The 63,834-nt window shown below is 39.9% G+C and overlaps 4 protein-coding genes across 4 annotated transcripts; 2 read left to right on the top strand and 2 right to left on the bottom strand.

The window, feature by feature from the left end:
• The first annotated feature begins 4,923 nt into the window (after window positions 1–4,923).
• Window positions 4,924–7,459, top strand: LOC121951914 (transcription factor AP-1-like). Its single transcript, XM_042498407.1, has one exon. The coding sequence runs from the start codon at window positions 5,264–5,266 to the stop codon at window positions 6,197–6,199; it is 936 nt and encodes a 311-aa protein (XP_042354341.1). The 5' UTR covers window positions 4,924–5,263; the 3' UTR covers window positions 6,200–7,459.
• A 2,383-nt stretch (window positions 7,460–9,842) lies between these two features.
• On the bottom strand, window positions 9,843–16,128 carry tada1 (transcriptional adaptor 1). The gene is made up of 8 exons (XM_042497780.1): window positions 16,034–16,128; window positions 15,466–15,557; window positions 15,313–15,378; window positions 13,600–13,694; window positions 13,161–13,373; window positions 12,184–12,335; window positions 11,841–11,997; window positions 9,843–10,675 (listed from the first exon to the last, which is right to left on the bottom strand). The coding sequence occupies exons 1-8, from the start codon at window positions 16,114–16,116 to the stop codon at window positions 10,523–10,525; spliced, it is 1,011 nt and encodes a 336-aa protein (XP_042353714.1). The 5' UTR covers window positions 16,117–16,128; the 3' UTR covers window positions 9,843–10,522.
• A 6,584-nt stretch (window positions 16,129–22,712) lies between these two features.
• Window positions 22,713–35,373, bottom strand: LOC121951464 (angiopoietin-related protein 1-like). Its single transcript, XM_042497794.1, has 5 exons — window positions 35,187–35,373; window positions 29,558–30,397; window positions 27,034–27,227; window positions 25,688–25,958; window positions 22,713–24,210 (listed from the first exon to the last, which is right to left on the bottom strand). The coding sequence occupies exons 2-5, from the start codon at window positions 30,357–30,359 to the stop codon at window positions 24,023–24,025; spliced, it is 1,455 nt and encodes a 484-aa protein (XP_042353728.1). The 5' UTR covers window positions 30,360–30,397; window positions 35,187–35,373; the 3' UTR covers window positions 22,713–24,022.
• A 4,253-nt stretch (window positions 35,374–39,626) lies between these two features.
• LOC121951555 (protein zyg-11 homolog) lies at window positions 39,627–54,145 on the top strand. The gene is made up of 14 exons (XM_042497922.1): window positions 39,627–39,804; window positions 40,728–40,893; window positions 42,333–43,132; window positions 43,342–43,482; window positions 45,349–45,525; window positions 47,589–47,653; window positions 47,937–48,036; window positions 48,297–48,347; window positions 49,686–49,847; window positions 49,953–50,000; window positions 50,639–50,839; window positions 50,927–50,979; window positions 51,445–51,542; window positions 53,264–54,145. Exons 1-14 carry the CDS (start codon window positions 39,802–39,804, stop codon window positions 53,443–53,445), a joined length of 2,247 nt encoding a protein of 748 aa, XP_042353856.1. The 5' UTR covers window positions 39,627–39,801; the 3' UTR covers window positions 53,446–54,145.
• The last annotated feature ends 9,689 nt before the right edge of the window (window positions 54,146–63,834 follow it).

Here is a 63,834-nt window from a genome sequence, read left to right as displayed (position 1 = left end):
GAATTCCACAATGTTAATAACGTGGCACATGGTAAATCATTAATCTCGGATGCACAATGCAAGGGTTATGCAGCTAACTAAATAGTATGCACTGCAGCCATCTTTATTTATTTGAAATTCGCCTGTGCTTTTCCTGCTGGGACGTGTCAAAATGTCCTCTGTCAAAAAACTTAACTACAGTAGTGTAGTTTTGCAAAATGGGCTTTGCAGGGCCGGCTCTATAAGCTTAGTGCCCTCTATTTTCTGCGCCCCCAAAATGTATATATATATATACATATATATATGTATATATATATATATATATATATATATATTTTTTTTTTAAATAAACGAGACAATAACAACATAAAACATTAAATGTCCTGCACAAAAACTTACAGCATTTAGTGCATTTTTATTTCCAGAAAATATACAAAAACTGTATTACTGTCTATTTAAAGACAGTGTTGCTGCCAATAGGTCCAGTTAAGTCTATACTTGATTATTTGTACATAATGTGTGTTATTCATATTACAATAAGCAAGCTGCTTTAGTGTCATGTGTTGTGGCTACTGGAAAACCAAATCTTGTTTAGGACAAGTCGAGGGCCAACCCTGGGAATTTGCTGCATGAAGACAGTGACATTAACCTGTTGTTAAAAACACTGGCTCTGACGAACAGTAATCAAACTTTCTAGTGTGCATCCTGCCCGGTCACTTTCCTCTATTGTGTTCTTTTCTTAGAGGAGATCAACAGCTGTCCAAAGGAAGCGCTGCTGGCTGTGATCAGCGTGTTTGGACCAGGAACGATCATCAGAGATGGAGTAAAGAGAGAAACCAAGCAGCAGGACAGGAAGAAACAGATGGTCCTTAACAAACACTGCACGGACAGTGTTTGAAATCTCATCTGTCTCTCTCACTGCTTTGTGTATCTGTGTGTGTATCTGTGAGTGTGTGTGTCCCTCTGGTCCACGTCTGAAGGTAATCAAAACTTTGCTCTGTTGATACATCAGCACATGCATATATAGTCTTTCTCTGTGTTTTTGCTCTCATGAAAGAGTGGGGAGTGTTTCCATGAACCCTGGACTGTCCCACCTCTGTACAACAAAAGCAGGCCTGTTGGGAGGTAGGCAGGACCAGCTCCTGATTAGAAAACTGCATGCAGTGGAAACAGCTGGCCCGAGCAGGGATGAGGGAAGCGCTGTTATCTAAAAGCGACCCCATCAGGCCAGCAGAGGGGAAAAGCTGACAGAGAAACAGGAAGCACAGACCGGGACACAGCGGTAGTTTTATAGGAAAATACTCCTCAGTGGATCTCAACACAGGTGTTCAGAGAGACACAGAGCAAAGTGGCTCAGAGAGTTATTGTTACATTGGTTCATGTGTTCGGAGAGACAGGAGAAAATCATTTTTGCCACCGATGCCTCTGTTGACGCAAAAGTTTCTGAAGCATTCCAGTGCTGGATTTCTACCTCAGGGTGTCAAATACTTCCAAAAGGGTGTTGCACCACCACCGTGTTGTGAGGACAACGTGTCATCTCGAGAGTGTTGACCTCAGGCAGCTCTGGTTCTCCCAGGCTGTCTGGGGCTGTTAACTTATTTATAGTTGGCTTGAGGAGAACATGTTGAATAATACAATGGGGGAGGCCAGACAGACTGGACTGCAGCTGTACAGAGCCTTCAGTCATTAGTGCAGCTTCTTAAAGAGATAGATGGTTAGAAAAAAGAAAGAAAAAAATGATAAAAGGGGTCTAAAAAATACGAGCACAAGGAAAGATTAAAGGTGAACACCACCTAAATTAAGAATTCAAATATGTAATGTCCACGGCCTTGCAAAATTTAATTAATATTTGTGAACATGAGCTACTATCCGTCAAAGCCAGAAACCAAAGAAGAAAGTCTCAAACTTGTGATGTCATAGGATATAAAGTCTGCTCCATAATGAGTGGGATCCTGATTTTATTTTATTTTTATACCCAAATGAGCATTATTCTATTGTACTGTTCCCAGTTCTGAAACAGAAAATGTCCCCATGTACTCGGAGCGTTCCCTCGGCTGCTCAAAGTCTTATTTGTAACATTTTTCCCAATTTATTGTCTTTGGAGCAGCTCCAGACTTTAAACCCTATGACATCACAAATAGGAGTTTTCAGACTCAAGTTTTTAGATTTGGGAAAGACTTTCTCTTGTTTACTTATATGTTTTGGACTGTCTTACAGGAATAACATGTATGAATTTTTAAAAATGAGCATAATTCCCCTTTAAGTGGCCAAAAAACGCATGGATGGCCTGTTGGTTTTAGAGCTACAATCTATATCATGATAAATTTACTCTGATAACAGTAAATGCAGTAACATTTCATTGTGTTGACATGTAAGAATATTGTTTGTTACAAGTATTACCATTTTAATAATGGGATTCGAACAATTTATTGTGAAATGCAATATAATTTAAATTTAGGACATTAAGAAAATCATTATGACTGTAGTTATTTAGATTTCTTAAAAAAGTCAGTCTGGAGCTGCAAAACATATTTGAGCCTTATAATAAAGATAACACAGCCTCTGAAGTCTATGTTACCTCTCAACATTACTAACAGGTCCAAATGAGCATTCACTGATATGTTTTATTCATTCATAAATTTTGCTTTGCAGTGGGCTATTTATGACTATCCATTACTTTAACTTTACAGCGTTGGCGGTGAAAGCAAATTAATCTGTCCAGTCATTAAATTCTCTTTATTCCTCTGACGATTTTCCTTTTTTGGATTTGGAATCCATAGCTCGTCTCACTAGGGAGACTCAAGATTTAAAAAAATGTAGAGGAAATGATGCTAGGCTGTGGATGTATCACGCACACTGAAGTTGACAAAAGGTTATACTTTTTTTTTTAATTTAGTGCGGCCACACATTTTTACAACTGGAGAATGTAAGAATTTCTTTAGGCTTACAAGTATGATTAATGAAAATTAAAATGTTTAAAGAAAACAACAACCAATTCATTTGAAGGTATTTTTTTTTAATGAAAACCAGCGGTGCACACAACTCTAAAAATCTTAGGCAAAGATATGCCAAAAAATGAACCGAAATGGATGCGTTTTAGCTAAATTGCCATCATCAGCCCTGTGGCTCTGGAGCTGCAGGTTGCCTACCCCTGATTTAGACTCAGGGCACCTTTTAGCAATATGAATTAATTGTTCATCCTACAGTGGCAAGTGTAACTACTATAACCCAATATAAACCTTAAAAATTACAGTTAAATTTGCTTTACATAGGCTATTTGTAGTGTACATTGTGATTTTTTAAATGTTTTTGTTATTTACATTTTTATCGGTTATTATTTTACATCCACATTTCTGTACACTGTGTGCGTGTACCTGTGAGTAAATATACTAAGAGCCACTGAAAACCACAGTCATAATTCTTATCATAGATGGATTAGTGAATGGGCCTATTGGACACAGGCCCAGGGGCCCAAAGTGCCCTCCCAGCCTTCACCTATAAAATTCCACTCAAACTAACACACTGACTAGGAAGGGACTCAAAATGACCACAAAAAGATACAAAGGAACTGCAGAGGGATGCAATAAAACCAAAGACGGCACAAAATGACCTCAATAAGACAAAGAACCACTACACAGAGACGAAAAACAACAACACATTCACAGATAAGTTGAGCTACAGTTATACTTTGATTAGGCCATTTAAATGGACTACTGTTCTTGTAGTACATAAACATGAGGGGAAAACTGATTTATCCACAGAACTTTGGCTGCTATTATTAGAATATTTTCACCTCTTTGCTAAAAACATTCCTTACCTACAGGGATTTGAGGCTGTTCGGGTGTGAGGTTTTTTTTTTAATTTAAAAGAAATACAGAATAGTACCATTTAAAGTCTCTCACCTAAGCCAAAATAAAAAACACAGGTCCCTTGCCAGTGCTTATTTTTTTTTTTAGAAATGCCTTTCCTGTTTTGTTAATATAGGAGCATGTGCAGAACACCTAAGCCAGCTCAGGTACGACTGAGGCGTATACGTGAAAGAGCAGCTCGATTGGGAACCGAATTAGGTGTGTTACTCTAACTTCAAGAAATTTCAATTTCATACAATTTCAGTTGGCTAACATGTTTATATGTATTTTAAAAGTCCAGTTTTCATTGGACTAACAGTGATTCAACTTTTTCTCACATGATGTAAATGTACTGAATGTGGGGCGACGAGGGCTTTTGCATATCTGTGCCCAGGGGTCCATTGTCTCATAGTCAGTCCATGTTTCTTGTAGGCTACTTATTATACTTGCCTAATGAAGTTGATTGTGTTTCTCCTCCACTCTCTGCAAGAACTGAAAGAGACACTTCAAACATATATTGTTGTAGAAAGACTTTTTATTATTATTATTATTTTTAATCTGGTGTTTACAGCAAAAGAGTTCCTGGTGCAGGTGTGACCTCATTTTCCTTCTTCTGCCTTTAACCCTTCAGCTCCTTTTTTTCAGCCAGCAGTGCTCCCCTATAACTAGATTCATGTAGACTGATAATTTCATATCACTGCATATTGATATCAATTTTCATGTGCTCTTATGTAGATGTCTGTAGAACTTCATATATTATGTGTTGCCTATTAAAAACCTATTAAAAATGTTTTGTTATTTTGTATTAATCAAGGTCAAACCGCACAGGCCATCTGGAGCAGCCCTGACTCCAGGATGGGTAACTAATAATTGAGCGGGTAACTAAATATTCAAAAACACTACGTAATCCCAGAGTACATTGCTCCACCGTCTGCATTACCTAATCCCAGAAACCATCGCGGGGGGGCGGGGATATGGCTAGTTGTCAGAGCAACCTGCATGTCATTAGACATCCCCCACCCACTATATCATCTCCAGCCAATCAGGGGCCGTAGAAATGACATCATTGTTATTTTCAGTAGAGCTGCAGCTTAGAGGTGGATAAAGTTCGTCTCCACGTTGGAAGTGATAGAAAGTATTATCCCTGTTCAGGCTGTTTCTGCTTTTTGGGGAGGAGGATCAATCAAAGCGGATACCTGAGGTGTGAAAACACGGAGGCTCGGCTGCGGCGGAATAACATCTTTTTGATGATCGCGCGGTTCGTAAAAGTTTTCGCAGGACGCGAAGTTGTCAAGTGAGTTGAACTTCAACAATAGGCGGACTCTATCACAAGACAGTCGAGAGACAGGGAGTCTCAGGACACATGTAAACAGTCGATTTTGGACTTTTTCTTTTTTAATAACAACGGACAAAAGACTTAATAAAAAAATTACTTTATGTCCAGAAAAATGGAAGCGACCTTTTACGACGAATCGGTGAGTGCGTCCAGCTCTCAGCATGACGCACAGACAGTGTTTGGCTTTAACCCCAAAACTCTCAAACAGACCATGACGCTAAACCTAAACGACCCGAAAAACTTCAAACCCCAGCTGAGCGCCAAGGCCCTGGACATCCTCACGTCTCCTGATGTGGGCTTACTGAAGCTGGCCTCGCCTGAACTGGAACGGCTGATCATCCAGTCCTGCAGCGGGCTCACAACTCCCACCCCGACCCAGTTCGTGTGTCCCAAAAACATCACCGACGAGCAGGAGGGCTTCGCGGAGGGGTTTGTGCGGGCACTGGCTGAGCTCCACTACCACCAGCAGACACCCGCCGTCCTCCCTGACGCGCAGACCAGCAGCATGGCATCCGGCTCTGCTGCGTCCGAGAGCGGCCCCTACAGCTGCACGGTGCGCACGGACCCTCCAGAGTACACAAACTTGGGGGCTTTCAGCCGGGCCGTTGGCTCTGCACCTGCCACCGACAGACACCCACCTATAAGTTACCCAGTCGCCCCGCAGCACATGGACCAGCACCTCGCGGCGGCGCAGCACTCACGGCTCCACGCGCTCAAAGAGGAGCCGCAGACGGTGCCCGAGATGTCCGGCGACACTCCTCCGCTCTCCCCCATCAACATGGAGAACCAGGAGCGCATCAAAGCGGAGAGGAAGCGCATGAGGAACAGAGTGGCCGCGTCCAAGTGCCGGAAAAGGAAGCTGGAGAGGATCTCACGTTTGGAAGACAGGGTCAAAAACCTCAAGAGCCAAAACACGGAGTTGGTTTCCTCCGCCAACGTGCTCCGGGACGAGCTGGCTCTGCTCAAGCAAAAGGTCATGGACCACGTTAACAGCGGCTGCCAGCTCATCTTGACGCAGCAGCTCCAGGCGTACTAGACTGCCAAGGGACAAGAACCAAGGGACATTTCTTGGGGACCAAATGCAGCTTAAAAAAGTGGCCGTGCGGGGGAGTCCCTGCGCAACTTTTCCACCAAATCATCCGCTCAGGCTGAAGTTTCTGCAGACAAAGAACAAGAATGGAGACTGACAAGATACTTTGTGCAATGACTGCATTACTGTGCAAAGGTTTTAGGCTACCAGACTAGTTTTGTTTCAGCAAAGCTGTAATGAGAATACATTAATGTTTATTTCTCAGTCTCTTTATTAAGACACAAACAAAGAATAGGCTACAGAAAATATGTACAGTGCATTAAGACACCAAAAAATGTCAGATCAATATGGCTTCTTCAAAAAAGATAGCTCAATCAGTATTGAGCTTTGTCTCAAATTCAACTTGGTGCAAATACACCAAAATATTATTACTGTAAATCCCATATTGTGTGTTCAAGACATGCTTGGTGGAGAGGTCACACTAAATACTTGCAACTTTAGCCATTTAAAGTTGCTGTATTCTGAAATATTTACGTTTTAATACTGTATACATAGTTCATATATGTTCTGGTTGAACTGATAAAGAGACTAGTGAGAAATAAATATCTATGATCATTATAATCTTGCTAAAATAATAAAGTTTTAGGTGATCTAATACTTATGGACAGGACTGTATTTAAGAGTAGAGGCCACTAAACCCACTGCACAGATGGACAAAGCTCAGAGGAAACCTCTCTGATGTGACTTGTTATATTTCTGGCATTTTGTTTTTTAAATATTTGTTTTATTTGTTTTTTCACTCAAAGAAAGCGCAGAAATATGTATTCAGTCAAGCCAAGGTAGCATGTATCCACACCTTCAGCTAATTTTAAGTTAAGTCCCATGCATCCTGACAGACACCCAGAGCCTGCGTGGGATCAAATTGCAAATGGACAGAAACACAATGTGAACGAGGCGCTGCCCTGCAAATCTTCCACTATCAAGCAGCAACATGAGTCAAGCACTGAGTATCCCACCAGCGACTATACAGTCTGTACAGAGTAACACTAACCAACATTAAGTCTCACACCTTTCAGCAAGGACTCTATAGGTGTGTGTAGCGTTTACTGACAAAACGGCCTTACTTTCTTAACCCTTTTGTTCATACAACTTTGTGATAAAGGTGTAACTAAAGTTAGACCTGAAATAACACTTTGTAATATTTGTACGCTGTCATTTTTGAGCACTTCAGAACTGTAAATATGACGAAATAAAACGTTGGACACGCGTGATGATGTGTGAGTAATTTTGTGTCTGCTGAATAATTAATCATCAGTCTCACAATGCTTTTACACGAAGTGTTTGTTATTGACGGAACTGGGGCGGACGGGATATTGAGTCACCAGTGCAGCGTGTGGCGCGTGGAATGGTTGGGGAGTCGACGCGGCCGCTGATTGGACAGCGAGGAGTCGGAAGTGAGCAGCAGGGAGCCAAATAAGGCAAGAGGCCCTCGGTCCGCAGTGGGACGGCGGAGTGTGTGTGTCTATGTGTGTGTGAATCACCATCCTCCCACTAAAGCTGGTGACTCCCAAAGAGGACCGATGAAGCATAAGCAGATTTGTTTACACACTTTGGGAGTGTCGAGGTACAAATAGATAAATACAAGCGTAAGGAATATTATAATCTTTAAGCTGACAGTGGTGGAAGAAGTGTCGACATCCTCAAGTAAAAGTACTAATACCACCCTGTAAAAAAGCCTTCATTGAAGATGATATTTAAGTAGTCGCAAAGTAGCCTATATAAGTCAATTCAGGAAAAATGTACCGAAAGTCTCCTGTGACTGTTATTGTTATGCTATGTTATTATTATTATTATTATTATTATTATTATTACATGCACATTATACAATTTTACAACAAAATTTCTGTTAAGAACTATCTATATATTTTACCATCTATTGTTATTATTACTTTTATTGATATGAATTATGCAATGAACAACTTTTATAAACTATTTTTTACTTAATTATTCACTTTTTACCTTTAATTTATTAACATTATTATTGATTATGAAAATGCAATCAAATTTTATTATTATTGTCAATTAAAATGTATTTCAATCAGAAATAACAGTTGTCATAAAAACATAGAAACATTTTGATTAATTTGTAATTCTTGTTTTTCCTTTTTTATTTAAATGTTAAAGATAAACCAAATCAAATATATTTTACCATGGGATTATTATTACTTATGCATTAATGTAAGAGATTTTACAGGATTTTACCTGGGTAGTTGTTGAAAAGGAATTCTTTAACTATGTGACTGCAGCTAATGGCTATATTCATTACGGATTAATGTGATTATTTTCCTCAATAATCGATTATTTTGTTTTTAAACAGACTGAAAAAACTGGTTAATGTCAGAGCAATGACTCAGAGCCCTAAGTGACAATGTGGCTTTTGCTCACCCCCTTAAAAAATATTAGAAATAAATTATTATAAAACAAAAGAAAAGGAAAATTGTGAAATCTTTACATTTGTGATGCTATACATTTTTTTTTACATGGAAAATGACCTAAATTATGAAAATAGTTGACGTTTAATTTTCTGTCAATCAACTTGATTTATCAACTTTCACTCTGCATATGTTTTTTATGTGTAAAAATCTGAATTTGTAAAATAACTTGCCACTACAGCTTTCAGGCAACTGTAAAGCAGTAAAAACAACAATATTTCCCTCTGAATGCAGTAGAGTTGGAGTATGAAGTGGCATGAGAAGAAAATACTCAAGTTATCTCAAATTTGTAGTGAGTGCAGCACTCAGTCCATAGTTTCATTCCACAACTTGTACAAAAAGTGCATTTTTATTTATTTTCTGAAGGTATTGTAGCGAAAAGTACAAATTTATACACATTTCAACCTGAACTAGTTGTGCACACAAACATGGCAAACATATCTCCGAGTGCACCGAAACAAAAAACATTAGCTTAATCTGTACACACACCATGGACCACCAACACTGATGGATGCTCACTGGCCTTCAAACTTCTTACCAGTAAATGCTTCAGGAATAAAATTTCAAGGTGTGTTCGTGAGGGGCGTGATGACACAGGACGCAGCCGTCTGGCACATTTTAAAGGATCCTAAACTGCAACAACAAGCCCACACAGGCGTTGTCACTTGTTGTTTGATTAGACCTCTCTGTGCTGACAGCGCTTGATTGACACTTCTGATGCACTTAACAGTGCAATTCCCATCATATCATTATTATTTGTGCATCAAATTAGATGGCCTAAAACTCTTATAGTGCCGCCCCAAAATTTAACCTGAGATGATGCCTAATCAACAGTCTAGCTTGTTTTACTGTGAATTGTGTTGGAGATATCGGCCATCTGTCTTCTCTCCGTGGAACTAGACAGCACTCTGCTTGTGGAGCTCAAAGCAAAAAAGTCCCAAAACAAACAAGCTAAAAAAAAACATTTGAAAAGCTCAACAGCAATGTGTCGTACCAATGACCATGATCTGTTTACTCAAGATAAACCACAGACCTTGAGCTTGTTGCGGTCTTGTAGGAACTATTTTCTTTCTAATGAACTACACCCGCCAACGATATCTGAGTAAGAACCACGAATTAAGACAGAAGGCAGTTCTTGAAGGTACAAGGTAGATTTAAGCACCTTCTTCAGACAGGAGGCAGAAGTGCTCAGAAGCCAGACAAAGAGCTCTTTGGCAGCGTCATCGGCTTTCCAGTGAAGCAAAACTGCTAAAGTGCCATCTAGTTCCATATGTAGGAGAGAAGACAGACATCTCTTTGGCTGAAATCTCCAACACTCAGCATCTTGTACGATCTAAACTGATAAATAGCACTACAGGTGAGAGGAAAAACATGTATTTTTAAATTCTGGGGTGAACTGTGCCTTAAACAGTCGTTGCCTATATCTGACAGTGAAAAATGAACGCTGCTTGCCCGGGAAACTTTCTTCCAGTCTGGTGCTTGTAGCCGCTGGTATATCTAAACTAAATACTTTCAATATTTTGCCACCAAATCAGTTTATCGCTCTATAGCAGGAGATCCAAATAGTGACTGGTCGACTGCCAAAATGGCTATTGGAAGAGACAAAAATAAATTGCCAGCTATTGGCTGCTGGCTGGAGTTGAGGGTGCACTCTGGATCCACTGTCCAACTGCTTTGTTTCATCTTGTTCCACTCATGCTTTATCTCTTTGTGAAACAGGGATATGATTATAAAAAGGCATTGAGTTTTTTTGGACACACTGCTCCTCATCCATTTCTTTTTGTGTTTGGTTCCTGATGATAGCTGCGGTCCATGTAAAGTCCTGCGTCAGCGGTTCTCAGCTGACGAGCACTCCCTCTTTTACAGCGAGGCGCTGCCGGTGTATGTGGTCCTGCTCTAGTTCTTCATGGCTCGGGTGCCAGAGCCGTGCCAGGATGCGCTCCATGTTCAGGGCGTACATAGTGTGGGAGGGCATCACACCGTGGTGAACCTACATCAGACAAACAGAAGACACTCAAGCATACAAACATCCACATATTTATCTTTGGTGGCCTGCCACGATTAAATCATCTGCCACCACGTATTGATTTTAATATAGCGTTTGGTTAATGATGCTAATACTCTCGGAGTAGAGCGTACTCTGGGCACAGACGGAACAGTAGAATGTTAGGTGCAGTGAAAATGAAATTTAAGAGTTAATCGCGCTATGTCTAAAAGTTTGCTTTCACTTGCTTCTGCAGCAGCTCCTCCTCTCATCCATCAATATAATCAGATCAGCTTTGACTCAGCACAAATTCATGACGAGTTTCACCTGTGCTGCATCCACACACCAGCAAAAACCTCCAAACTCTCAAAACACTGATGGTCAAATGATGGTAGGCCAGAAGATCTAATGTGAACAAATTTAGTGATAAACAATCATGTTGGTCCGAGTGCAGTTCACCAACATGACTGAGGAAAACATTTTAAAATGGCAATAAGAAAGTGCATATATTGCTCAAATATTTACTTCTATAATGAACAATTATTAGATGTAAACAGATCGGTCGGTGTGAAAGGCAAATAAGAATCAGATCATTTTTAAATAATCTCTACAAACAAGTATCTGCATATGTTTGCCAAATCTGTATGTGATAGGACAAGATTCTGGTATTAGGACTGTTCTAATTTCCGTTTGTTGTCTGAGTCCACTCTGACTGGCAGTTCAGCTCAGTGCACGAGAAGAAAAACAGAAGTAAGGGAAAGCAAACTATTAAAGTCAAAAGGGTGTGAGATAAAAACAAAAAATTATATTACTTAGGATTATTTTTTTTAGCCACTGAGCTCTTCAGTAGTCTGTTGATAATTGTTTGTGTTGTTGTTCTGTGGCGCACAGTAAATATAATTTGTTCTTAAAACATTGGGAAATGTTGTTCATGTTTTAACCGGCTAACCAATGTCTTGAATTCGTCCTATTGGTATCCCGATTTGCCTTTTTGAATGAGAAATACGCACTACTTGCCCCTACTGCCTGTTTTTACTTCATTTCTTCATCGTTGTAATCTTTGCGGTGTGTGCAACGTTTTGACTGAGACACCGTCGACGTGAGGTGATGCAACAGTTGACCTTCATCACCACTGGTTTTCTGATGTCGTTTGGTGTGTATGGGCTGTCACCTGTAAAGCTTCCAGGAGATCAAACATGCTGATTGGAGGGAGGGGCGCGGGGAGGCTGTCAGCAGAGCAAGCCAATAAGTGAACAGCTTGTTGCTCTGCCTCATCAGGTGACACTTGAGGAGGTGGACCAGCAGCGAGGGAGGCACTTGGAGGGGGACTGAGAGGGGAAAAAAAAAAAAAAAAGATTACGGACTGAAAACGTGATTAGTGTTACTTCTACCCTTGAATCATAGAAACAGAAAGAAAATTATGTTCAAGAGTACTTATATCTACAATGACTTCCTGTACTAAAAACCTGCAAAATGTTTATCAGCTGGTGGGAGTTAAACACGGGTCACCCTACCATTCTGTAACACTGTGGTACGCAGCGAGGCTGTTTTTCAGATAAGGCTGTGGTGTGACATCACTGCCAAAGGCGTAGGGAAAACGACCATCTCGTAACCTATATGCCTTCCTCCGGGTGATGACGGCAGTCAGGACGTCTTTCAAGTGGTGCTGAAATAAATCAGAGCAGTAAGTCAAGCTTTGCTCAATCCCCTGGGTAAACAAAGCTGTCAGTCATTCTTAAAAAGCGGTGCTGGAATATGTCTCTCAGATCATTTCAAGCCTCTGCATGGATGTTAAAACACAGAATGCCAATTGAATGTTCACTTATACGTGTTTCTACTGAAATCAGAGATCAACAAAGCAATACTTAACATAAAATGTTAATTTGTATATCTATCACTCACGCTATTGAAGAAAACTTTGATGAATTGAAATTCAGTATTTTCCACATGCATTTTTGCTAAAACCTTACTACTTAAAACACTTTTGCATGAGCAGCCCGAACCACAGACAAGTACTGTGTCCGTTTGAACTCGGCTCAAATCGTGAGCATACGACTAGATAAATGAAACTTGGAGTATACTTCACAAGTTGGGTGACAGTTTGTAAATTGATGTTTTCATATAGTTTTGCTGTTGCTAATCACTACAATTCATCAAGTTTTTTCCCCTCATTTATCTTAAAGGAATACAAAACAAACAAAAAAACAACTTTGCTTCACAAATTTAAGGTAACACAGGATGAGAATCGTGTCATCCAGGACATAAGCAGGGTGATCTGGGCACTGGCAAGATGGAGGGAAGTGTACCATGCGTCATATACACATACTAATCCTCACTGTTATGATACAAAGCTGGTGGAAAACTGACAAAAGACCCCTTTAAAGACATTTTCTTAGAAAGTTATTCATTTCTTGAGGATAGAATGATGACATTTTTCTGAATTTCAATTTTTTTCTGATCAGTAAAAAAACAAAAAACAAAAAACCTTCACCTCAACGGCATGGATCATGCTGCTGACGGCTTCTTCTGTGATGTTATCCAGGCCCAGCTCAAACGCAGTCACCATCATGCGGGCCTCCAGCTGGCCCCGCGTGGGTAAGAGCAGAGTGTGGGCGCTGAGACGCAGCTCCTCTTCCTCACCTCCAACCTCCCGCGGGCTGAAAGGCTGGGCAGCGCTCAGAGGGTTCTGAGGCTGGAAACGATGCTGAAGACGCAAAAACACATAGACATAAGACATACAAACACCCAAACACACAGACAGACGGTTGTTTCAGCACCTAGTGATAAATCAGATGCCGCTACCCTTCAAAAAAGCAGTTACACCCAGTAATCATTTGAGCGATTGCCTTATTTGAAAATTTCAACATTCATTACAGCTGCTGTTAACTCGCCCAGCCTCTGCAGGGACAAATATCAGAATAAAGACTTACATCAAATTTCTGTCTAGAGGAACATTTCTTCTTTCCCTTTGGTTTGCCAGGCTTTGAAGCAGAGCCACCTTGCCACTGTAGCTGACCGGCGCCCTCTAGAGGACAGAAGAAGAACACAAAACACAAGATGGATTGAAGAAACACAGGAGATGGGAAGGTGATTTTTAAAAGAACATTTCCCTTTAGTTAATGTCCAAATTCTTATTGTAAAAAATAAATCACCAGCAATCACCAACATTTAGTCCTTTGGTACATACACTTTCAAATTCAATCAATTAACAATGCCATTATTTCAAAACTACCCTGCTCCAATACCTTAGACAATAAAATCAATGTAACACATAAAGATAGCTAATTAAGTTACGACACACTATGCTACTACAAGTCTGAGTAAAATGTAGCTTTTACATAAGTAGTGTTTCAGTACTAGTACCAATTCTTCTGTGAAAGTGAGGAGTTAGACATTGTGCATAATTTTAAATATCTGGATATAGTTTTTGATAATAATGGTTTATTTAAAATCAAGAAACTTTGTGAACAGGCCTCTAGGGCTAAGTCTGCTTTATTGTGGAAGTGCAGGAAGTCTGACTTACCAATAGATATTAGACAAGAGCTCTTTGCAAGGGTTGTGATATCAGTTATGTTGTATGCATGCCAAGTATATGAGTTTGAGAAGGCAGACATTTAAGAGAGGTTACAATGGTATGCATCAAGCTCAGCCACACAATGTATATTTGTTTATTTTTTGTATATCACTGTACATACATACAGAATGTAACACCATGGATTACATTTGTTCAGCAAATATTCAATCAATTTGGCTTTTCGCACCTTTGTTTTGATCAGAGGTGCACTACTATCAAACGGCTCGATGAACTCTACACTAAGCTACCATGACTTGTATTGGGAATTTAAAGACAGGTTTAATCATCATCTACTTGTGAAAGCAGGAGACATACCCAGGCTATTTATGTTCTTCAGTTTTCTAATAGCTGAATTCTTAAAATGACAGGAATACACTAAGGTTTGAAAAAGATTAAATAGTGTTGTAATTTTTGTAATCAAAACCATTGGAGGGTAAATTATACTAACAATAATAAAAAAATTTTTTTTAAAGATTTTTGTTGGGGATGTTTCACTTTATTGATAGGACAGCTGCAGAATGACAGGAAATGTGGGGGAGAGAGAGGGGGAATGACACACAGCAATGGGCCACAGGCTGGAATTGAACCGCTGCAAAGGCCTTGGGCCACTGCAAAGGCCTTAGCATGTGCGGCGCACACCTTTCATACAAGAAATGCAGCCTAATGTGCTTTACAGCAAAGAAATTATATGCACCAAGTGCTTCACATCAAAAAAACATAATAAAACTTGCAGGTAAAGATATCATATTTTGCTTAAATGTGAATCACAAACATTGTCAAGAATAGGAAAAAAAGCCAAAATACTTTGTAAAACAACAATCCGTCATTAAACTTATATTATTGTTGCAGACAGACAAACGAAAGACACTTTTAATTAGGTGCTTTTTGTAAGTAATGCTCTGCCTCTCTCTGTAAATGACTCAGTTTGTGCTTAAGTTCTGGTCATTTACCTCTGTATTGCTGTCGTGTTCTTTGTTTGTACTCCATACCACGATTTGCAATCTATAGTTAATAAATTTGAATCCTGTGAAAAATAAATTAGAAATAAATTCTTTGAAAAAAATCTCACCTGGTGTGGAGACGATGATCTGGCAGCGTGTGAGAATGGCCAGAAGAAAATCATTGTGGACATGGACTGCAGAGGGAGGAGGAAAATACAAAATCACCAACACATCATCAAAACACAATCTATATTCAACATAAAGAATATAAGGTCACTAACCATTCTCCTGTGCCAATAGACGACGTGCCTCAACATCAAACTCCTCCTTACTGATCTTCTGCTTGAACCACAGCTTTAGGTTTGCCCAGTAACTGTATGAAGAGATTCACATTATCATTTTATAAACAAATATGTGTTAGACACATTGGGCGAAACTCAATGATAAACTTTCGCATTTTTTAAATCATTTTTTATTTCCCCTACAGAAATCAGTGAATGTAATGTGACGTTAGCGGTGCGTTATTTAGCCTATTAAAAACCTACTAACACGGTAACTAGATGTAACGGATGATATTCAATTAAAATAATAACGTCATACTCCACGTTTTCTATTTGCATTACTTCCTCCTAAGAAAAGAACAACGGATACTGAAAAACTGCAAAAATATTTGTTCATTTATAACTGCAGCTGAGGAGAAATGCTGCAAACATTAGCAAGTGCTAGCAAGCTGCTAATGTGCACATAGCAAGCCGACGGCAAAATTACTTTGCATTTCGGCGTCAGACCGACAAGATAGGACAGAGAACACCACAGGCATAAAGCACACACAAACAACATTTTACTTACTGCTTGACGTTATCGCCAATTGCATCGGTTAAATTTTTCTTTGCAATTTCAAGCTCGCTAGCGTGAGCCGCCATCGCGTTCATAAGAGCCCAACACGGACGTCATCAGCCCGCGACAACTACCTTTTTTTGTTTACAAACTTTATTGAGGGTTGAAGCCGGATCCATGGTTGAAGCAGGCAAGTTTTCACGAAAAAAGTAACTCGCCAGCAATTATTTTTCCCAGAAGTAATGTTGTGACTAACTTTACTGGAGAACACTGAAATATATTATTAGGATTTAATGACAAAACATATAAAGACAATGTCAAATAAAGAAAGGATGCATGGGGCGCTGTGCAATCCAAACAAATGGCTTCTGTCAGAGGTAAGAAACTCAGCAAACCCTACATAGCAGACACATAATAATTTCCTAAAAGACTCTTATGTGTTTATCAGGGGTGCATTTCTAATTATTATTGATTATCAATGATTTTGTCTCAGAGGAGGGGCATGCAAATATTTGCTGTATTATGCATTTATTTTACCCGTATTTTTCAAAAGAAAACGTTGCACAATTAAACCATCACAGAAACTGTAAAAACAGAAATTATCATTGGGTTTTCAAATATCAGAGGGTTCTTGAACAACTAATATGTGGCAAATGTAAAAATCTCAAATTAAGATGTTGATAGTTCATCAAAATCACTTCTGCTCATTTAAAATTTTGCTAAAAATAAAACTGTTGCCCCAACTAACCAGCATGCACAACAAGACTGTTTTACAGTTCCAGGATTTTGTCTTCAATTTTTAACTTTCAAACATCAAAGTTTTTAAAAACTACTAATATATGGTGGAGGAGGGGGTTGTGCATTTTCCCCAAGTCACTTGTGAAGGCATAAGGAAAAATATTTGTAGCTTCAGGAAAGGGTTAAAAGAAAAGAAAACAAAAGAAAATAAAAAAAACTGCATATTCCAGTCATCCCTTCCTCTGATTAGTACTGAACAGTCTATAACAAGCATGCATTTTAATTTTAGATGTACTACCTTAAATTTAAATAAAACTCCTTGTTCCTTTATCCTCTGTCCAGATCAGAGCACATTTGTTTGTGAGTGTGAAATACTTATGAAGGGTGTCAAGCATGTGCACAAAAGCTTTTCATCACACTGATCCAAACTCCTGCCTGTTTCACCTGTCACATCCTGTCATCCACCAGACTGAAGACAGTGGTATAATGAGTTTGTAAAACTACTCCACCACTAGATGGTGTCATAGTATGATTCAAATTCTGCAAGGCCCAGTTCACTGAAATCTTGGTGCAGATGAGCTGAGCAAAAAAGAGGAATTAGACCTGTGCATCTGATATTTGGACATGCTTTATTTATGAGTGCTAACACACAATACAGGTCAAAGTGTATTTTACCTCCAAAAAGTAGTGCAGTGACGAGTTAACCTCTGAAATTCTTGCTCCTTTCAGAAGTCCCTAACATCTGCAGCTGCTTAAGAATGCAGCAGCTTAAATTTGAGCTAATGTTAAATGAAGAGATCAGACAGTGTATTTCCTGTTCTACCATCTAAATGTAATGGTAGAGTTACCGGTTAAATTCAGTACTGGTGGAAAAATGGAGTAATCACATTTAAAGCACATTCAAAGTTTGCTGTAGTAGGACTTGAATTTAATTTGACAGTCCCTCGGTGTGGGCTCACTTCAGCTTGAGACATCAAGTCTGAATATCTTTCCTTAATTTATGTAAAGATTTTCTATCTATTCTCTTTTTGTATATTTTTTCTTTTATTATTTCTGTTCCGAACATAGTCATAAAAGGCATCTTTGATTTCAGTAAGGGCAAACTTGATTGAGGCTAAAGGCTAAAAAAACTCCCAATATTAAATACAATATTAAATAATCAAAAATAATTGAAGGTTTACAAGCTGGTCTCACTTCCAACTCTTTAAATACTGATGCTTAGTCAGTGGCCCTTGGCACAACGCACCAAAACACCCTCTAGTGGTGGTATGAGACGTACCAGGTGGTGTCATGTTTACGCTCCGAGAAGCTAGCATAGCATAAAGAGTGAGACAGTCTGCATAAAACGGGCACAATCACAAACACAATACGGACTTTCACCCAACCGAAAGTCATTCGAAATCTTTTAATAATAATCATTTAGTGTGCTAGTATGTGTAGCATACAACGCTAGTGACGTATGTTGAGTAAAGTTATATTAGCCCACTTTAGTAAGAAGTGTATTTATTTTCAGCCAAGCAATACTGTTATTTTTTCTGAATCTAACCTCATACCTTTGCTGCCTATAACCTAAAAAAGAAGTTTTTAAACTTTGGTCTAAGTTTATTAAGACAAGAGAATGTGTTCATTTCAGTCAGTGTAATTCATCAGTAAATGTCATGTTCCTTACGATCAATGTGCCTCTTCAAATGAAGCTGTAGACTCGTCTCTTTAAAGAAAAGGAGACCATCTGAAGAATAATGGATTACCTAACACATACTATATAGATACATATCACATAAAAACAGAATTGTTGTACAAGTATTAGTTGATGCACATCAGATAATTAGCAATATTTAATTGTAAAGTAAGAAACTAAAGTATATCAGTGTGTGATTCCTTTACTCATATGCTGTTGATGTGACAAGAGCTTTAGTGGCCCCATTTGGCCACCTCTATGAAAAATTTCCACGGGCGCCACTGTTCTTTATTTCAGCAGCGATAAAACTGATGCTGCAAACTGTTTTCTTTATTACTTTTTTTCAGTCACATGTAGAAATTATTGTAAGCAGCCAAAATAAAGACCAGATTGGTGCTACTGCTCCTGTAAGTCTTTTCTGAAGTCTCCACTGGACTGGATGTAAAACATTTCTGTGGTTTCGTCTGTTGTGCTCTGCGGCTCTTCGGCTCATGCCTCTCTTGAGCCGGTTTAGGCTGGGAGGCCCATTTGTTTTTCACTGTTTTAACTATGGTGTAAAAACAGTTGAGTAGTCAGGGCGATCGCTCCTTTGGCTCTGTCTCCCCAGGCGGTCGTAAAAAACTTAAACAGACCTCCATGACTCACGTCATTTATCACAATAAGTGAAATCGTATATCCAGAAACGCGTACAGTTGACAGTCATACTGTAAGTCGGTCCTCCAGTTCAGTGACTAATGCTGACTCCACAGTGTTCTGAGGTCATACTTCTGCACTGAGGAGATCCATTTGATAAAGGGTTTCAAGGTTTGAGTCTAGAATAAACAAGCTTTTCATGCCAACATGAACAATGAAAACCATCTGAATTTCTGGTCACTAATAGATGTATTTAACAGACTATATCTCTGTTAGTAGGCAGCTGAAACTCCAGAAGCATGCTTCCCATGGCTCAAATGTTCCTTTGTTTGGTATCTCTGGGTGGCGATCAGTGCTTAGATTGACTTTGCTCTGTCAAAGGTAACCTCATTAAAATAAATATCCTTTTCGCAATCTCAGCACTCGCTTGTGTGCTTCACAGCTATATGAAATATCACTCCACTGTATGTTTTAGACTAATAAGGGAGAGTGGAAACTGCAGCTGGCTGCAGCTCACTGAGCCTTCCCAGATCCCTCCAAATGATCATCCATCTTAAACAAGTGTCTGTTAAACTTTAAATCAAAAGGGCACTTAGGAACAGACTTAGCTATGGAGTGGTTTGACTGTCCCAGTTAGGGCAAAAATTAGTCACGGTGCTTATTTTCAAAGAAAACAGCTCTGCATCCTGTCTGTTGATTTGCTGGTTGACACTAACTGAGCTTTTTAGGGCTAATGAGTCACTCTCACAGACATTCCCCCAACAGCAGATGTCTTTCAGCAAACAGCATGGAGCCAGCTTCTTCCGCAAATCTTCCGAGCCTGGTGCCATCTTGGTGGTGAAAGTCGTAGACAGCGAAGCTTCACTCAGCGACAAAGAAGGCTTTCACCTCTGAAACCTGCAGCGGTTCTCAGAGGACCACACTGCAGCAGTGCTCTGCCATACCTAGTCTGTTGGCCAGGTAGTCGAGGCGGTACGCGCCTGAGTGTGGTCCCCTCGCTAGAGCCAAGATTGTCACCTTCGCTCTTCCAATATCTGACTGAGCAGGAGTTTGGTTTCTGTGGGCTAATCATGCATTTCCATACCCCCATGAGGCTGTTTAAAATGTGAGGCTTCAGTGTGTAGTGGGCAGAGTTATTGGAAGACTTCGGTTACAGCTCATGTGCTGATGGAGATTCACACACTGGCCGTCTCTGGGGTGGTTAGGCTCAAAGTTTGAGAGGCAGCCTTGTGACAGGAAGGTGGCCATATCACAAAACAGTTTTACTGAACAGTTAATTATCCATGCAAACTTTTTCTGACAGTTTGTGTAATAATTACTCACCCCATGTTATGTTAAATTTTGTTTTTGTCAGGTGTCATGTGAGTCCACCTACGCGACTTATCACTGACCTCTTATGCGTCAAGATCCATGGACCTTTTGCATCCAGACACAAAAACTATAAGTATGTAATTATAATACTGTTGGGTGCTTCTGCCCAAATGTAAAAATGTGAGGAGTAGAGATAAGATCACTTTATGAGCATAGATAACAAGATAACCTTTTTTTGCTAAGCTAATTGCCTGCTGGCTTTAGCTTCATATTTACCATGAAAACATCAATCTCCTCTAACCCTTTACAGAAAAAGGTTAATTAATTCACCCCAAAATGTCAAACGGTTCCTTTAAAATGAAGATTAACATATAAACAGGCTCTTTTTTTTAAAAAAAATGAGAACTTACAGAAGTTTGATGGCTACTATGTGACAAATTTCAGGTGTAAATGTATTCTCTGTGCTTCGTTTGATAGTGGAACAAAAAGAACAGACGATGAAAAGGAGTCATGTAGGTTGAGAGCCAGACTGGAACTGATGACTTGCCCTTGCCCAGTCATGCAGAAATGTGTCACCACATAAAACGAGATGTCTCTGCGATGTATTCATCTGTCTCCTCACAACTTTTTTCACGCCAACACACAGCCACGCACACTTAAAAGAGCTCTTATTATTGCTAAAGCCAATTATGCTTTCTTCTGATTCTGCATGACTCACACCCACAAGATAAGTTTGGAATGTGCATGTAATGTTAACACAGAGGAAAACTAACAAGTTGCCCACTAATTAGGACTTGGTAAACAGTATAAATCAGCATGGCACTTGAAAGGAGATCCAAAAGAGCAAGAGTGTCCCCTGAAGTGACCCTGAACGTTCTCCATTTATTGACTGTTGGTTGTGTAATATTGGTCTGCCAACTATGTGACTCACTGGTTTCAGCTTTTATTGCCGTTTCATTTTAACATTATAATGCTGTTTTATTAGATGCTGCTTTTTTACATGTTCATAAACATGCTTCCATGTCCAGCTGGATTTGACCAGTATCCCGGCTTTGTGTTTTGTTGCTTTATAGAAGTTTGTTAAACAAATGGGTGTGAAGGCAATTGTGGTCAATAATATGAGCACAATATGAGGGTCTATTTTAGGCTCAGAAACCAAAGCCGCTTGGATACAGTGCCGTTGTTCAAAGCAGGCCCACCAGTTGAAATAAAAACACCCGGCTCCCCTCTCCTCTGGGATGGTTTCCCCATAAGGATGCTGCTTTCCTTCCATACCGGTGATTACAGAGTGCAGGCACCCGTGACTTTGTCAATGAAAGATATTTTGTGAAAACATACAGTTCAAGCACTTTTGTGTGGAAAGAATGTAAATTTCTCTGTATTTAAAAGGAAGAGGAGGGGAAAATAACTTGGAAATTTGGACCAGTTCCATCCCAGTTCATCCCACTCCCCTCCCTCCTTTCTCCGCTCTTTTTCTTTCTTCATCCTGTCTGGCTTTCAGCAATGTGTTTCTCGTTGTCTGTCTCGTTGCCTATAACTCTCAGCACACTTGGTCGGCATATTTTTCGTGCTCAAAAACCACTCAAAACAAAACGTAATTCAGGGTTGTTTTTTTTTCCTCCAACAATGCTCGTCTTTCCCAGCCATACTGAAATTTAATCAACAGCCAAACGAGAAAAACATATAACAGCAATTTCCATACGTGCAAGCACACTTTGTGAATGATTGTCATTTTATACAGTGGAGGAAATTAGGATCGTTTGCGGTTCCCTCAGGACACCTGGCCCTTTTCACTGTTATGATAAGTTAATTGTACACATAAATTATCGTTTCTGGTCATATGCACTTTGACAAAGTACTTTAACATACAGTATTAAGGTCATTTTAAATGTAGGGAGGGAAAATAAAAGCAGTACTATTTTTGTGTAATCAAATGTACATAAAACATGTATTTACACCACCTGCCTTTTTCCAACTCCTAATGGCGTTCTGGAAGTGGACAAAGATTCTAAATAAATCTATAAATGTATTAACAAAACATATTTCCCCGCTCCCAGCAACTATAGCACAAGTTAAATACCATGTATGAACATTTCGCCCCACATGATTGTCTTGGCGAGGTAGGAAGAGCTGCATTTATCCTGTGATGCTAAAGCTTATGAATGAAATCAATACCATTAAAGTTCTGTCAGGATGTGGTGCTTCATCTCCATGGGGAGACCTGGTAATGAGGAAAACACTGCGGTCTCTTCATCACACAGACAGCCTGTATTATTTAGCTGCAACATTTTCTAAATTATTCTTAATGTCCCTTTACCATCATATGGTGGTTAAAGGAGCTTTATGGCTTACTTTAAATAGACATGTCCCCTCAATCCCTTTGATGCTGCATTTCCATTGCAAGGTATGGCATGGCTCAACTCAACTTGCTTTTTTGGGGGGTTTCCATTAGAAAAACTTGTGGATAACCTTTTCAGGGTGTACTGTGTCCCTTGCCTAATATCAGCTGGGATGGTCTCCACTTCCACGACTCTTTAGATGTTATAAGCGGTAACAGAAAATGGAAAAATGGTGGACAGTAACTGGTCTTTTTTTTTGTATTACTTCAGTTAAGTTCAAAACAAGCTAAGGCAATACTAGATTGCGGAGTATGAGCACTGCAGACCACTGATTAGTCGGAAAGAGTTGTCACTGGAATCATCGCCTGTGAACCATAGGATATCCAGGAGAAAGCTACCGTCAATAATGACTGCAGTTTTTTTCATGCACTCAAGACAGACTTTAAAAAAACCACAAAACTATGTGCAGACATTCCTCTGTTTTGTTGCCAATGAAAGGATTCAGTGAGTGTTCGCTGAAGATGATGTTTGAAAACCTTACGTACAGCATTGGAGGCAGGACCTGGTTCATTCCAGTGAAAGTTGCTCAGTGGTGCATGAAGCTACAAAGCTTGATTTCTGCAGTATGAAATTGCCCGGATATACTACATTGTTAAAGAGCATATCGGAGACCTCAGCCAGCAAAGCAACTAACTTCAGGTTTAGTCCTCCACTAACTTGAATGTGGATAAAAAGGATTTAATTGTGCACCTCTTCTAGACATTCAAAATGTTACCGGACCGGATAGATCAAATTCTGATAGTGAATCGACTAATTTCGCAGGGGCTGTGACGCTTAAAAAATGTACCAACTGATTTGCAGACACCTCTTTCCCAGTGGTAGTCTATGGAAAAAAGTGTTTTCTGGCTGAATGTCATCATGCGACAGACTGGACGTTGTAATTCCATGTTTGGCCACTATGTGACATTGGCTTCAAAAGCCAGCGTTGCTTGGTACTATCCACACTGAAAAACAAAATAGGATAAGGAACCTGGTACTAAAAGTGAGTCGAGTTAAGCCGAATTGTGCAGTGGAAATGCAGCACATGTGTGCATTTATTATGATATAAAGAAAGCGATGTTCACGCAGAGTCCATGTCTGTTTGAGGAGGCAGTTCAAGTTGCTACTGATGGTTGGACCATCAGTGTAGTTCTTTTATCATGGATCAACCAGTTGCTGATGATCACATACAGTCAGAATGAGGTTCAAGTTTGCCTCGGCCTCCATAGCCGCCCCTAGACCAGCCTGGCTTACAGTACATCTTCAGTCTATGGGCCTGATCATCATACGCACAGCCTTCATAGAGTAGAAGCCTCCACCATAGTCGGCCCAGAAGATACCATCTTGGAATTTGCTGCGGTAGACTCCTCCAGTGTACCAGACACCGTTCAGATTGGCTTGGCCGCAAGCGTTGTACCACCAGCCACCTTTATGGAAATGTGCACAGTTACCTGTTGTGGGGAAACAGGGAGAGAAACGATTAGCTCTGTAAAGAGAGTTAAATAATTCAAAGAAATCTATTTGGTGTGAAAACATCTGCACTTACACAGAATTCTTTAAAAAAACATTTTGCCAAGACTCACTGGAAGCGAACATATTATGAGTCACTGCCTCTGCCACTCCTCACTTGTAGCTGTGAGCTTCCAGAGCTTGCCCCAATTGCAAAAAATTTAAAATTTTGTTATATTCCTTGTCTCCAAGATTATGTATACACATAAAAAGTTGTGCTGTCTGACACAAAGTCACATTAATGATTTGCACACTTTTAGTCGGTCATCACAACAATGTATTTTCTAATGGATGTGAGTGAATTGCTTCATGAGGCGTTGTGAGATTCCAGACAACAATTGGACTGATGCCACATTCATTTGGTCTTTGCATGTGGGTCTATCTGTGATCCAACAGTAACAAACAAAAAGAAAAGAGAGAAAAAAAGATTTGCTGTAGGGGGTGTGAAAACTTTAAAACTTAAAGGGGTAACTTGGATCTTTGAAGTGGGGTTATATGAGTTATATATCCATAGTCAGTGTATTACATATAGTAGGCTAGATGTCAGTTGGCACACCCTGAGTTTGGAGAAGCAGACAGAAGTTCAACACTGAAGCTAACGTGGATGGGGGCAACATCAATACGTATTTAAGCCACCTAATAAATATTAGTTTAATTGTATGATATATTTACAATATTTTCACAGCTTTATCTTGCCATCAGACAGTGATTTCCGACGGGGAAATGAAACTTTTGTGTTACTATCTTTTCAAAGCCAAACTCCAGTGAGAAAAATAGTAATTAAAGCATAAAGGTTGCTGGTATACTGCTGCCTTAATTGGTTAGTTAGTATGTGTTATTGTTTGACTTTGGCATTTTAAAGGGGTTACTTTCACTAAAGTCATGCAATAACAGAAACTGATTGAGGCAGCAGTAGACAAAATGACTATTTTTGTCAATGGAGTATGGTGCCTTTGACAAGAGCGAAGAGGGAAGAACTGAAGCTTCTGGCTATCTGCATCAAGAAAAGGTGGTGAAAATATTCTTATGATTTGCATGAACTTAATGTAAGTGTGTATGTAGTGTACACTAAATTGGTGAATATATGTTTTATTGCTGCTCAAATCCGTATATGTACATTGTTAAGCTTCCACGTTGTCCCTCCTGCTGCTTCTCTAAACTGGAAGCATGCTGGCTGCCATCCACTGTATGTAATCCACTGACTATGGATAAGCACCTTATACAAGCCCACTTGAAAAGACCCAAACTCTCCCTTAAATATCTCAAACCCACTTACATTGCTGGTAAAACCTTCAAATTCCAGTGTCATAATATTAAAAGAGAAGCTTGAAATTTCTGTAAAAAATGCTGCACTTGGATAGACTTTTACATAGACTATATACTACTACAAGAGCACAAAGGGACCCCATGTTCATCTACCTGAAAAGGCATCCTTGTCTCTATCCAGAGTAGTGAATTGTTTGCCGTTGTGGCTGCTCAGGGAGTCCCCGGCGTTGCCCTGGTAGGTGCCCAGGCGCAGGCGGTAAGCCTCGCTCTCAGGTTCTAGATGGAAGCTGCTGTACTGAGCGTACACCTTCTTGTCCATCCAGTCCTCCAGCTCCACCAGCAGCTTGTAGTCTCCCTGCCTCCCCAGCTTATAGATGCCTTCCAGACCAAGCCAATATTCCCCGTCTATGTTGCCAAAGCCGCTCTGAGTCAAAGGAAGATTAAAAGGAAGGTTAAAGGGAGAGTACAAAAAATAATGAGCGTTGTTTTTGATGTGGTAGACTGAGGAGTTTAGAAACATGAGAATTGTTTGGGAATATAAAACCCCCTTGTGGTGAGTGTCTTAACAGAACAAATGAGAATTTTCTTTTTGATGACATTCTGGATCTGTATTTAACTACAAAACATCAAAAGAAAGAAGCTGTGCCGAAGAGTGCCAACCTGTCTTTGAAAATCCTAACAAAGACATGTTGTAGAGTGTATGCAGGAAAATAAGCATCCATCTTCAGAACGCTAGTTCGTCACTCAAACCCCACTTGGATCACAGCTAATGGCGAAACTGGCCTGGGCGCTTGTGTTGAATAACCGCGAGCAATCTGTGTCTGGCCATGTGCCTCCAGAACACTTCACTTGGTAGAGAAGGTTGAGGTTTGTGATTGTGGATTAGCTGGGTGAGCCAGCAGATGATGAATGATGTAGGGTTTCAGTCCAGGGCCTCCTCTCCGCTGCTGTGTGTGTGTGTGTGTATATGTACATGTGGTGGCTTTGTGGGAGAGCGCAGAGGCAAATCAATGTTGAAGAGAGCAATTTAGCTTACAGTTACACATGCACAACCCTGGCCGGGCAGACTGGAACACTGGATTGGCGAAGCTGCCAGCAGCGATATACTCCATCTCATTCTCACAGAGCTTTGATGAGAGGGTCTATATGGTGTGGTGCAATAAGCCAACCAGCCATCCGTCCAGGAAGGCACCATAGTAGTAGCGGTTTTGGAAAGAAACGGCTGCAGATTGAGCTGTGGAACATACCTAGAGGGCTGTCTAATATTTCATAATGGGAATCTCAAACTAAATGACCTCGGATGAATAGTGCTGCTGACGAGGCGTTATATTTCACACTAAGTGAAAACACAAGGATCCTGGCTCAGTAGTCCCAAAGACCCCAGATGGTCCCTCTAGATGGGTCATATAGCGGCACCCCTGTTGTCTCTGGATGACCCAGATATTCATGTTAGAGAAAAATAAGACCGGCAGGGCAGAGGAAGTGTCACATGTCATCACCTTGTAGTTATCCCAGTTCCTGAAGAAGTTGACGGATCCATCTCTCCTGCTCTGGATAACAGTCCAGCCCCCGTTGTCTATATCCTGTTCACACCAGGCCTGCACTGGCCTCTCTGCTTCGTCAGGTTTGATCAGGTACATGCCACTGGTGCTGTGGCCGGCTTCCTGCGCTGCGAGACAGTCCCTGAATGGGCCTGAAGGAAAGAATAACAAGAGAGGCAGGCAGGTGGGAGGAGTGTGTAACAGCAAATTGTTGTAAACTCTTAACTTGAGGTGCTTTCTTTAAGATAATAAATGCCAGCCTCAGCCCCAAACAAAATAATAAAAGTCTGTGTCGACAATCTATGTTTGGGCTCTTGATGCATTTCATTTTAACTGTCTGTTAAAAGTCTGAAATTTCAGCTGGAACCTCCCCCGATGATATATTTCCACTCAGAAAGTCGGAAAAATCTCCAAAACCCTGACCTCAAAATCAAATATGGCTGCTCCGTACATCAACAATAGCTGTATTGTTGATGTAGACTGTTTAGTAGCACTTCTCATTTGTGACCAAGTGGTAACCTCCAGGGCTGAAAATGAAACCAATGCTAAAGTGCCAAAAATTGCAGTTCCTTGAATGGCCACTTGAGGCAGGCTCCAGAAGTCAGTCAATCCCCACAGACCCTAATGTTAAAATGTCCAACTTTACAGCAGAAATAAACATGTTTACAGCCTGTTACAAAATCAGTTTTGGTCCCTATAGCTTATTTCCCACTTCATGACAACTGTACGGGGGTGAATTTTTATATAAGGCCTGTTCCAACGTAGGTGCTGTCTGTTGTCTCTTGCGCGACGACAGCTTTGGTTAGGTAACGTAACATGCGCAACAGTAGCTGTCACTATTTCAGTGTTTTTTCAGTTCATTGAAAGTCAAATGTAACATTCATTTCCTAAAAGAAGTTGTGTTCAGTGTTTAAATGCTAAATTCTATGCTAAATGGGTGAGGTCACAGTGGTTCCGCCCATTATTTTATACAGTTTATGTTTATTTCTCATTAAATTAGCCAAACACACAGTACTGTCCAATCTGTGGACTTTCTTCTGTATTAATACATGTAAAATAGCCTACCATGCAATGCATTGTTATCAACTGATTTTGCTAACAATGAGTAACCTGCTTAGAACCAGTAGGTCTTGGTTTTCTGACTTGTCACTCAGGTGTGACATCATTCCCAACTCTGCCATTTATAGGGTATAACAATTTCAGTTACTGACTTATTTGAGCATCAATTCCAATTACAGGATAAAAGTTGGAAAAAGATGGTAATTAGCTTTAGCTAAGGCAAGCTATGACTTCCTTCCAGTTAGCCTTGCTAGAGTGCAGGGTTTCACATGTTTCATACTTCCTAAAAAACATGTTTTCCCCCCCCCAAAATGATACATTTCTACGACATCAACAATTTATATAAGTAAACATATAATAAAATTATATGATTTTGATCTTTTAGATCTGACCAATTACATAGTTAATACATTTTAGATTTGAAGGGCAAATTTAGCAACTTTTGGTTCTAGAGAACTGAGACAAAGAAGGCCATGGTAAGAGGAGAAGGCACTGAAGTCAGAGCACTGAATAAGTAGGGAAAAACAGTAAACAAGAGCAAAATCACACAAGGACACAGAGTAATGCAAAACACATTTATCTGAGTCTGCAAAGATGTTTACTATGTCCTCCCAGAACAGCAGAGAAGTATATGGGAAATTAAGTCACTTTAATAAGAAAATACGTGCTTTCATTTGAGGTAAAAAAAAACCCCAAATAGGTGTGTTGTTAACCTCAATGTGTAAGTGGCTAACATTTGCCTTTTTTTGAGGTAATTTAACATTCTCATGACATGTTTAATTGATAGCACATGTAGCAGTCAGTTTATTTAAAGGGTGAGTAACCCTCTCCAAGCTAATAATATAACAATAATAATGTAAAGTTATGGTCTAGGCACTTCAAGAAATGTACCAGAAGTGCCTCTACTTCGTGGTTTGCAGGAGCCTATCATGCCAGCCTGGGTTTTGTCTACGTCTCACATGCAATGGAACAGTCTTGTAAGGGATCATTTTCATACACAGCTGCACCGAAATCCTACACACTTTATTATTCTTGGGCGAGGGCAATCTAAATGTGTCAGGAATTTCTGTTGATGAGCAAAATCGCACTGGTTGGGTCTTTCTTTGCTTTGCTTTAAGTCCCCTGCCTCAATCGAGACGTTACAACATTTTTATTTCCATCCTGGTTTGTGTTCTTTCTGCTGAGAAGGGAGCAGGGTTCCAGCTGAATTTGCAAATCTTTAACCTTTAAAATGAGGCCACAGGCCCACCTGCAGCTATATTCAAAGTCAGTGATTATTATTTTGCTATGGTTGGCCTGGAAAGCCATGACTGCTATGAATTTTTGCCATGGCTGTTTTGGATTTTGTGACTGACTGAATGAATGAATAATAATAATAATTAATAACAATAATAATTCATGGATGGATGGATTTCTCACTCACCTTCAGCACTGAAGTTTCTATGTGGAGGTTTCTGAGCTTCCAGGGTGCCACTTGTGGGTGACGGCCCAGAGCGAGAGCCCCTTTCTCGGGCAAAGCCTCGGGTGTTATCCCTCTGGATCTCATTGGTGAATCGTGGCACGTTAACAGGAATGTTCTCAGGCACCACCTGCACAAGTGGAGGTCCAATGTGTGACTGGTCATGCCTGCGGCTGTACACCTGCATACAACGCTCCTCCAGCGCTCCAATCAGCACTGACTGGTTGTTTACCACTGCAGACAGGGCTGAGTATTTGGCCTCCAGTTCCCTGTACCGGGATGCCAGGCGCAGTGACTCAGTAGTGGCATTAAGGATGCGTGTCTCCAGCTGCGCCAGCTCCAGAGAGTTATCCCTCTTCCTGATGATTTCGTGCAGCAGCTGCATGTAGAGCTGGGTCACTCTGGAGTTCATGTTCCTGCTCTCTTTCCTTAACAGCTTCATCTCATTCACCAAGTTGCCGTCCACATCCACCACCAGCTTCAAAGTCTCCATCTCCCTACGCTGCTTCGATAGGAGGTCGCGCACCGCAGCCACATCCAGGCGTGTCACCCGGTCCTTGTCGGTTGAGTAGCCACGGGCGGCACAGATGGGTCCTGTGATCTTCTGCTCAGGGACCAGAAAGGTGTAGGAGCACTTCTTGCTTTCTCCATTGGCCTCTGGAGCCCTTCGTATCCGAGAGAGGATGGGGTGCTTTGTGAGGGCTTGGCTATTGCTCCACAAAGACAGACCAAAAACAAGAAATACGCTCCATGCTCCAGGTCCCATGGTACCTCCTCTTTTTAATCACCAAACAAGCTAAAGATCTATAGCAAGGGAAGAGAAGTGCAGACCGTTGTACTTGGTGTTATTTAGTTTTACGCTCATTGTCAATACATTCCATATGAAGACAAAACCGACAACGCATTTCTCAATACTTTCCAACCTCCCCATCCTGCCTTTTAGCACTCAGCCCAAGCTAATTTGTCAGCACAAGATATTTTGTCATGAAATTTGTTACACACTTTCATGTTGGCCTTAGAATAAACTGTCATCACTTTAATGATTACCTGACTTTTCAACTTGTGCCATCATCAGGTCAGTTATGTTTGGAACCAGTGGATGAACATTATACCTGCTGAACATCAGCATGTTTACATTGCCATTGTGAGTAGGGGGTGACCATAGACTGTGTATAAAGATATGTACAGTTTATATACAGTCTATGGTGCTGGCATAAAGCCTCAAAGCAGATCCTTCATTTTTGTTTTTAAAAAAAAAGCACTTCCCTTAAACAGCTGGTCACTGCAGTTTTCAGCAAATATTCCTCAAAGAGAAGTAAACTGTACATTTGTTGAGGACTGTTTTTTGCTGACAGCACTAAAACTTCACTTCAGTGTCCATGATCATCATAAGGAAGATATAGTGGGGTCGCTGATAAGGGTGTCAGTAGTTCTTAGACAACAGTGGAGGAATGACACAGAGGATTGTGCAAAATCAAGCTTTGGCAACATGAATGATAAATTAATTGGTGGCAGTGGTCATTGGATCTGTTGGCCATAAAAGAAAATATAGAATATCCCTTTGGTCCAAGTATTCATGATGAGGTTTTCTTTTTGTTACCACTCATTTTCTACTTATGTACAATTTCCTACCAGGTGTTTTCTTTTTTCCTCTAATCCAATCTAATCCAATTCACTGTGCTTCTGTTGGCATGATAGCCTACAGGAGAGAGCCTCCTATCAAGAGTCTTGTTTAATTATGAAGTAATTGAGCATTAAAATGTAAAAGGGAAAACTTGCAGTGGAGTGTGACAGAGACACAGCTGGTTTATCGTATCAACTCAGTCCTGCCCTTGGCAAGATGTGTCTTCTGGTTCGCTTGTGGTGGAGTAAGAGCAGTGCCACCCACCCACCACAAATCTGTTATCGTAACTTGGATTTTCAATACATTCCCTCATGGGTTCTCTTTCATTACAGCTCTCACCACATCTGTATCAGGTGTCTGGGTGTGGGCAAGTGCTGGGATCTGTTTTTCATATTTCTAGAGCTCCTGCCTCTCATGAACCATCCATATTGCCTTTCATTATACCTGCACCAGCTCGCAGGGAGCATTAGCATTTTAAAAACCTCTCAGTCTGACAAGAGATTTAACTGAAAATGAAAATATTTTGTAGAAAATTGAGTTAATGTGGCCATGAATGACAGTGAATATATCACTTTAATGGGATAGCATTGGCTGCCAGTATTCATGAGGTGTAGAACTGCGTGTATCGGTAATGAGAAAAATGCTAGAAGTCAGCAGGTGGTTATGATTGGGCCTCACTGACTCATTTCAACTTCCGCCATTTCTGCCTGGCTGGTTCAGACAGATAAATTGGAATTTGGTGAGGAATAAAAGAAATTGATGTGTTTGAGGAGCAGCAGGGGGAGCAGGATTCCCTGATTTATGAGTAATGTTTTCTGGAATCTGTTTTTGGGAGGAAAGCTTGTGTTTTGATCTTATTGGTTTTGACAGCACGACGAATGGAGCAGGGGAGGGTGATGTTCAAAAAATGCATGCTAAGTGAAAGATCCCTCCCTCTGTATTCAATAGCAAGGCTTGGCTCTGGAAGTGGAGCTAATGGTGAGCCAACTTTGGGCTGATTTATGGCCAAATCCAACCAGAAGGCAGTCTGGTGGATATGGCCAAGGAGGTTAAGTAACCTTCATCCAACACCTCTGACAGGCACACACCCGCTTCATATCAGAGCTCATCAAAATAAATCTGCTGAGGATTTTAACAGATGCCAAAGAAGTGGAATTAGATGAGTCCAAGACAGAGACAGCAGGGGCTTTGAATCATTTCTGTGGTCTCCTCTTGATGTTTAGCTACACTGAAGAGTCCTGACCACAGTTAATGGGACAGATCCCAGAGCATTACCTAAGCTCAAACTGCTGCTGTAGCAGAATAGTGCCCTTTTATCATTGTCATCGGAAAAAAAATATAACATTAAGTTTTTGTGTTTCATAAAGCACACAAATGCCATTTCTTGAAAGAAAGAAAAGCCCAGTTCCCAGAAGAAAATGTTTGCAGTGTATGTTTCTGCAAATCACGAATATGCTACATTTGTACATTTCACATGTACCATATCAACATTTCTAAAGTGACATGGTGTATGAGCTGGCTTTTATTTTTGGCAGTTGGGGATGGTGGATGCCGTGACACCTAGGTAAGATGCCTGCCAAGACCGACCAAAATGGTTGTTTTTAAGCAAGTCATTGTTACATTTCCAGCAGCTTTTTGGAACCTAAACTTGGGTGTTTTTTAGCCACCCATCACTGTGTTTCCAGAAAGAATAGTGGCAACACTTTCTTGCCAGGATAATACCATGTTTCTTGTTGGGATAGTTCATTGTTTTTTTTAGCCAAGACAATGCTGGGTTTCCGGTTAGAATAGTGCTAAGAAAAGCAGTTGTTTTTCAGACATTGCTGTGTTTCTTACTGGGATAGTGCTATAAAAAACAACATTGTGTTTCCTGTTGGAGTAGTACCACGAAAAACATTTTTTTTTGTTTGATTTTTTTAAACAGGGCATTGCTGTGTTTATTGCCGAGAAATCGCCTGGAAAAACGTTCTTTTCTACCAAGACAATTCTGCATTTCCTGCCGGGCTAATGCCACGAAAAACGGTTGTTTCTTACCAAGACACTGTGTTTGCTGCCAGGATAGTGCCACAAAAGCCACTGCTTTTTATCAAGGCATTGCTGCGTACCCTGCTTGGATTCTGACACAATAAACAGTTGTTTTTAACCAAGACAACAGTGCATTTTCTGCTAGGATAGTGCCACAAAAAACAACATTTTTTTTATACCATGACATTGCTATGTTTCAGATGGGACTGTGCCACCAACACCAAAAGCATTTTTTTTCCTAATCATAACCACATGTTTTTTTGTGCCTAAACTTAACCACACGTTAACCACAATGTTGTTAAAATGTAAGTTTCAATGTGTCTGTTACATAATAATGTACAAATGTGACATATCCGTGGTTTGCAGAAACTTATAATGCCAACATTTATTCTGGCGATTGGGTTGGAAATAAAGTATCTGAGCCAACATTCATTTTGAATAACTTAAAATTTCAGAAGCATGAGAAATTGCCCCAAAGCCTGTACTTGAGCTTTAAAATATGGAATAAGCTGCAGTTTGTTTTGTAATAGATCATAAACCATCTAAAGTCAAAGGAAAAGGCACTTTCAGGAAAACGGGCCATGTGTCAGGGCTCAGAAACACCTTGGCACTGTCAGTTGGTTATTATTACCCGGGGAGTACTTTTTCCTGTCTTTCCGTAATCACAGGTCATCCCCTTCAATAGCTCCATCTCAGCAATTGGCCCGTCTGCACGTCTCCAACCCCACAATATGAATCTCTCAGGCCCTGGCCTGACAGGAGTGACAGTGTTTACACAGAGGCTCCTCAGCCAGGGCTGTGAATCTCATCGGCAGTTACTTATTACCACCAGGTCTCTCTCTGTCGTTCGCACCCTGCTGGTCTTCATCAAGTCAGCCGCAGCAGCCATGTTTTTTTTTTTATTATTAAAGGTGGATTTTCTCCTGCTTCTCACTTAGAAACAGACTTGACCAGATCCAGCCACCTCATCTTTATTAATGCAATCCCTCTTAACCAGACAGGTCAAACTTTGCGGTGCCTGGTTTTCCCAGCCCAGAGGAACATGAGGACAAACTACCATTTGGCCCACTAAGTGGTGGCACTGAGCTCTGTCTACTGGTGAGCTCCCCAATTAAAAGATTTTATCTCACACTAAATCCCTCAAATCCTCCACATTTGCATCCTGTTATTTCTCTCCAACTTTGTTTCAACACACACCATGAATATACTGCATATCAGGAAGGTTTCCAGCGTGACTTTGTTGTGGCTTGTTGCTCTGGGCTAGCAGATTTTAAGGACCGTGCCAATTAGCCCACAACTTATTCTGATGGTGCCACTGATTAGGTCCGTCTGCCGAGGGGACAACGTGATGCATGAACTTTATGCTGCATGGTTAATATGATCATGGGCTTCTATCACATATGGAATTTAAAAACAAATATAAATTACTTGAAAATGCAAAAGTTTATTTAAATTGAGCATTTTATAGTCAATCCACAGTTTTTATGATAAATCAAAGCAGTAGTTCCCAACTGGTCCAGTCCAGATTTCTCATTAGTTCAAGGTCCAAACACTCCAAATTACCAAATATTTAAGTTTATTTTTTTTAAAAAAAAAAAATCTAAACAAGATGTTGGGCTAGAACACAAAGCAATAAACGATACTGCAAGGATAAACAGACATGCCATTTTATAATAAAAGCTCTGTGCTGGAAACTCATTGTACTTAAAAAAAAAAACGTTTTTACAAACTTGACATGTTCATGAGTCACCTTCGGTCCAGTCAGAATGGATCCCTGACCCACTTTTGGACAGGGAACCACTGTTACGCAAAATTTAATTGTTCTACATTAACTTTTTATGTGTAAATTGGCATTTTTCGTGATGACTGGGAAAATCTAAAGTGTCAGCAGTTTTAAAACTTTTCCAAAGAAAAAAAAATCACATAAAAATTCAAAAATCTTACCTGTGTCAGTGAGTTCAGTCAGCGGTCCAGGAGGTGCAGGTAAGACCCAGCTTGGTGCCTCAGTTGTGTTTTCTACACAGGTTCATGCTTTCCATTCTGCTCCTCTCACTCTCCCTTTGCTCTCATTGAAGGCCTGCAGGCAGCTATGGCACACACAAACACCGTCCACTAGGAGAACAGTAGAGGGTGGTCCATGCAGAAAGAGGGAGGCTGATGGTGTGATTTTCTCTGTAGTTTGAGCAGAGAGGGACGGCTTGGCCCTGCCTTCCTCCTCTGATGTCGCAAAAAGTTTTGGGAAGAAAAGAAAGACTCCTCCTAATGTAAGGTTTCACCAGAAATGAAAAACTACACGGTAAAATCTGGCAAGTTGATTTTACAAAAAAAAGAGGAAACCAATTGCCTTGAAAAATGTAATTAAATTGAACTACTTATCTTTACATCTAATTCTTAAGTTCACCTAAAATGTAGTTATATTTGCTTAATTTTGTGAAGTTGTTGCATCTTAAAAATGACAAGTTTAATCAAATTAATCTGTCTAAGTTTGAGCCACTTCAGTAAACCAAGTTTCTATCTGTATTTTGCTGGTTGCAAACTAGCTGGTCATATTTGTATTTTCTTAAACATGTTAAAAAAACAGAACTTACAGATCTCCTTACTTCATCATTGGCAAAATCCTCTTTGTGATGATCAAGTTAAGTCAGATTGACAAGGTGATTTCAATTGTCATTTTTCTGTTGCAATAACACAAAATTATGTGAATACAGATACATTTTTAGTAAAAAACAATTAGGTATAAAGTAAACATGAATTAAGATTATTGGTTATATTTACTTGACTTTTTAAAGGCAATCGGTGTCTAGGATCATTTTAAGTGGGGTCAACTTGTTAGATTTTTACAGTGGATGAATCAGATTGGCTTTGAGTCAGCAGGAGTGGTGAAGGCACTGAAAATCAGTGAAGCTGTCATCATGTAATTCTCAGAAGGTCTTGTTTACAATGTTATATTGTCTCCCACGCATGAAATTTGTCTGTCAGACTTGCAGAAGTCGTACATGAACTCACTTTTTCTTCCTTTCGCACACACATCTGTCAGCTTCATTCAATTTCTCATAGTCTACTTACTCCACCAAAAGCTGTTTCCCATCAGCTCTAATCTAATGACTGAGTGATTCTGGACCATCCAGTAGCTTTGGCATATTAAATAGAGAGGTCTGTTTTTGGATGTGAGCATTTCTCTTGTGTTTGCACCGTATATGGGATGTCTCTTGTGGCAATCCAAGAGCTATTGGCAGCTGTGTTTATTTGGTTATGAGGACAATAAGCAGAGGGCTTTGCAGACAAAAAAAGAACGCCCCTCAGCTAAATGTTTGGGATTGAGGAGGAAGCACAGGCTTTGATGCATGGGGATTCTCTGCGTGGGGAGACATACTTTGGCGTGTGGGTGGACAGATTTGCTCATGAGCAATCAATGCAGGACATTCATAATGTAGGAGTGTATGTGTGTGTGGGTGCTTGCATCTGACCTGAACATGTATGAGAACATGTGTTTTGCGTGATTGAGGGTCTCACTGGTGGTCGGTTGTATATAATAGAGGTTGACCAATTTAAATAAATTATATATAGAGGAACATATGTTTGGGGGAGGCTGGTACTGAAAGAAGCTAAAAAATACATTTTAAGCTAATTCGAACCATGCCTGAAAATCATTATCTGTATCTGCACCTCCTTTACCCACTCTTGGAAGTCTAGATCATTTTTCCCCAACCTGGGGGTCTGGCCCACCCAGGAATCCCAAGATAAATCTGAGGGTTCCAAGGGGATGAGAGGGATACGAAAGCAAAATCTCTCTTCAGTGAAACTTCTTACAATTTATGCACACACAAGAGAATAGAGAGGCAAAGCCCCTCCTCTTTCAGTGTCCCCATGGGACCTTATTATGGGAAAAATATATGGTGACATACATGATATATTGAGATGAATAATTATTCATCAATTATTCAGTATGAGTTACACAAAAGATCTTTGTCACTTAGAAAAATAATTTTGCAAGTCAAGAAAGTTACCGTTTATAGTAGTGCTATTTAGTTTTGTGTGAAACTGCTCAATGAACTGGCTACAGCTCTTGTCTAGCATGATACACATCACCAATACAAGCACAAGCATCTTACCTGATGGGTTTTATCCAGTGACTCCAGGTCTTCTTATCAGCTGTGAAGTAAAACAACAAGCAAGACTTGTTGCTCATGTGAGTACATACTGATACGAAACACACAGGTATTGCAGCCTCAGTGAGAAAGAAAGTTATGATGTCACGTAAAAGTGCTGGATGTATGCTAATTCTTAATAAAGTGTCGGTATTTGACGACTGGGATATGACTCCAGAGTTACATACAGCACCTTCAAAGGAGCAGTGTGTAGGATTTAGTGGCATCTAGCTGTGAGAAAGATTGCAGCCTGCTGAAACGTCTTCATTGTAGCATGCATCAACTCAGGATTCCTTCAGCGTTTATTGTTCAGGAGGTTTTTACCTGGAGCTCAATTACTCACAGTGATTTAAACTGGTAAAAACACTGAGTAAAGTGATGTAAGTGAAAAAAAATAAGGCCATGGCCATATCTAGAGCCAGAGTTTAGTTTGTCGGTTCTGGGCCACTGTAGAAACATGGTGGTCTACTTGGAGGACAGCTAACCCTAGATAAAAATGGCTCATTCTTAGTATACAAAAATACAACAATTCTTATTTGCAGGTAATTATACACTAAAGAAAACATATATTATATGTTATTGTGTTTTATTCAATTTCTGCCAATATGTACTTAGTAGTCTTTCTAATTAAGTATTTTTACAGTCTTATACTAAAATCTTATGGCAAACGATTACTTTCTTGACTTGCTAAATCATCTTTTAAACTGACAAACTACAGGTGTAATGGCATGGCATGATTCAAACTGATCAAAACCATTCTTTATTTGTCTCTCACCACTAACTACCATACGTATTTGTCCCATGGTGGTCCACCAGAGGGGAAGGGACTTTGCCTTCTCTTAGTGGACAAATTTGTGCTGATTGTGTGTCTTTTAAAACCTCATTATAACAGGACTATGCTTTATCTCTGCCCAAATGTCACATTAGATGGATATTTCACAAAGGCAAGATACTTCTCCACCACATATAAGTGTACAAAGATGAGGTGCCCCACTTTCGATCCCCCTTTCCTTAAAAAGTCTCTGTACATGCCTGCTGATTTTTTCCTTTTTATGCATGTATGTATTGGACTTTGGGTCTTTGTATTTAGTAATTAATTATGTAGTATTGAAACTTCACATTTCAATATACCTAACACTAGCTGTTAATGTATCTCTCTCTCTCTCTCTCTCTCTCTCTCTGAGCCCCTCCTTGTGGCAAAATGAGTTTATTACCACCTTCATCTTCACAGATGTTGTAGGTCCACTGCTTTAATCCTAAACAGAACCGCTACCTGTTTGCTGAGGTGAAAGAAGTGATTACCTTTACTCAAATAAAATAAATAATATCATACCCTGTACAAACTCCATGACAAGTTAAGTCCTGCATTCAAACCATTACCTAAGTAAAAGTATGTGCATATTATCAGCCCTGTGAGAACCATCTCTAAAAATTCAACTTTTTATGGTGTCAGAAAAATAGCCCCGTTTTTGAGACTTTGTGACGATGCATTTTCTAGCTGATCCAAGAGGATTTCCAGTAGTTTATTTAATTTAAGAAGAGGAAGAAGAGGATTTCTCTAAACCCTTAATCCTTAAGTTTATCAGAAGAATTCAAATAAAAAAATAATCAAATTTGGAGACAGGCTACATTGTTTTTGCTGGACAGGAAGGATATGAAACCTTGACGTATTTGTGTTGTACATGAGTGTTTCCATTTTGTACTTGTTAATACTTTTACTCAACTACGTCTCAGAGTGAAATATTGTTCTTTTTACTCCATCATATTTAGCTGACATAAGTAACTTTGCACATTCAGATTATTAAAACAAAAATATAAATCAACTAATAAATTATGATCTATTATTAAACAACCAAGTAAAATGAGCTTCACCTTAAGCATCAGCACCATTAGTGATGAATATGTTGTTGCATCAATAATTAGAATCATATAAATATAACATGCATTATTCTGAAATTGGCTATTCTGTATGCAGTATATACATTTTGTGTATATTTTGATGTTAATAGGCATGTACTTTTACTAGGGTAAGGTTTTTGAATGCAAAACTTTTAATCGTAACAAAGTTGCCTATTTCTACACTGTAGTATTACTATTACTTAAGTAAAAGATCTGGGTATTTCTTCCACTTCTGGTGATAATGAATCTGAGAGGATAAACAAGCTAATGTGCCCGGTGACGTCACGCATACGGACCAATAGGAGGCGGTCAGGTAGTGACAGTCGGTCCTCGACGGTCAGCTGCAGCGACTGCAAACAAAACAGAAGATTTCACAACTTTACTTTAGTTTTAAGGGGAAACATTGAGTCAGATGATGATTTCTTTTAATCTTAAGTGTTGCTGAGCAACTCCATATCATTATTTATTTATTCGCGCATTTTAGTTTCCTGTCGACTGTTAACTTTTCAGCCATGGTGAGTTTGACCCCCTCTCTAAAATGTTTTGCTGTCGTGAACTTTGTGTCAGTAACAAACGCTTAGCATTCACTCCGCGCCGTATCACACATTGCTTTTGTCCACTGTGCCCTACAGGGACCGGCTGGATTAGGTGATTTAAACGGGCTTTACTTGTGTGCAGTGCTTCATCTGTTGAGGATAAAATTAGACTCCTGCAGCATTAGAGATCCTGTGTCACTGTGGGTCTGTTGAGCCCCCAAGGAGGAAGCCTGAGAGACAACTGTCAGGGCATAGATATCCCTCGCAAATGTATTTGGACAAACAAATAAATTAAAACAACACAGATTATGATTTTCACCTTAATCATTTTGAGTTTTAACTCACCCAGAAACTATTTTAATATATCACCTAAAGGCCCAGTGTGTAAGGTTTAGGGGGATTTAGTGGCGTCCAGTGTGTTTATTGTTAAGGAGGTTTTTTTCTGGCAGCCGCATTATCTGCAGAGGTCTCTTATTCTACAAAACAAATGGACCAGGTGATTAAAACAGGTAAAAACACGTATTTGTAACGCCTCATGTTACAAATCAGTGTTTTCTCTATGAAGTTTGGTTTGTTGCAAATGGCCTGCCTCCCCAACACCCCTGTGAATGTGTGCCCACCTTCTTCATCTGATCAGTTAATGTGTGCTCACATTATTTCTGATCCAGATGTTCAGGATGTGTTTACCGGGAGGTATTCTAAGGTAAAGATAAAACAATTCTCATTTTCAGGTGATTATACACTGAAGAAGACTTATATCCCACTAAATTCTACACCCTGGACTGTTATTTTGGGTGAAAGGACCCTTAAAGATGACTGCAGCTGTGCTTATACCTACACTTTGATGTGTAATTTATGACCTGGTAGTATGACTCCTGTGATTACCTGCTCATATGTTGCAGGATGGCGAGGGCCCCCAGGCCCTGAGCGACCTCTGCTTGGTTGAGGTTTGCCGCAGCCTGGACGCTCTGTGCAGCAGACGAGCAGACGGCTCCCTGTGCCTCAGCTGGGCCCCAGTCTTCCCACAGGAGATAGCAGACCAGCTACTGCGTAAGATGGTAACTAAAGGTAGGTCAGGAGGACAGAAACGGCTCCAACAACATCAGTATCAACAACTGAGAGCTAGGGTGTTGGTTTCTTTCAACATATGGGGGACACATATTATGCATGGGTTCCTCCCCTAAGAAATTTGGAGCATCAGACATAACATCTTCTGCAGCCTGATGGGTTTCAAAGCAGGAATTTGTGCCTTTTTTGTGTTAATTTCTGGTGGAAATGGCATTGCAGTTCCTGCTTCAGCTGTAGTTGCCTCATCTTTTTTGTGCTTTATGGCAGATTGCAGCTGTTGCTTTTGAGGTTTCAAGCTACCACCACCTCCTTTACTGGAGACATGAGTCCTTTATACACAGAGATCCCTTGATTGGGCAGCAATCGAGGCCCACCATTAACTGCCCTTTACTTTTATGTACTGAACCAAACAACTGCAGCATAATGCTGCTCCATTGTGTTATTTTAGACAGACGGCATGCCGGCACTCCAAAAGCAAAAGAGGCGTAACAGCCGTGATGTGTAACACAACAGCGTCAGCCTCTAGAGTGACATGTTACATAAGTGTTGGCAGCACTTTCTAAACAATAATAATGACATAACACGGCAATAACAATCATTTACCATCACTGTTATAATTGGTGGTTGATCACGTCCTCTGCTCGGGAGGTTAGTAGCTCCAGGACCCCGCTTTCTCCCCAATTTGCAGACATTTTCGTGCACTGTTCGTTTTCTTTGAGTTAGCTGCTAACTGCCAATAGCTGCTTTTTAATTCTCTCAGTGGTGGATTGCACACATGATGTCAAACGTCACACTCATCCCTTTCTGTAAACTGTAATTTTTACACAGATGTTGATTCCGCGCTGTTACTTTCTCCACTAGTGGCTTATAGGCAAGACAACTCAGTCCCCCCATTCTGCAATTTTACCTTTTATAGAGAATGGCAAGGTGGAATAACTGTGTGACATTCCCAACCTGAACAGGCAGTGTAAAATTATGTTTATTATTATTGTTACAACTCTGAGTTGCTTTCTAGTCATTTACTTGGGGGACAAATTCGTGTATTTTAAGTATTGAAGGGGCTTAAGACTGAGGGAAGCTGCAGCTACTACTTATTGATGCATGGTATGTTATTTTTTGGCATATAGGATATCAGCAGAAAATCCAATACCATGCGCTATCAAGTGATAGAAGTTCTGTGGCAAATTAAAGAAAAGGGACAAACAAACTCACCCCAAAACAAATGTGAACTTAAGTTAGTTATATTTCTTCAGGCACACAACTTCCTGTATGATCACAATATAATCACAGTGTCAGAGTGGCATTACCTCATCATCATATGATTTATCAATTCACAGTATTGTATGCCAGGCTGAAATTATGGGAAATTAAGTCCATTACATAAACATAAATGTGGCTGACTTTTTCCAACAGCATCTCTGTCTCCTTCTTCCCACAAGGGATTCTGAATGACACAAGTGTTGGGATTTTCCGAAACTGCAAAGAGCTCCGCCTGCGTCGAGCCTCCATCCGCTGCTGTCCAGTGTCTGCGCAAGCTTTCCGCCTGGCCCTCTGCCCTCACCGGCTCCAGGAACTAGATGCCTCCTGGGTCTCTGGTGGTCTCACTGTGGCTAACATCGTCTCAGGCCTGGCCTCCAACCCGGAGTGCAGATCCAGCCTGCAGAGGTTGTCCCTTACTGGGCTTAATGTGGACTGGGACACTCTGGGGGAAGATGGAGGGACCCGTGTTGGCTTTAGCTCCCTGCAGGGCTTGAGGACGCTCAACCTTGCCAACACAGACCTGACTGATGCTGTACTTGAGGATATCTGTGCTCTCCCTCGGCTGGAGAGCCTGGACATCTCCTGCAGCGCTGTTTCAAAACTTACTGCACTGCTTGACTGCAAAACCACGCTGAGATCTTTGACCGTCCACAGGCTGCGGCAGCTGGACATGTCCTCTGCCAGGTTGCTCTTTGTCCTCGGTCAGCTGAATGCTCTCAGGCATCTAGACTTTTCCGAGGACCATTTTGCTGTGGATGACAGTGACGGGAGAGACGGGGATGAGACGGTGCGGCAGATTCTGGAGGGGAGTCCACAGGTCCTCCCTTCCCTCGTTTCTCTCGATATCTCTGGACGGAAGAGAATCTCTGAAGCAGCAGTCAGAGCGTTTGTTGAGGCCAGAGGTGGACTGGTCTTCCTGGGCCTGCTCGCCACCGGGGCTAGCTCCTGCGACGTCCTGTCTTCACATAAAAACCTCAAAGTAAGTAGCTAGTTCTAGCATCAGGCACAGAGTTGATGTCATTCTATCGTCTCTAAGATGTCAGAGAATGTTATGGGTAGACACTTGAGCTCAACTCTCACATAAGTTTCTCATTTGCCTTTGACTTGAGGCTCTTTTTGTATATGTACTGAAAATGCCCACTGCTTTTCCTGTCTCTCTGATGATGCTGATGTGCTGTGTATTTTCAGGTAACTGGAGAGGCTAATGAGAACCAGGTGTGTGAGGTACTGAGAAGGTACGGAGACCGCGAGTGTTTCATGCGAGAGGCCCTCATCCATCTCTACAATCTAACCACTGATACTGACAAACCACAAGCGGATATGCTTAAGGTACAATGGTTTGCATTGTGCGTGACTCTCTAAAGAATCATTTCATTTATTACAACACATTTTTATTGGTGGTTGCAATATCTGACACTGAAAATTATTCTTTAAAACAACCTTCAACAAGTAAAGGTTGTAAACAGTCTAAAAGTTTAGAACAGACCATCTAAGCCACTTAAAATTAAAGGCAAGCACACCTAAAATGTCACTAATAGGCCCTAAAAAAAATACTTTTCTGATTAATATTTTGTTCAACATTTTCCCCTCATAAAAAGTAAAAAAAACAACAAAAAAAGCCCCTGAAAACCTGTTCTCCACTAAAATCACAGCATCTAGCAGATGTATTATAGTGGTAAGTCTAGTTAGCATCTTTAATTTGTTATTTGTTAGCTTGTGGGCTAATTTTCATTGGCTGACTCAGCATGACTGGATGTAAAATGTACAATAATATTTCTTACAATGGGGTTTTTTGGTAGACTGGGGATATGAACAGAAGAAAAATACATCTTTTAGTAGAAGGACATGGACATCAGTTTTTAAACTGTGATTGATCTTAAAAAAATACAGTTTGGGTAACAATTTTACTTTTCACCTCGTATTTCTCTTCCAATTAAGTTTTGTTAACCCTGTAAAACATGAGCAGATTGGTTCAATGTCTTTCAAAAAATATGGGAAGAATGCAATGCGCAATTTAAAAAGACGTGGCCCAAAAATGAGCAAAAAAAAAAAGTAAACACGTTTCTAGGAAATGACCTGACAATAAGTAGAAACAAGTAAAAACCAAAAGCAAATCTATAATATAGTTTTTTGGACATTTTCGTTTTTTGGAGGGGATAATGTTCTAATAATCATCCCCTCCTTCATAAAACTAATGTATTGTGTGATATAATTCTCTGAGTTGGTCATTTTTTCCAATCTTGAAAAAGAAATTATACAAATTTCCTCAGGTTTAAAGGGTCAAATACCTTATGAAAGCTGTCTGAATGCAGCACAAGAAAACTGATGTCAGTCCAGGTTTCAAAGAGTTAACCGATTGTTAAAGCTATATGATTGTGTTTCCTGTCCCCTATGACTTTTTTAAAATCTAATTTTAATACAGACAGGAGTGCTGGCCAAAACAAAAATAATATGTTGTTAGAAACAAGACTTATACTTTTATACTTTAGTATAATAATAATGGTAAGTAGCATTTCTATGGTTAACTGAATAATATTTTTTAGGATGTTTTACTCTAGTGTTGCACAGTATCTCCACTTATCATCTGCCAGATGAGATGCTTTAGTTAAAGTTTTCTAGTTAATCCTTTATTTGAACAGGAAGTCTTACTAAGAACAAGATTTCCTGTCCAACATGATAAACATTTACAGGATGAGCACAGAAAAACACAGAACTTCACAACAAGACACAACTTTCACACATGGTAGATATTATTTCCACAGTACAGGAAACAAGTTCAAGTAGCATTCATAATACTTAAACATAATGTCAATGAGATATTTTAAATTGTTTGTAATTCATTCCCTTTGTAAGGAGCTTAGCATTTCAAACCATTTTTGGAGCTCTGTTTGAACAAACTGTACAGCTTAAGATGAAATGTCATCTGACCTGACGTTATAATTACTGTATTTAGTCTTGATGTTGAAGAGGAGGTAAAGAGGCAGTTTCTAGTAGAGCCTTACAGATAAATAGTACAATACAGCTGTCTTGGTGAGTAGTTTGGAGGGTTACACAGTAATTATGTGTGGGAGATGCCCTGTCCCATCACTTTCCTCTCCTGATAATAGTTCACAACATGACATCAGTCACAAACTCAAACTGCTTCTTATTCTGAGGCTCATGTTTTTATGACACACACTTCTTTGTTAAATGTAGCTGGTACTGAGTGCGATGCAGAGCCACCCCACCTCCCTGCACGTCCACCTGGTGGCCACAGCGTGCGTGTTCAATCTGACCACTTCGGACCTGGCAGAGGCCATGCCTGTCAGCCTGCTCAGCTCCACTGTCAGCCAGCTGCTGTTCTCAATGAAGACCTTCCCCAACCACCAACAGGTCAGCTGACACGCTCAGTGTTTCAGGTTACAGATTCATAATGATATGATGCAGTTGCACAATGGCAAAATGTGGCACAGACTGGCCCGGCTGCTACCAGCTGACATGTCATTTATCAGATTCTGAACTAATAATTGTTGCATTCGGTAACAACTCCCATTCTGCCGCTTTTAAACTATATTTGTAATTCTTAACTTGTAGGGGCGAAATCACAAAAGGATTGTGCAGATTTTGTGTGTGCTAAAACTACAAAATAAGAAAAAAGAAACAATTGCAAAGGGTGATATGCATCCCTAAATGTGCTGCCTGGCAAGGGGTCTCAGTTTTGCTCAAATTTAAATGAGATGATATGCATACATTTGGGGCAAAAACAGTTCTAATCACAAACATCGTTGGTAATAGCCACATGCAGTTACAGTGAAATTACTTGCATCAGAAAAGAGTTGATAGTAACCCAAAGGCACTGACAAACTCGGATATTAAATTCCAAATATGTTTTTTTTCTCTGTTAAGTTTACATTCCTTCACTGACATTTTGATGAATGCCTCTGAACCTCGTTGGTTAGGACCTACAGCTCGCAGTGTGAAAATCTGTTTTCCTCTTCTCTCTGATTTTCTTCTGCCTACTATGCTCCTGCTGCCTTCGAGCGCAAAGGCAACATTTATACAATGCCACTTGGATAATTGCAATCAAATGCAAAAAAGGGGAAACTGCACTTAGCTGCATACATTTATTTGTGTGTTTGCACTATAATATAATCAGGGCAATATCTTTTTTTGAGAATTGAACCTTAGACGGGGCAGATAGTGGTTTCTGAATGATGTGCAATCAAGCTCCAACCGCTCCCAAAAACCAATGCTGCGTTTCATTAGTAGTTCCACTCTCCTTCCTTCACTTCTTCTCAGCCTTTGGTACTACGTAACAGCTGAAGTCACATGAAGGTCACATGGAGAGCCAAGGAAAGCAGATGGGGGACTGAAATGAAACTCACCTGACCTGGTTCACTTTCAGCCCAACTGTCACAGATTGACCACCGTTTGCAGGATAAGCACTGCTTTTTTACAAATCATTAAATACATATAAATAAGTTAAGTAAACACCTGCAGACTCCTTTCTGTGAGCTGAAGGCAGATAATTGCAATACACCAGCAGTCAGTTGGTAATACGCTGCATCAGTTTCTGATTTAATCATTTCTGATAGTTATCTTTATCATGTTTATTAGAACTATTATTTTAAGTTTATAACATCTTGCAAAACAGCTTTTTTTCCACAAATTTACAGATAATGTATGGAATGCAGATATCGCACAAGCTTAACAGGACAACAATACACGAAAATATGATTTGCAATTTTGTATGACAGGTTTCAGTAAAATATCAAGAAATTATTTTTTTTTCAATATGCCAACAGATGAGTAAATCTTTACACATGTAAGCCTACACATACCGACCCTTAAGATATATTAGAAAATGCATGAAACTGAAAAGCATGTCAGATAGTGAATGTACTAGATTTTACTTTTTAAAATTTATTTACCAGTGTATTCATCTTCTCCTTAATCTGTGGTGCAACCAGAGTTTAACTTATTACTGTCCCCTAACATGGATGGATTTTCTTACATCAAATGCATAACTGCAATGCATTTTGGTTGATAAAGACCTCTGAATTGTCCATCGTTGTTCACTTCCTCCCTCAGCACTCCGAGGGTCCATCTCACCAAGTTAAATTCAGTTTTTATGACAATTGGAATGGCACTTATGATGGTGGTGGGGATTTCCAGAGGGCAAATGCTGATGGGAAGTGAGCCAGAGCATGTTGAACGACTATTATGCAGATGGTGACTGCTGAAATGCTGAACGCAAGGCTTTCGAACTCCACAGTCCAATGGGTGACGTCATGGTGGCTACATCAATTATCTTTTACATTACATTTGCGCAAATCATGCTGCCGCAATCCATTCTTTGTGAATTCGCCCCTCTGTGTTTGGTACTCCATCATACCTCATATGTTTTCCTACACCCATGTAGTTCTTGAATTCATAAACTGTTTCCATCTCTCCAGGTGCAAAAGAACTGTCTGCTGGCGCTCTGCAGTGACTACATCCTTCAGGATGTCCCCTTTGACAAGTTAGTTAATTCCTTGCAGTTATATTATGATGTACGAGCCCACCATTACGCAGAAGCCTGGATAATCAGTGCACTCACAGAGTGGCACTGGAGTGTTTTTCCAACAAAACTGTGATCCAACTAAAATATATTTAGTCTTGTCATGAAAGTGCCAAAAGAAATAGTTCCTCCAGATGTAAAATTGCAGACCTGAACTCAGATTTTCCCAAAGGCTTCTCTGTACATCACTGGTATATTTTTGTAATACTGTGTCCCTTATATCCATAATGTGATCATGGTTTAGGTATTTAGCAGCCACGCTGGTGATTAACTGGCTGCGCAGCCACGAGGATCCGACCCTTCAGAGGATGGCTGTGGCTGTCATCTCCATTCTGGTAGCCAAGGTCAAGACACTGCTCGCTTACTGTGCATTAGTCTGCTGCAGGAAAATAGTACGGCACCTGTTAGTCCCACCTGTTAAGAGCCCCGTGCCTCAGTCACCTCCTGCTCCTCTGTGACACTAATTTCAACAGCCAGCTTTATGCTTTCATTTAGTCCAGATAAATGGAGCTAATTTTCGCTAAACGTACAATTTGTTCTAGTTTGACATTTAGGAAAATATGTGGAATTCAAAGAAGCCCTCATCTCTTTGTTTTATTTGCAGTTGTCCACAGAGGAGACTGCTCAGCTCGGCAAGGACGTCTTTATAATGAAGGTACATTTACACTGTCAGGGTATTTGGTTTCACACTTACACAACGTCCCCAGCTTAGCACTAGATATGCATAAGCATACTTGTAGTTCTCTCTCTCCTCTCTCTCTGTCTCTTTCACCTGCTGTATTTTCCTCTACCTACTCTGTACACTCTTAGAAATAAGGCTTCCAAGCGGGTTCTTCCTGTAGGGCTGATGGTCTGCCCAAAAACATTTGCTTCTGAGTAACCCTTTTTTTAAGACTTGGGGTTCCAATAGATAGACGACAGACAGATCATTTTCTCCATTACTACATTTGACTTAGACTCTGCAAAGCCAGACCCTTTTTAAAAAGAAACGGTTTTGTTTTTTTGGTAAGACTAAGGGTTCTTTTAAGAACAACTTTCATCCAAAGAGCCTTTTTTGGAAGAAAGAGTTCTTCGATTTTTGAAAGCATGGGTGTTAAAAAGATCCTCGCCGTCAAATATGAAGATGTTTCTCTATGTGAAACTATGTTTTTTTCAAGTGGTATTTTTAAATATAGATATATCTTGTAGCATTACTTTAGCTTTCAAAATCCCAGTACAGCCTATATAGTATAGTACTATGCAAATAGTGTTATGTACAACCTTTAATCGCATTGCATCGCAATTAAGTAATAACAGAATGTAAGCTTGCAGGTTATCAATGCGATCTGCCACTTTGCCACCCATCTATACTTCTGTTGTGCATTGTGCAACTCATTTTATTGATGATACATTCTTGATTACAATGTTTTTGCTGAAACTGGTGAAAATGTGAGCTGTTTCACTAGATAGCACCAAGATTTCAAGACTCTTAAAAGGGAACCAGTTCAAGAACAAGATTAATTTGGTGGAAAAGTGGTATGAAAGGGTTCCAGGTGGAACCTTTAACAAAGATTATACCAAGAATCAAAAATGATTCTCCTCTGGGGATAAGCCAAAGAATCATAAATGCTAAATGTTAGCACCTTTATTGCTAAGAGTGTGTATATATACTCATTTACTTGCTGTCACTTCAGTGCTCCATGTGCTCGTCCTTCACGGTTTACTGTTACTCCATTATTCAATTACCCCTCTCTGTTTCTCTCTTTGTCTGTAATCAGGCTTCTCTCTATGCTTCAGTTACTTTGTACTTATTGTACGTCTGCTGCCACTTATCCACATGTAAATTACAGTATCGAGCAGTTGAATTCAACACTGCCAAAGGATGCTTCCTGTAAAGCCACAAATTTATTTCCAAAAGTTGATATTCCCTATTCCGTTTTTTGGCTCTTTCATCGTCCCTCTCTATCATTCCCCTCGTCTCATGTTTTCTCCACTCATTCGCTCCGTCTCACAGCAGCTGCTGGCTATTGTGCAGCAGAAAGCCATGGATGGAGTGGTGGACTCCACTCTGAAGTTCGCCCTGAGCGCTCTGTGGAACCTGACAGATGAGATGCCCGCCGCTGCTCGCAATTTCATCGAGTGCCAGGGCCTGGAGCTGTACGAGGAGGTTCTGGAGGTAAAAGAGCCCCAAAAATACACTGATGGACACATTACTACAGAACTGCACCCACACAGAGGATCACACAAACATGGTCTCATGCTGGGTTTTTTTGTGTTGCAGACCTACTACACTGAACCTTCCATTCAGCAGAAAGTACTTGGCCTCCTGGTGGGTTGTGTGTGTGTGTGTGTGTGTGTGTGTGTGTGTGTGTGTGTGTGTGTGTGCGTGTGTGCGTGTGTGGTTGCCATTGTTAGTTTAGAACATGATTTTTGATCATGTGCCACAGTCCTATTCTTGTTTTTATAGTTTGCTTAAACCAAAAAGGGGTATCATAGCTGCATGACAATATCCTCCAAAAATAAAACAAAACGTTTTAACATGAATGTACATTGTGTGATTGGATCCATTCACAATCCATCTGTGTTTACAGCTTATGCTCATTTTCTTCCTGCAATCTTTCCCACATTCAAGGCTTAAAGCTGTGGCATGAGTTTAATTTTGACATCACTGGGCAAAAATCCCGTAATTAACTTTAAATATATTATAATTCAAGTGGTCTGAGAGAACACTAGACTGGTGGGAGGGGCTAAGGGTCGAGAAGGGAGAGCTGCAGACAAAGGGTTTATTTCCAAGTACTGCAATTTTTTTTATTTGCCTTTTCCAGATTCTTGCCCACCCCAGCTTTAATGTTCTGACATCAGGTAGCATCTGAATTGCCCCCAAATATTTAAGATGTTTTGACCAATAAGATTAAAATCCATTTGTTGGTATCCTGACAAAATCAATTCCTGTATCCCCTCTGGCAGAACAACATAGCAGAAGTTGAGGTGCTACAGGCAGACCTGATGGAGGAGGACTTGCTGGAACACATCCTTAATCTGCTGCAGGACACAGAGGTGGAGGTGGGGGTCCGTTACTTTGCAGGAGGGACTCTGGCACAGCTTGCCTCCAGACCAGAGGCCTGGACGTTGGACGAGGAACTCCGCAGCACCATACTGGAGCAGCTGGTGTGTGTGTGTGAGAGGCAAAAGTTTTGGATGCTGGTCTGAATTTGACATGAAGTAAAACTCACAAAGTGTCTTTCTTTATTGCAGCATGCATCCATAATGACATGGACACAACTCGAGAGAGAAATGGTCTCTTACAGGTGAGAGAAATGTAAACAAAATAGAAAGAAAGCTTTTTAGAAGTAATTTTTAATGCATTTACTCATTCTGTCTGTTAAAGTCAACATGAAATGTAAAATACATGTTGCATAACACTTGAAAAAAGAATTTAGCACCACTGTCCCAATATTCTGCCCAGTTGTTACTTACTTAGTGTATATAGTTATGGTTCATTTATTTGGATATCTGGCGAGATTTCATATAGGAATGTGCCACGCAGAATAATACCAGGACTGACAGAAAAAACTCAGACAATCACAAGAATGCATTTAAAATCTATTGAAAATAATTTTATGCGTGTCAGTTACATTCCCTGGATAGCATTTTTGCCAAAGAAAATCGACTGTCTGGTTAATTAAAGCACAAAATACAGCCAAAATAAAAATGCTTAGAATTACTCAAAAGTGTTATTTTGATCCCAATGTCTCCTTGTGTCCTCACTTCAGGTCATTCAGTCCGTTTTGCCCCCTGCTTGAGACTTGGCAACCCTCAGGAGTGCAGCTGTGGGCAGTCTGGGCCATGCATCTGGTCTGCAGTCAGAACAGTAAGACACAGACACACATACACACTACAGGGGGGGTACTGGGATGTCATGCAGAACTACGTGTGGTACAGTTCTAGAGCTGTCAATGTCGACTAACCAATGACTTGACACTGACAGAAAAATAATAGACAATTATTTTGATAATTGATCAATCATTAGAAATAATTTTACAAATATGCCAGAAAAAGCTATTTTCAGATTGTTAAATATGAAGATTTTCCTGCTTTTCTCTTTATATTAAACTGAATATTGATGGCCTTTTGGACTGTTTGGCTGACAGAGCAAGACATTTGAAGGTGTTGAGTTGAACTTGGACTGAGATGGACAGTTTTCGCTAAGAAAATAATGTGCAAAATAATCAGTAATGAAAATAACCATTAGCTGCAGCCCAACACAGTATTTTGATGCAAAATTGATTTGAGCTATCTGTTGTCATGTCACAAATATTGCACCCTCTGTTAGGGCTGCTCAATTATGGTAAAAATCATTATCTCAATTATATTCGTCAATATTGAGATCCTCATTATTTGACACAATTTCTCACTGACCTTGGAAACTACATGGATTTCTTAATCTTCTTAATGCCTTATTGCCGGTGATAGCTGTGGCTGGAGGCATTATGTTTGTGGGTTGTCTGTCTGTCCCATTCTCGTGAACACAATATCTCAAGAACGCCTAGAGGGAATGTCTTCACATTTGGCACAAACCTCCTCTTGGACTAGACAAGGAACTGATTTAATTTTGGTGGTCAAAGGTCAGGTCACTCTTGAATGCAGTATCTCAGGAACACTCTGAGGGAATGTCCCCACAAGAATGTTGACGCTATCTAAATAGATAAAATGATGTAGTGTTGACATTTTATATTCAAAAGGTCAAAGGGCAACTTCACTGTGTAATCGCAATGCTCTGCAAAAACACTTTTGTGGCCATTAATCAGTCATATGCCAGAAACCATACTACACTGGGGACTCTAATCTTGGGTGTCCACCTTGAAACTGTGCTGATTGTAGTGATCTTCTCTGCTGCCAGGTTGAAAAATGTGTGTTCAGGATCCGTGTTTACTGTTCACAGACATGGATGTAAAGTGTAAGTGCAACTTGACTGGTGTGCAGAGGCATACAATCGGGAGGTTGTAATTCTAGTTTCTTTAAAAAAATTCTCTTCAATAGTGGATTTTCTTGAACTTAAAATACAATTCAACTTACAAATAAATTGGACAAAAACAAAATAAAACAGATAAATAAAATAAATGTTGAATAGCCTAAAGGACTTTGATTACTCTGAGCAGCATACATGGGGATGAATTATAAAGTACTATGTACAAATATATTTCTTGCTTTTTCCATGATGGTCTGAACAAGCAAGCAGGCTTAATTTGTCGCTAGTCACTTTTTTTTTTTTTTTTTTTAGAAATAAAGCCACCAAGTGGGTCTAAAATGTCACTTAATTTAGTGAGAAAGTTGGGGGGCTGGATTTGTAACAAAAGACAAAATAAGAGCTTCATTGCAAAATGGAATGTGGCACAATAATCATTTTATCTTGATTTTCTTGTTTTCATAGTCATTGGAAGCCAAAAATCAAAAATTAAAATTTAATTAATCCCCACATTATGTAATGTTAAATAGATTCTTGTAGACTTCTCTCGAGTATTAATATTCAAGTGGTGGTGAAGCCTCTGTGCCTCTCTCATGTTCTCATCACGTCTCTCTCCGTTCCTGTAGCTTCACATTACAGCAACATGATGGAGAAGGAGGGCGTGACTGAACTTCTGAGGGCTTTGACTGCACACCCCAACACACACGCTGACATTAAAGGACTGTCAGACAGCATCTTGCATATGGTAGAGCAACACCGGGGTCACTTAGGGTCCTGCAAAGACCTGATGGGGCCTCGAAATTCTTGACAAAAGTGACAGGAAATGTATTTTATCATTATTTTATGAGCTGTGCCTAAAATGTGCTATACCTGAGGTTGCAGATACAACACTGGAGTACATACAGTTCAAGTCGATCATCTTGGAATTGGATATGGAATAAATTATGTTCTAGATATTTTATATAGAAAGTATGATCAGTGGTCGTGACGTCATGAATCGTGATCTACTTTCAGACTGTAGGTTTAGTTTAAAATCCTTCTGGGAAAAAAAACGTAATAGACAGTGACTATATTATTTGCACCATATCGAGGTCAAATTGCTGTCAAGCTGGAAAATGTTTGACCTTAATAAAGTGTTTTAGAAGTTACAGACTAAAGCTTGTGTTGTAAAGCATGCATAGACTGAAAACCTGTCACTAGAGGGTGCTTTGGTACTGTAGCCTCAGGGCTGTTTTGCCTTTAAGGTCTGTTTTTGTGAAATATTCACTCATCAGATGTTTAGATTCAAGATCATGTTTATCTGTCTGTACTGAGGGCCTCATTATAAAGCAGTCATGCTGGAGAATAAGTTATCTCCCCTCTCCCTCTCCCGCTCTCTCTCCCCTCTAGTATCCTAGATGCTGAATTCATTATATTTTATGTAACACACAGCTGGAAGACAGAACAGCTCGTAGGCATCCACAGAGTCTATTCTAAGTTGCCCTATTAATAAATCCTTTTGAAAAGTGGATTAACAAGCTCTCGTGAATATTTTAGTTGTTCCACCGTGTTCAACTTTTAAGTGTCAAATCCCCTTAATTCACATTTTTAAATCCCCCAGAGGAATTCAAAGGGATCTGCTAAATAGAATATGGCTTTGCATGCTTGTGATTCATCCAGGTTAGTCATCTCCTTGCCAGTGGTAGGCTGTGTCAGAGAAGAGCTGTGTAAACTGATCCAGGGTCAGTATTTAACTACTGCTTGAACCCCTAAACATTAATGTCACAGTCCTGTGGGGTCGAAGGTCGAGAGCTCTGTAGTGAAGATGGTGTTCAGTTACCGTGAGAAGTTCAAGTCAAGAGACGTGTGGGGAAATGCCACTGCTCTCCAGGCGCTGTAGGTCATTCTATAGCATGCACAGTGACTTTGCACTGGTGTTGGGTGTGTACATGGAAAACATTGCATGTGAGGTTGTAAGGTGAACAGAGGAGCCAAAGGGTAACAGTGGTGTGCATTGCGTTAATCAGGTCTTAAGTTTGTGGCTCAAAGAGGCTATCAATATTCAAGTGACACTCGAAACAGACGGCGTATCAAGTAACCAAATGAAAGACAAAGGGAGAAAAAATTGAAATAGTAGTTCAGTGTTTGGGGAAATGCCTTGATTTGTTTTGTTGCAAAGAGTTAAAATAGTAGATTTTTTACCACTCTCAAGTTTGTATGCTAAATATGAAGCTAGAGCCAGCAGCATGTTAGCTTAGCTTTTCGTAAACACTGGACACAAGAGGAGACAGCTAGGCTGGCTGTTAAGCGGTAAAGAAATTTACCTACCAGCACCTCTAAAAGTCATGATTTAACACGTTTACTTTGTGCAAAAAAAACACACATTAAAACCACAGTTTGGGAGGGTATGTGCCAGACTGTGTCATGGCCATGAGCAGTCTCTGCTGGTCTCTAGCAACACCTCCCAGTCCAGTATAGTCATAATGTATAACCCATCTGTAAATCACATGTTGACATTTTTCCACTTCATTAAATACATGGATTAAAAAACTTTTCTGTACATATGTAGCTTATGCAGATAGCAGGTCAGCTTAGCTCAAAGAAATACGTCATCTCCAAATGACCATTTGTATATTTATTACTCACCCCAATTCATGAAGAAAATTCATGAAGAAAACTCCAAAAACAGAAAATCCAAAAATGAGAAATTTTTTGATGAGTCACAGACATAATTATAGGTCTTGATTAAAATGTTTAAGCCCACTGCATCAGGTATAAAGTTCAAGAGCTGCAGAATGTGCAGCTGTCACATTAGAAATAACAGAGTGATGAAATGAAGGTTATATTAACTTGTGCACTCACATTTAGTAATTTTCTGCCAACATTCCTCTCTCGCCTTAATTGAAGTAACAGTGTAGCTTTTTACTGTAATACTTTTAGAATATTCTTCAAAGGCAGATGTAGGCGGCCCACAGTTGATCATTTCTGTGTGTCGATTGTTGCACTTGATGCGTCATTTGACTCATTTTATGGGAACGTGTACAGAGCCTGAAGCAGAGAGCCTGGATTGACAGAGCAAGATGATAACTGCCTTTGTGGTACCTTGTTATCTCTGACCGAGGCTTTAGGGTTTGTCGAGCACAGCCCGCAGCAGCTACCATGTTCAACGATGAAAAGTTACTGCCTTTGTTAATGGAGTCTGGCTTTGAAGAGAGCATAAGTTTCACTTGTAGTTCAGTTCCTTGTTGAGAGGGCTGTCTGTTTTGGAAGTACTGAGCATCTGACTGAATAAATGAGACTGGGATTATACTGCACAAGTTGTGTGAGAGTTTGAAAACAGATGGAGTTTTGCTGTCGTTAAACACGAGCCTGGTAAAAACCATCCTGATATCGTGAGCTCAACAATCTGTAACTTTGCCTGTCTCAGTCTGGACTCGCTCCCACAAATTAAAAATAAAAGGATTAATATATGTTTTTAGACCTTTTTCTTTTTTGTTTTTACATATTTTTTTAATCATTAAACAAACAAAATATATTGTGGGAATCGGTGAGCTTTAGAGGTGCTCGTAACAGATTTTTTCTCTGTTTCCAGGCTTTATTGTTAGAAAATCATCTGTCTGCAGCTTCATATTTACCATACAGACATGAGAGTGGTATCAATCTCCTCGTCCAGCTCTAAGCTACATAACAAATACACATATTTCTTGAAATGTCAAAGCCTTCGAGAACAGAGAGAAAGAAAAAGATGGAGATAGAAACAGTGATGGCTACAGAGAAATTGACAGGTGCAAAAATAGGATTTATGGCTGAAAATATCTCTAGACGGGATAAAAAAAGAATGGGAGGGATAAAGAGAGACATGCTGGAGATAAGAGGAACAGAATGAGTCAAAGGAAATTAAAGCCCCTTTCATGCTCTACGATAGTTTGTGCTAAAATACCACAGACCTGTTTACAGATTCCCTGTCTCAGTTTGAAATATCATTGTCCTGCTTTTGAGTTGGAGCTTAGTGTGAGTAAGCATCTCGTTATCTCACTTTTGCAGCCAGCTCTACTGGATTAACATAATCGTGAACCAGTCTGGGCAAACATGGAATACACTAATGTACAATGCAATATATCTCCAGCTGTGAGTGTGTATGCATGTGTCCGTTCACTTGTGGGGAAGAGTTGCAGTGCATGTGTGTCTAAAGTCTAAAATGTATTGAAATAGCAATACTCAGGCTACTTGGAATAAAATCTAGCATTTATTCATCAAAACAACTTCTGACCTATCAGAGCACAGTATGTCAGTAATGTGATCCAAGAAAGTTGAAATGAAAATTTAAACCAAAGGAGACTATCAGAGAGAACGACGGGAATCTAACTCATCCAGTTAATGTTTTTTAGGTACTCTTGATTGAACAGAAACATTTAGGCTTGATTGCCTATCCTGTTTCTGTTTGAAATTTTTGGTTGATATTATTTTTCTATCAAAATGTTTGCCAAATCAGTTTTGACTGATTTTGTATTTGATTTTTCTTGTTACAACTAGGGTTTTTAGACCTGAGATTGAAAATTTGAGCAACCTGACTATGTTTTTGAATTAATTTTTTTAATTCAAACTTGGGAACACTGATAAAAAAAAAAATAGATTTAAATTCAGCTTTTGAAATTGCAAATCAAGAAATTGCAAATTTCTCTGCCAGGTGAGCTCCAGAATTTTAATTTCATACAGGTGAATTCAAAACAAATACATTCAGACACATTGTTTTCAAAGTACAATATTTCAATACCATTAATTCAGATTTTAATATCAAGTTATCAGTGGCTGTTCAAATTCAAATATTTATGACTTTTATTGGCTTCCATACAAAGCCTGAGTGTAGACCATAATGCAGCCGTACAGGTTTTTGAGTTGGAAGCTAATTAATTACCCCTAACCTTTTTAATACCCAGAGAGCAGAACAGGGAAAAAGTACATTCAAAGAGCAGGAGGAGAGGTCGAACAACAAGACAAAGCAAAAAACACTTCTCCAGGCAGAACTGTGACGCACAAAGGACACACCATCTCCTCTCAAATGACCTTTTATTGCTGGGGAAGGATACAGAGCTGGCAGGCCCCTGAGCCTGTGTGCAGATATGTAACAGCAGTAGGACCATCATTCTCTCTGCCAAGTGGAGGCAGGGGCTCACTCTTCACCATTAATCAATAGCCACTGTCACAGAGAGGGGCTGAGTAGAGCTTGTCAATATCAAGTCCAATAGAAAACATGGTGTGTAACATAGGATAGAACACAATCATTTTTAATAAATTGAAATAAATCCAGCTTATGAATAATTTATGGTAATAATGTGGTGTGGTAATGATGGAGAAAGTGAGGGAAAATTCTCAAAAAATCAGTTTTGGCCTGTAATGAAAACCAGGCATTTAGCTTATTTCTGTCTTTGTCTGTGCTTCGGTGTGGATGAAATCTAAAGTGACAAATAATTAACATGAAAAGTAAGCAGGAGCACTCATTACTCACTGTATGCTGCAAGCTTCAGAAATACATTTAACTTAATATAAGTTGCAGCAATTGCTTTATGTTCCAGCTTAGCATGGCAGTTTGGGAGGTTGGATTTTGGCTGGCGGTAATTTGGTGCTGTCATCCATACATGAGGCAGTGATTAATGATGAAATTTTCTTGAAATAACTGAAACACAGGCACCCATTTTCCATCACCAGTCTCTGGAAATATAGCCCACATTTTTAACTTTGGTGTAAGTAGTGCCACCGCTCTGTGACTAAAGGATTTTCCTCATATTTTGTGTGTGTTTGTGTGTGAGTGAGCATATTTGTAAGTAGATGTGTCAGAGGGCTATTACGGTCGGTTAGAGCCGCTCTTACTTGATGTCACATCTCCCATCTGCGGGCGTTTTACAGTGGTCGGTTTGCCCTCAGCTCAGTGGATGCACACAATGGTGCAAACAACCGCAGGCAGGAAACACGCCTGCGTCCAGAAGCTGTGTGCGTTACCTCGTCTATTCGCCGAACTGGCTCGCAGTCACAGCTGTGCTATTGATGTGAACGTTACAAGCTGAGTGGATCTCTGTCCTTAAGCACATCCTGACCACTACCTCAGCCAGGCTGGTGAATGATGTGATAAAAAACAAACACCCATTCTCAAGCACAACAATGCTGTCATTAATAACACTGTATGCCAACTTAAAGATAGAGCTCTATATTTTGGTATATACCCTGATTGCTACCACTCTAGATGTTTGTACTCTGAAGCTACAGCCAGTAGCCTGTTAACTTAGCTTAGCGAAAGAGCTCATGGTTATAACCAATCACAGTACAGTAGGATGGGACTAACACTTGGGGAAAAAATTAATGTGTTTGGCATGTAAACTATGTTATATGAACAATCCCACAGTGCAATGTGCTGCATTTTGTTGATGATACTGGCTATAGCTTCAGTGCAGAAACATTAGTGGTATCAAACTTCTCATCTTAGTCTTGACAAGAAAGCTAACAACTGTATTTCCTAAAATGTCTCTTTTAAATGTTATATTTTAATGATGTGGGAAGATGCTGTTCTGGTTAGTGTCAGTAATGTAGCGTTAGTGAGAGCAGAGCACTTCTTTGAAGCTTTTACGCTGTACTCAGAGGTGATTCGTGTTGGAGTCGATTATGGAGGCAGAACTGATGCTTTTTGTCTTTGTGTGTCTAAGCACATACATACATGTGCCTAAATAGACTGCGGTCTGAGTTTGCAGTGTGGGCGTGTAAAAAGTGCAGAATATTGAAATTCAGGTCATCCATTTAGTACATTGTTGAAGCTCAGCATATTGAGCTGCTATACAGTACCCTGAAGTGCCCATATATGGTGAAAACTGTCGTTTCTGGGCGTTTTCAGAGCCAGGTGTCTGCCATGTGTGCTGCACACAAGAACAGCAACTATGTACATGTTTAAATCCTTGTCATTTCATCTGTGTCACTATGCTGACATGTATTAGGGCAACCAGTGATCCTATTTCCAGGCCGCAGCCTCATCCTTGCCTGTGGCATTACATGGCCTAATCAGTGTGCTTGGCAGAATGTAATACACCCTCACAGTTGAAACTAACCCATATATGCATGTATTGTATGTAGATATAAATAAGATTTTACTGCACAGACCTCAATAGACATGCACATTATTCAATGCATATTGTAAATACTGAAGGAACCCATGCAAAAACTACACCCAAAGCCATGTGAGAGCAACAGGCAACCAAATGTTCAGAAGCATCTCTGCTTTAGTAGGCAACTTACAGGTGAAGTACATGAGTCACTGTCTTGGTTTAACATTTTGGCATCCAGTTACGTATGCTTATGCCAGTAAGCATGTTTAGGTTGATACATGCATAGTTTTGCAAACTTCCATGAGTCAAGATCCTTATATGATGAGTGAGCGCAAGCAAACACACACATGGGCATACACACAGAGATTCATTCCTGAATGTCTTATATCAGTGGTGTAATGAAAACAAAAGATGTGTTACATTTATACCAAAACTGACTTTTTCTTACACCACATTTTCATAAAACATCACAATAGACATCTTTTACAGCAAACATTTTGACTTTTTGTCACAGGAAAAGCACAAGTGTAATTAATAACATTAATAATGCATGAGACCAGGGCCCTGAAACCTGACCACTTTAATAGAATGCAGCCATATGTTTTTGTTATTAAAGAGAAATTTCCCCATGCTTTTGTATCACTAATGGACACAACGATTTTTGAAATTGGTCCAGTATTGATCACAAGGTCTCCAGTCTTAGCGGGAAGGCAGGCTGGGTTGTAATCCCTTCAGGTAATTGTGCTCTGTCAGTTTACGTCCATTAAAAGTGCTTATTTTTGCCACTGACAGGCTCAGGTTGTCATTTGTGTCTGACAACATTATGGAAAGGATTCCTACAGAGAAATTAAACATTTTGCCTTACCTTATGCTCGATCCAGTCTGTTTGTGAGTGTGACCAAGTCTTGTTCAAGGAGTCTCGTTGAGAAATCTTCCATATGATCACTAAATATTCAGCCATGACATTGAAAATCTTTTAGGTAACATTAAGCTACGCTTTCTGCACTCCAAGTCACCTCTTGCTAGATTTTAGAACAAGACTTCATACTGACAAACTGACTAATGAAAGGTACAGAAAAACTTTTTATTCCTTTGTAGGGTAACAAATTGAGCTGTCAGTGGCAAAAACAAGCACTTTTCGTGGACGTACATTGACGAGGCAAACTTCCCTCAAGTGGATACACGGCGATCTGTTTTGCCATTGCTCTCACTCAATACTTGACCAATTTAAAAATATGTTGTCCTCATTAGTCACCTGGACACAAAACATGGAAAATGGGGCCCAAGTTGAAAAAAAGTTTTCCTTTAATTATACCCATGCTTTTCATGCCATAATAAGTCAAATGTTGTGAAAGTTTCTATAATGGTCAAGGGCCAGGCAAAAAATTGTCTTTGCATTTGATGATAATCTGTAACCAGCATGTTTATACTCTAGAGTGTGCGTCTGTTAATTCTTCAGTTAAACTAATAACTTTGTATTTATAGTTGGGAAATCCCAACAATACGCACATGTGAGTGCCAGTAGATGTGTGAAGAAAGGTTTCTCATCAGGTCACACTACAGAAAGACAACAGATTGTGCGGAGTCAGAGCCCAGATTAACTGCTCTGTCTTCAGCACATTTTATAATAGGCCTAAGTAAAAGCTGAATTATGCCAAAATAAGCCACTTGACATTGCAGAAAAAACGCAGGTGTTACTAATAATATTAGCTCTTTCTTACATGTGTCCCAGTTAGCCATGATAGTGTGACATTGAGCCAGCATGCAAATACAAGGGCCCTGAAACTGAAGCAACTAAAAATGAATTCAGCCATCACTAATTTATTAGCTACACGTATGCCTTTCTCATTGTGAACTTTCTCAAAGTACCTTCTATGAAAAATGTTACCATTGTGACCAACTGCCAGATATCCCCATTATAACAGGACTTGAATATATTGAAATGTTTAAATCCAAACACTTTCATAATTAAATTTTTATATCTTCTAAACTTAAAACGAGGGGAAGAAACAGCTCGTCCAAACATTACAAGAGGACGCCCTCCCTCTCAGGTCCCTCAAGAAAATGATTCTGAGACGATTTTACAGAAACAGTACAGAGGACAGTTTATCGGAGCAGCTACTTATTTGCCCAGCCCTGCTAGCTCCTTTATTTCATAACAGTCAGCGTCAGGTTCAATAAAAGTGGTTGGTAACTTTACTGTATATAACCTAAGCAAAATGTGGAAGAGGTCATTCTGCGTAAAGTTTGTGATCTGGGATTTTCAAATCTGGAGTCGAAACCTCAAACAAAGCAGGTGTTGATATTTTGCCATTGTGGTGTGAAATGATTCTGTTCCATATTTTTTTTCCTGACAGCATTAGCTGTCTTATTGCTGTAAAACTGTAGGTTTGGAATGAATTCACTGTACACTCAAATAAATTATTTGGTCTATTGTCATTGTTATGTATTTTAATTATATAATTTCCAATTGAGTAAACATAAACAAAACCCATTTATGTAAATAAATCAAATAAATCTAAGAAGAATATAAGAATTTATGCAACTGAGGCTCATAGAATTTACTAGGGATCAGTTTTGGTTAGTTTTGCCTTCGATAGCCCAATACCCATTAACTGGTAACTAACTTGTTCATTTATAAGGATAAAAACAACAAAAAATGCTCTGCTCAAAGGTTAAATGACATGGCGCTCCATTGCCCAGGTGAGTTTCAGCACCCCATTTAAAAACCCTATCCATTTAGAGGTGGAGAAATTTTAATGTTTTGGCTTGGAATTTCTTAACTTCTGTTTCTTTTCTTTTTGTTTTGTTGATAGACGGCTTGCCACGTTAACATACAACATTATGCTCGCTGCCCACCATAAGCTTTCCGCACTTTAGCTGGCCTAGGCAGCTCTGCACTGTGCACCACCTGGGTCAGGTGGGAGTGAGCTTGCGGCGCCGCTCATTTGTGATTTCTGCTTATATGGTTATCACGTAGCAGGCAGAGTTCTAGTGGAAACATGGTGGCCACCCTCAGGTCTCTCCCAGGTTGCCCTGGTGAGTAAGCGGCTTCATTCTGAGCCCCAAGACCCTTTTAATATTTAAAAGGGGCTAAAGGGTGTTTGTGGCTCAAAAATTTGCATCCTGTTGGGATGCTGGAGGATGGACACAATGTTTCCACAGCAGCGTACTGTGGGGTCAGGACAGTGTTATACTGGTAATCATTGAATCAGTGGTGGCAGGTTCCACCAGATCCAGGTTCTGCGCAGTGAAATAAACTGAAGAGTAGCAAAATTAACCTGTAGACCAACATGTGTAACCGGCTAAATAATATTCCCAGCAGTTAAAGGATTAACCGTTGACATATATGTATGTATGACATCATTCTATGTATTTCAAATGTTGATGAATGTCAGCTTATTTGAAATATCCAGTATTTACTGAAAGTAACTACATTAATGGTACTAAATTGAATTAAGGAAATGTTAAGAGCTATTGCTACAGAAATTGCCAATGTCTATTTGTCTCAATTTAATTTGATTTAATTACAGTAATGGTATATTTTGGTTTATGTCAGACCTACTCTACTCAATCGAATGGAAGTTTTTATATGTAATTGTAATATTGTAATACATAATCCTGACAAAATTGACCAAATAATTTTAATATAAAGTGCAAATTATCTCGATTCAAAGGGTAAATACAAAATGCACTGATTTTTTATAAAAATAAAACAAAGAAATTTCAAATGACACTTAGGATCTTTCGTATGTAAATCCTCTTTCCGTCTTTAATGAATTGAATTGTACACACCTAATAAGGCTTTTTGGTGCATCAACAGTGCATGCAGAAACAGATAGGACACTGCACTCAAACCAGTTACCCAACAAAGAGAGGATGAAGTAGAAATCAATTATCACACTCTCCTGTTTACTTGCCATCCAGCAGGGCCCGCTGCCAATCAGACCTCAGCAGTTGGCACATGCAAGTTCTCAACTTCACAAACAGATCCTCAACACAAATGCCTCGACTGCAGTTTGTTTCTGGGCTAAGAGATGAAGGAGGCGAACTATCAGCACAAAACCACACACCACTGGACCAAAGATGGACACGCTCACATCTGCCAAAGCTGAATCAAACGTGCAGCT

The sequence above is a fragment of the Plectropomus leopardus genome, chromosome 12 (genome assembly GCF_008729295.1).
Source record: "Plectropomus leopardus isolate mb chromosome 12, YSFRI_Pleo_2.0, whole genome shotgun sequence".
In the NCBI taxonomy this organism is placed as follows: domain Eukaryota; kingdom Metazoa; phylum Chordata; class Actinopteri; order Perciformes; family Serranidae; genus Plectropomus; species Plectropomus leopardus.
Note: the sequence above shows the minus strand (reverse complement) of the source record. Positions and strands in the feature narration are given on the sequence as shown.

What these genes read in the sequence shown, in the direction of transcription:
- tada1 (XM_042497780.1), bottom strand. Translation starts at nt 16,116, where the DNA reads ATGAACGCGATGGCGGCTCACGCTAGCGAGCTTGAAATTGCAAAGAAA. An exon ending in ATTGGCGATAACGTCAAGCA is followed by an intron (nt 15,558 to 16,033) that starts GTAAGTAAAATG and finishes CTCTTCATACAG; the next exon opens with TTACTGGGCAAACCTAAAGC. An exon ending in TACCACAGTGTTACAGAATG is followed by an intron (nt 11,998 to 12,183) that starts GTAGGGTGACCC and finishes TTCCCCTCTCAG; the next exon opens with TCCCCCTCCAAGTGCCTCCC.
- LOC121951914 (XM_042498407.1), top strand. Translation starts at nt 5,264, where the DNA reads ATGTCCAGAAAAATGGAAGCGACCTTTTACGACGAATCGGTGAGTGCG.
- LOC121951464 (XM_042497794.1), bottom strand. Translation starts at nt 30,359, where the DNA reads ATGGGACCTGGAGCATGGAGCGTATTTCTTGTTTTTGGTCTGTCTTTG. An exon ending in TAGAAACTTCAGTGCTGAAG is followed by an intron (nt 27,228 to 29,557) that starts GTGAGTGAGAAA and finishes TCTTTCCTTCAG; the next exon opens with GCCCATTCAGGGACTGTCTC. An exon ending in GGAACTGGGATAACTACAAG is followed by an intron (nt 25,959 to 27,033) that starts GTGATGACATGT and finishes CCTTTGACTCAG; the next exon opens with AGCGGCTTTGGCAACATAGA.
- LOC121951555 (XM_042497922.1), top strand. An exon ending in CAGGATGTCCCCTTTGACAA is followed by an intron (nt 47,654 to 47,936) that starts GTTAGTTAATTC and finishes ATCATGGTTTAG; the next exon opens with GTATTTAGCAGCCACGCTGG. An exon ending in AGGACGTCTTTATAATGAAG is followed by an intron (nt 48,348 to 49,685) that starts GTACATTTACAC and finishes TCCGTCTCACAG; the next exon opens with CAGCTGCTGGCTATTGTGCA.